This window comes from Thermobia domestica, chromosome 14, assembly GCF_964235325.1.
Source record: "Thermobia domestica chromosome 14, izTheDome1.hap1.1, whole genome shotgun sequence".
Taxonomy (NCBI): domain Eukaryota; kingdom Metazoa; phylum Arthropoda; class Insecta; order Zygentoma; family Lepismatidae; genus Thermobia; species Thermobia domestica.
In genome coordinates, this window is record NC_137467.1 from 146,090,627 (window position 1) to 146,162,715 (window position 72,089).

A 72,089-nucleotide genomic window follows, 5' to 3' on the forward strand; every position below is an offset into this window, starting at 1 on the left:
TCCGCGATCTTTTGACGTCCGTATACCGGACGTCAAATTGTAAGCCATTGGAAATCGAGTTTGTGTTTTTATTTTTCTATGTTCGATGCATGAGTCTGATAGATTCATTCATATATAGGATAATTGGAGCTAAAGATTTATTATTAGTATTAATTTAAAGCTTTTAGAACGAAGTGAAGAAATGGAAGAGGACGTTAAAATGATAGAAAGTTGTAAAATAATATACTTTTGGTAGTTCCAACTTTTCCCGCTAGGCGTACCATAGTCGGTTTTGTATATACATTTAGGAGTATATTCTATACATCTTGCCGATCATTTGACGTCCCCAAGCTGGCAACGTCGCAGTTGATCTTAGATGAGTATATTCAAAGTTCTTCCGTACATACTGACAATTTGGCGTCCTTAAATTGGAAGCGCGGAAATTTCTGCTGTTATTACTGTATGTAAAATTCATTTTCTGTCCATTGATTTCTTTTTGAAGAAATATTTCTCTGAAACGATAGAAGTGGGAAACATAAATCTCTGTAGCCAAATACCCTTTAACTCAGAAGACAACGTGAGTGCTTATTGTTTTAAGCAACTAAACGCAACGCAGCTACCCTCGAAAGGGAAATAATTTGCAGCAGAATTTTTCAGACAGATACTCTTTAGTTCTAACAATACATTTGCATTATGGTTTCGTAATCAGCAGTTCCCAACAGAAATCCCCTCACCAATCTTACCGATGGGGAATGAAATTGGGGTAATCTTAAAGAGATTATCACTATGCATCTCAGACGATCATTAATCTATTGATGAAAAGCTAATATCGGTCGCTTTATAATATTACATGACACATGTATAGAATAATGTTAGTTATGACTAAATTCCGAAAAATTCTTAAGTGATTCAAGAAAGTAACTACCTAACTAAAATTAGCAACGTTGATTTATGAATAATCATTTAAAATTTCTAAATAAGCAGAAAACTCATATGTAGACCACTGTTTATTATTATTATTATTATTATTATTATTATTATTATTATTATTATTATTATTATTATTATTATTATTAGGTGCTATCATGTGTATCACTGCCAAAAACATAGCATCCCTTAAGTCCTCTACCAACAGTGACACAATCTAGGCTGCTTTTGCTTTCTGTTGTTTTCCTTCACTTTCTTTTTCTAACTTCGAGGACCAAATATTTCCTAAAAAGATATTCCTCTCTTAGATTTCTATTCACATCGAAACAATGTATGTGGTCTTTTACTAGAATGAGACTAGGAATTACATTTCTGAATCCAAGATGACTCCGAGTCCAAGACGACCCCTATTCTTTAACAAAGGTTTACAAGAAATGAATTACGTCATTTTAAGTTTTGCCAGGTAGAGCAAGATTGTAAAATGACATGAGTCTCACATGCTTCATTAGGATATTACTATACATGGTATACAATGTATACTAATGCATGTGTTATTTAAATTCAATGGGACGTAATTGTCCCATACCCTCTCCAAATGACATCTTTGCAGAAAAAGATACATTCACAGTATATACTGCTTATGTTTTCTGAACTTTAAAACTATACTAATAATCATATCAGATACAGGCTTCCCTTACTCTTCCTTACTGGAATGGTCCACGCGATATCCTAACTTTCAATGTGGTAGGCGAGGAGGTGGGTAAATTTGTAGGTTAATTGAAGGTTGTGGTCCTGTTGAGAAAAACTTTGTTATGTTTCAACGAAACCAAGACGACCATACATTTCTGAGCACGAAATTTCGGCAAAAAGCTCGTCTTGAATGCACAAGTATACAGTAATTGTCCAAACTATCATTTTTAGTAGTTTCAAAGTTCATGATTCTGATTCAGAATCACATTTTGATAATATCTTGCACATTGTATTAAAACCAAAAGAACACGTTTTATTAAATAGTGGAAAACAGTTGTTAATTATAAATAAAATGAATCTGACGTGTACGTACCGTAAAGTGAAAATTCCAATGTTAGGAAAGATTGATTTAGTATAAGTATTCGTACTTTGCTAGATTTCGGAAAATTTCAGAATATACGATTGATAAGCAGAAAATCACTTGCTTAGTTTACTTATACAGTTGCAGGTTATCACAAGCATACGTCAAGAATTAACAACTTATTTACCGAGATACTTTCAGATGTAATTCCCGCTGATCCAATGGCCAATGCGTTCGCTTTCCTTACACTAGATCTCGAGTCTCATTCCGGGTAAGAAGACATTTGTGCAGTACGGTAGTTTGGTGTCCGCTTTAAACTATAGGTATATATCTCATCTAGACTCGGGTCGCTAAACTGAAACAAATACCTCCATATGAATATACCAGTATATAGCAATATTTTAGAGCATCCAATATTAATCGGTTGATTATAGCCTCTTTGTCAGCAGGAAGGTCTTCACTGAATTGAGTTTCCCTATTTAATAACGTTAAAACTTTTCGGCCATTTTTAAAGTTAGGAATGAACAAACGGTTACAAAAATTCTCATCGAGTTCAGTCCATAACCAAGGTCTGGACACATGGATTTAGAATTTTACAAGCATAAATTAAGTTCTCTATTTGTCCCATTTTCTAATGTGAAGATTACCAATAGCTTCGTTCTCTCTCTCTCTCTTAGTACCAGTGTTGAATTCAGACATTTTTGCCCGGGGGAATGTCAACTCCTCGGGGGGAGAGTTGTTTTTCTGTATTTTTGCAAGAAAGCAACATATTTAACACTTTCATTCACATGCATATCTTACCTAATATTGAGACTAATTGCTGATAAATATTCAATGTGAGATTATAATTTTTAAAGAAAAACAATCATTTAATTTTATCTAAAACATTAAATAAAGACTTGCTAAACTATTTTAGACTGAACTTTAACTGCTATTTACAGTAGCTATTTTTGTTATTATTTCCTATACTCAGTAGTTACTGATTGTTTTTGCAGATATAAAAGATATAAATTAACTCAAATATTTGTTGTCCTAAAACAAACAGGAGAATCTTAACAAAAAGTTATCATTCTTTCTCACACTTCTGATTCTAAATCAAGTATATTAGACTTGGTTTCTGCACTGCAATAGTTTAGTTTACGAAATCTTCAGTAGGATTAGTGCCGTGTCTTGCAAAATCAGCGCTTGGCGCGAGAGTATACGAGGGCACCCCCGTATATATGAGTGAGTTAGACAGACCAGCCGCGAAAGGTGAGAAAATTTTAAAAAGTAAACCCTGCTTTTCCTTGATTTTGACCATTTTTTATTAATTTTTTCCTTTCATTTTATATATGTGCACATGCCCATATGTGCACATATGTTTCACTCCTCTCTTTTTTCTTTCCTTCTTTTCTTTTCTTTGTCCCTCCCGAATTTTGCTCCCGGGGCACCCGGAGCCGTCGCCCCGCTTGCCCCTCCCCAATGGCACGGCACTGAGCAGGATCGTCACCTTCAATAGCAATCTTTCACTTATATACTACTATTATATTGATAAATTCTATATAAATCTCTAACCGAGGAGGGATAACTGTTCCTCCCTGATCCCTCTAAATGACGCCCTCTGAATCTCACCCTTTAACTGACTTATTTTTAATTAAAGAAAGGTGTGTTTACTTTAACAATCGTAAAACACATTCTGTTACTTCCGATGGGAGAAATGGGATTTCAAATAATTCAAGAACTGTACATTTTCAAGAACTGAAGTCTGCTGACATCAGAGATCATATGAAATGATCGAAAGATCTTCCCTATCTTTCCTTTCCTATTTCAATCTGTGCTAGTGCTACCTAATAATATATAATATAGGGCGGGAGTATAGTAGTTACTAAAATACAAACCTTTCTTCTACAGTTAACAATTTCATGTTCTGCCAAACTTGGTCATAGAGTTAAAAATACAAGTTTTATTGACTATTTGATATTCTATCTTAGAAGTTACATGTTTAATATTTATGTAGAATGGGTCTGCGTCATTTATATGCATATTGAGAGATCGGATTTCGTCTGCACGTGCAAGGAAAGAAAAGCAAATAATTGGGTGAAGTAATTTCTACATTTTGTGACTGAAATTTTTTGAGTTTCTCCGGGGGGGAATGAATTTTCTTCGGGGGGGAGGGAATTTCCCCGGGCTACCCCCTGAATTCATCCCTGCTTAGTACGCTGCGCTGAGTAACCTGTGCGAGCTTTGAGCTCCGTCCACAGTTGTGAGATGGTCATTTCCAACAATGCCATATGACATTTTTGTGAAGTGGCTTTCGAACCCAAGGATGCGTTCGTTTCCCTGCTGAAAGCAGCACGAAAGCGAGAACAACTTCAGTTTTCTTTTATATCAGTTTATCCCGTCATGTATATACATTTGTTATAAATTAGATACAAATTGTCTTTTCTTTATAAAGATATTTTTTACTGTAGGTGAAAGCGAAAGCACTTTATTATTCTAACTTCCTTCTTTCCCCAAATATTATTACATACAAATTTCTAATTCCAGAAAACAGTTCCCTCCCTCTTAACTATTATTGGTAAACGTATATATCTTTGGCACGGTAGACACGTGTTCGTTTCCGTTCGGGCCCACTCGTGTGTCGAATCACACGTTAAACAATAAGCCCAAACCTCGAAAGGGTGGGTTTATTGCCTTCTTGGTGAAAGGGATGCAAAGACCTAATCCAACAGCAACAGTAATCCAAAAAATAGCCTGAGAAGACATTATAACTTAGTCATTCTGTATACTATATGATTAATAAACTTCTAAAACAATAAAAGCAATATGATTTCTGTGAATACAACTTATCGATTTGGGAAAGTTATTTATATATTTCTCAATTTAGAACAAACTAGAATTGATTACCCTCTTAGCTGGGTTAAAATAAAAATTCTCCTTATCTCATGTATTTGATACCAGTGAAATATGCTGTTTATGTTTTTAGTGGCATGAATTTAAACAGTACCTAAATTATCACTGTTCATCTGAGCGACCTAGAAAGCTATAGATTCAACATTAATATCGGACATTTTTGATCATTTATATGCATCTCCTCCTCACCAACCCCAATTTTCATGGCTGTTTGGATGTAAACAGGATCGGGAATTTCACTGTTCAACTCAGCGAACCAGCAACTACGGATTTGACACTAATAATGGTCATTTTTATATATCTCCTCCTCCCTTTTCGTTCAGTTACAGGACTGAATTTGGATTATGATGATGATTTTGAGTTTAACGTCCTTTTCCAGCAGCGAGGCTATATGAGATGAGACCTACTGATTAACGGGATATCCGAAACACATGAACTCCCGCCAAGAATCGAACCCGGATCTTCCACGCCAAAGGCGCGCACGCTAACCGCTTAGCCACCGAAGAGCTCAGGGCTTAATTTGGATTGAACAAGGTTTCATTGTTCTTCTCAGCGACCCAGAAAACTATAGATTCGACATTAATATGAATCATCTTCAATCATTTTCAATATCTCACGTTGTCCTCCTCCCCTAAGTTGCACCGTCAAACTGATATGATAAAAGTCATCCGTGGTCCGAACCTCATCTATGTTAAAAACTAGATCCAGATCGTGGTGGTGGTTCAAGATTTATTAAAGCACAAAAACAGTCACTTTCATTTTCACTTTTATTATGTCTCCTCTCTGCCTTCCCTACGATCCACAATCAAAGTGAAATCATGAGAACAATCCCAGGTCTGCTGCTCATCTATACAGAAAGTTTGATAAAAATCGGTAGATCGGTAAGCGTAATTAATGTTTATTTATTTTTATATACCTCCCTCTTTCGTTCCCTTCTCTATTGTAAAAAATGAAATAATAATAAGCTTCCTGGAACCTCATCTATATTGAAAAATTAATTCAAATTGCTTGGATTGTTCGAAAGTTATTAAGTTTTATTTATATCTCCTTCTCCCCTTCCCTAAGTTTTACCGTCAAAGTAAATAAGTAAAAACACTCCCAGGCCAGAATCTAACCTACGTTGAAAATTAGATCGAAATCGGTTGGGTAGTTCAAGATGTTAAGTGTAACAAACATCGTGTCTTTCAATTTCATAATATAGACTAGACTTTGGCTAGATGGGGGCTTCATCCCCAGACCCTTGTATTTGCTGAGCCTACGGCCTTGCATCTTTTATGTATCAGCTTATCCATGAAAAACGAATTTCGTGCATTTGTCCTTAATATTTCCGAAATTTGGCCTGTAGTTGGATTTACCTCAAAACTCCCACGTTTGCCCGACCTATGGCCTATCACTTTTTAAACCCACAATTCTACCGAATTTCAAGTTTCTTTGCCTATTTCAACTACCTAAAAGATAGGATTTTGTATCCCAGAAAAACGTTCTTATAAGTAAGATGGGAATTTCTACATCCACTCTTTAGACCCCTTGGAAACTAAAAATATTCACTTTAGGCAATTTCCCTGTAGGTTAGTCCCGGAAGGCTACAATCATGCCCAATTTCATCATAAAATCCTGGCGGAAGTGCCTCAACATGTTCGGGTGAAATATGTCCCATGCAAACATAACACAGAAACCATTTTTCAGTTTCTCGTAAGACCACTCTAAATTTGGAAAATTTCATATTTGGTGATATAGTTCGGTAACGCTGAAAAAATGTACATACATACTGAATTTGAAGTTTTTATTCCAATTCCAAGTACCTAAGGTAGGAGATTATAGGTCAAAAACATTCCACTTAAATAACATGGAGAATTTCTTCATCCCCCTTTTAGGCCACGTAAGAATGAAAAATATTTACTTTTGGCAATTTTTCTGTAGATTAGTCTCGATAAGCTACAATCATGTCAAATTTAATCATTGTAGCCCTCAGGACGTGCCAATAATTCTGAGGTGTAAAATATGTCCCATATAAATAACATAGGGAAGATTTTTAATTATCCATAAATTCCCATTAAGGTTAGAATTTTTTATTTAGTTATTTTGATAAATAATCCTATAGAAAACAAGCATACCGAATTTCAAGTTTTTATTGCAATTTCAAGTAACTAAAATATGAGATTATAATTCCAAATAAAAAGGCCATTGAAAAAACATGAAGAATTTCTTCCGTTTAGATCCCTAAAAATTAAAAATATAAACTTTTGGCAATTTTCCTGTGGTTTAGTTTCAAAAAGCTACAATCATGTCAAATTTTAACTTTCCACATTAACCGGGAAGTACTCGTTATTTTATATCAGTGAATCAGTTCTAGTTTTACATATTGATTATACGGTTTGTATTATTAATATTTTACCACTTTAGTAACGAATAGTGTTGAAAATAGAACAAAAAACTACCAGTCAAGTTTAGTTCAAGATCAAGGATTTATTTCTATTAGCTGTTTAGGTAAGACTTCTCCTTATACAGTACAAAGTGTAAATTTTCATTTTGCCTTCAACATTAGTCTCGATTCCAACAACTGAGAAAATAGCTACGGTTCCTTCAAACCGAAAGAGACAAGAGGATTTTCAGAACACTGAACCTCTTTATGCCGTGCAACAAATCGCACGTTCCCTTCAGTTCACCACAGTATGGATGTTGTTTCTTTGAATTTCTAAGCTCGCTCTTCACTTACAGGAAAAGATGTAAACAGCAATTGAATTTTCATCATTCTTATATGATGTTAGATGAATTCCTAATATATAGTCGAAATACTTGGTCTTCCATTCAAGAGTGGGGTTACCGTGGCTCAGTGGTAGAGTGCTTACCTCTGGTGCATTGGTTCCTTGGTTCGATCCCTGGCCAAGTGAGTTGGGGTGGACAACATCGTGTCCGTAGGTTTTCTTTGGGTACTCCCGTTTCCTCCAAATTTGTCATTCAACTAATTCTCCCATTCACTTCCCTTAGACTAAAGGGCATAATCGTGGGGCGTGAATAAAGATGGGGTGTGAATGTTTCAGTTCATTTTAATTTTCCATTCAAGAAATCTCGCCAAGTTAGACAACTTCAGAGATACAGGATAGCGAGAGAAGAGTTACAAACTAGTCGGTATTTTAAATATACATATAAAAAACGAAATGATATATTCAGTCTAAAAATTATAAACTATCGGTGGCGGACTCGCAGTGTTAAGGATACGTACGGGACAAAAAGAGTTAGAGGAAATGTCCCGTCTTCATATAAGACAAAAGTTGTTCAGGGTAAATTACGTAATACATATATTTTTTGAAAATTTGCAACATTTTGATCAGGCACGTTACATGAATTTATTTGAGAAGGGTCCAAAGCTTTTGGAGGAATCAAATTCATTATGAGGATTTTTTTTTAAGATTTGTAAACTCACCCGTAAAGAAAACACAATTTGTAGATAAATTAGAATTTTGGAATAATCAGAATATCAGGACTCCATTCACTGCTTACGTCTCAGATTTTGATCACTATTTAGCGTTCCCACAACTTGTTAGGAAAGAACTGACCTACAAACACTATAACGACGACGAATTTGACGAACGAGGCAACATTTTTCTGCCATTTTGGACTAGTCGAATTTGAGATCATCTTTTTCATTCTTTTACTTTATTGTAAAATTTTGTTTCTTGATTACTTTTCTCTTTAGACTATATTTGTACTGTTTTGAATTGGAACTGTTTTTGAATCTTCCTTTACCTACTCATGGAGTCTACTCAGAGTTTCTTTTTAAGATTCGTAAATAGTGGTAAGAGTTCGTTTAACTTTTAGTGTGTTTTAATTTATTTTATTTTATTATGAAATATGCGTGTTTACAGGATTTAGACGTTTGGTCTTTCAATATATAGCACAATGTAACAGAAAATTAGTTTCTGTGGTGTTCGGTTTAACAAAATGCCGTTATACATGTACATTTTTCGTCCGTCCGGGAGATAAAAGTCTCAAGAACGAATTGATCAATCATCACCAAATTTAGTCAAATTTAGAAGGTAAAAGTTCGGAAAGGAGTTCGCTTTTCGAGCCGATAATCAAGTCTGTAGCGGTACAAATTATTCATATCCATTTTTGATTGATCATTATATGGTGAAAAGGGGTAAAAGATAGAGAGAAGCAGTTTCCTGCAATCGATTAAACGTCTCAGAAATTTATACCATGTGTAGTGTAATATCACTATTAAAACTGGAAGTAAAAAAATACTTTCGGTTTAATGTTGGAAAGTTATATAGTGAAAATAGTAACACATACCGGGAAGACGTTTTCTGTAATTGATTAAGCGGTGCAGGTATATATTCCACCTCCGCTGTATTTTCTCTATTAAAGGAAGTTAGAGAAAATTATCCACCTTTAATTTTAACGGTGATTGCTATAGAGTAGAAAACGGTCATAGATAGAGGAAACAAGTTTTCTGTAATCAAATAAGCATTCAAACGTATATTTCACTTCCATTTTTAAGTATCCACAAAAATCAAAACTGGTAGAATCGCACAACGATTGTCGGTTTTAATGTTCATAGAGAAACGTTCTAAGAATAGGTTCTGTCTTCTCTCTGAAACTACTATTGAAACCGTAAGTTGTAAATGTCAACCTCTTTAGGTATAAAGTTAATCGTTATAGAGTTTAAACGGTAACGGATAGAAATAAGTGTTTTTTTTTTTTTTTGCGTTCCAAGAATATATTCTATCTACACTCTACTAAAACTGGAAGTGATACAAATCTACTACCTCTTTCAGTCTCTAATTGGGGAAAATGTTGGTCAGTCCATTCTGTAGTTATTCTCACGCTCCAGTCTCGTCAAGGTTGGTGGTTCTAAGTTTACTTGTCCTGCCGTCCATGAACAACACGTCTGGCCCATTACACTACGGAAAGCATGCACATCTCCTGTCAGAATGTTACGATATTATTCAGTGGTAGCAGATACTTTTTCAAAGTTGCAGCGATGTTCATCTATTTTTCATGATACCCAAACATACCATAACATAAGATTGGCCATACCTTATGAATGCCATGAAGGTATTTTGTGAATGCTATGGTATTCCATATTCTTGCAACTTCAAATGATAACCGTAGGTGTAATCACTTGATACACAGAAACGTAACTCACTTAAGAACATGACATTGGGCCAGTTCCCATCGTCCCAGTTATTGGTTCGGTAGACATTGTGAGAAAAGGACGAACACTATTGGACATCTTTGCAGCTGGATCTGTTACCGGTGTTGTAGCAAGATCATAAGATGATACATGTGTTTTTTCGTAGTACAGCGTGTCCCACTGGCGCATTTTGTGGGCTACCGGTGGTAGCCCTTGAATATTACGAAATAAAGGTATTATAATAAAAAGGAATATATATTGATAATTTTATACTTTAGTATCTTCTTTCAATGATGCAACTTTCTGAGAACTATATGAATTTAAAAACATCCGGTAGTTTCTTTACACGGAGTGTGTTTCGCTACTTAAATGATCTTCGACTCGGCAACACAGCAGAAACCTACCTTTTCTTTCAGCAATAATCGTGTAGTTATCAGCAAATTCTTTGCTCCACCTCCAACCGCACCTTACGAACGGGCTGCCAGGTAGCACAAGCTGCCTACGGAGAAATCGGTTTCTTGGGCGTGCGTGATAGGTAAAGGGAAGTTATACGAGTAACAACAACGCATTTTGGGAACTTCAGTCGCTTGGAATTGTCTCGGACATCGTCAATTTCATTCCATAGCGGTTTGCGTCAATGCAAAACAAATTTTGTTTTACAGTATTTTGCGATAGTGGGCATACCTGTTATAATTACCTTTGCTTATTTGCGCTACGTTGAGAGGCTTTTACAAACTGAGGCTCCTTCTTCGTTGGCTAATCAGCTATTTCAGCGTTCTTTTGCAAACTTTCATTTACTCTAATGAGTAGAGTTACCACTTATCCAAAGCAAAATATACGGGCATTTCACGCAGCACATGAAGCTAGAAATGTACGATCCTTTTTCCGTAATAATTAGTAAAAAAAGAAGTCTTTCTAATAAGCAAATCGTATTTATCTACTAGATAACATATAAGTATGCTCTAAGGCTTACTGTTGTTTTCAAGACTGTATAATAACGTGAAAATATTATTATTATTATTAATAATAATAATAATAAGAAGAAGAAGAAGAAGTATTATTAATGTACAGGTGTTACAAAGTAGTGGTAGCCCAAGCCATCAAACCGATAGACGCCGACTTGGTGTTTATGGACGACAATCACAGAGCTGCCCAAATTGGAAACATCCCAAAATGTGGGACAACCTACTAAATAGACTGGTCACCATATTACCTAACCTGAAATACATTGAGAATGTTCGGGATGCTCTTGGAATTGCATAGCGGAATTCTTCATCTTTGACACTTGAGGACCTGAAAACTACCTTCAGCGGAGAATGGAACAACTTACTCCTGAAATTTACGAACTCTATAGTGGATATCATAGCAACTATATGGAGCATCCCTTACTGCTCTGCTCAGAACCAGTCAGTATTAATGACAACTAACATTTCATGTTATTAGTCCATTTTAAAAGGTTATGTCTATCCACAATGACGAATTCTTACCATATTTGATCGATCAATAAGACTAACATAATATCGGCACTGATATTTAGGCCACTTACTGTACTCTGACTGTGCTATGAAAATGGTTAAAAATGAATTTGATGCCCAAAAATTACCAAACAGTGTGTATCCCTACTCATACTTTGAAAAACAGTAATAATAATAAGGAAGTTACATTTGTATGTATCTTTTTAGTAAAAGTATAAGTGCATATGTCCTTTTGTGTAGAACAATGCATGATATTACAGTTCAATTTCTCCTAGATATTGGGCGATCTGTGGTCAGCACTTCAGCTCCCCTTACCAGTTCCCAATTGTCTCACAATGCTTGATCAATACCGAAAAATCTAGCACAGGAAATAGAATCCGACAGTAGGTACAGCCAATAGCAACACATTTGTGCAACAAGAAGAGGTTATTTTAAATTTTCCATATATATAAAGAATACTTTTTAACACAATTAAATATTGCCAAAGTGAAAATTGGATTCTATTATTAGAATATAATATCTGCACTGGTATACTGGGAAGTTAAACATTATTTAAACTGGTCAGCACTTTCTTTTGAATGACCAACATGGCATCGGTAGTGGCGTTTAAACAAAATCGTAAAGGAAATAAGATAAACCTTTAAAGAAATCAAGCATTTTGGGATGGGAACGAGCGAGTTTTCTCTGAAACTCGACTTGACTCGAAAGAGACATCTTTGAGCTCGACTCGAGAACTCGACTCGAAACTCGACTCGAATTTATGTCCAGTTTCGAGTCGAGCCAGAACGAGCCAAATCGAGCTGAATCCTGTTTGTAGTTTTAAGTACTCTCTTGAAGCATCCTACATAGACAATATAATTACCAATGATACTACTACCACTACTACAACTACAACTTATTATTATTATTATTATTATTATTATTATTATTATTATTATTATTATTATTATTACAACACGGTGTTTAACCATGAAAAATAGGCGGTTTGTATCTGAATACTAAAAATTAGTTGACTGCCGACCTCGGTTATGGAAAAGTCTAAATCTTCAAGAGTCAAGGACATCGTTCACGAGGTTCTGGTTTTGAGTTTCGGAGGAGGAAGTATTTGGGCTCAAGTCAAAAATTGTTAAAAGTTATAGAGAGCTGTCCAAACATGTTCAAAACTGCTCGGCCCGGGTTTATGGTTCTCAACGGCTCGGCACTCAGCTCATTCACTATCGATCGGAACCGAAAACTGAGACGTAGCCGAGTCGGCTTGAGCCAATTGCTCACTCGAGCCGGTTAGAGCCAGCGACTCAGTTGAGCAGAGTCGAACCGAGCCGATGGACTCGTTTAAACGAAGCTGGCTCGAGCCGATGGCTCATCTGAGTCGAGTTGGTGGCTCATCCCAACTGAGCCAGCTAGAGCCGGTGGCTCATTTGAACCGAGTCGATGGCCCGTCTCAAGCGTGTCGGCTTAAGCATCGCCTCAATTGAGGCGAGCCGATGGCTTATCTCAACCGAGCCGGATGACATCACTACCCGGATGAGCTTTTGCTTGGGTTCAAAACTTCTATCGTACAAGTCTAAGCCTTGATGGTCAGAAAAACAGTATATACTTATATTGGTGCTCACGACATTTGAGGCTGTCTTGTTACAAAAATATATTGTCCCGTTATTGAAACGAGACGAGACGCGAATAGTGTCCCTGTCGTGAGCAACCCTAGAAATATTCCACATTACTGCTTACATTTCTCATTGCTTTCGCTTTCGAGTCTAATCAGGCCATGATTTCAAAACGAGTTAAAACAAGCTGAACGAGCAAGCCATTTATCAAACTCGACTCCACTCGAAACTCGACCTCGGAAGCAGTAACTCGGCTCGGAACTTGACTCGATAAAATTACCTTTGACTCGACTGTAAACTTAGGTCGAGTTTTAGCTCGTCTCGTACCCATCCCAGCAAGCATTACTAGCGAAGGAGAGCTGATGTGGTGACCACGGGCGGCGGTAGTTTTGTCACCGAAAAGTTCGTCACCGGAAAGTTCGTCACTGGTAATTTTGTCACCAAAATATTACCATATAGGTAATTTCGTCACCGAAAATTTAGCCACGATAATATCATCACCCGTGTCATTTAGAACATAATACAATTTCAATGAATGAATCGAAAAAGTTTTTGAAATTGCTTTCTTTAATCTTCAACTGAAGCAAATCTAAATATAATAATAATAATAATAATAATAATAATAATAATAATAATAATAATAATAATAATAATAATAATAATTTAATTATTATTATCATTAAATAAAGAGTTACATATTTTAGATATCGTATTTGAGATAAGAGATAAAAGTTTCCAGTAATTCTATCACAGAAATATTATCAACTCGTGTACAGCATTGCTTTTTTTTCACCTGACTCACTCAACGTGGAGAAAGGTTCAAGAGCTTGGATTCACAGAACGGTGCAAGAGCAATGACTATTATGGGAGAAAATGAACGGATTGGCATTTCTTCCCGCAACAGATGTGCATCAGGAATACAAGAGGCTTCGGAGGAAGAGCTGGAACTTCTGGACTATTTTGTTCGTACTTAATTCAACAAGTTGAAGAAACGGTTTCAACTGAGATACATCAAGATGCTGTGGGTCAACCACCAAAAAAGAAGCTAAAAGAGTGTTTCAGATTTTGCAGAAACGGATCCAGTCTTTGTGCATAACGTATAACACTAGAACTAAATGTTTGAAAAAAATTGCTTGTTGTTTCCTATCATGTTATGAATAGTAGAAAATCAACCTGTAAAACACTTATTGCATTATGACAAGTTATATTTTTTTTTCTATTTTCTGTTCTGAAATTTTGAAAACTTAATATTTGTAAATAGTGATAAATAAATCCATTAGCTACACATTTTGCCTGTCTTTTAACATTTTCTGAAGCTGACATTATGTTCTTTTATTATTGTTTGTTCTTGCGTCAAGTATCCGAAACTTCGATTTTCAAGAGTCGAACACCAACTGAATTGTTTTCCAAGTTTGATTAAGATAAGATTAGCTGTTTTGGTCGTTTACTTTGTCTCTACTTAGTTCGACAAAGGTGAAAAAATGACCATGACAAATATTCCTACATTCTAATACCTTGGTGACAAAATTACAGGTGACGAAATTACTATGTCAAAATTTCCGGTGACGAAATAACCTACATGCTAATATTTTGGTGGAAAATTCCGGTGGCGAAATTTCCGATGACGAAATTACCTAAGTTCGGTGACCACGTACTTCCCCTATACGAATGTCAAAGCATAATGATAGGGCTTGGCCTTATTTACTCCTGTGCCACAGATTTCACATTATTATTATTATTATTATTATTATTATTATTATTATTATTATTATTATTATTTCACACAGGAAATTTATATGTTACGAGTGCTTTATCTGTTACGTGTCACTCAGACATTCAATATGTACAAAAAGGAATAAATAATTGTATAACCCATCACCAAATAAGACAATGAAGTAAATGAGATGCAAAGGGCCCTTTCTAGGTTTGAAACCGAGCATAAATATTGTTTCCAAGGTGGTAGTGAGTTAGGTGGGAACTGAATAAATACACTAAACAGTGAGGTAGCAGCAGAAACAGCATATGCACCAACTTCTTGCCAGTGTCACAATTATCCTTCATTCATTTGTTCTTTTTGAAGAAGACGAGAACAATGTCTATTGTACAGCTGTGATGTAGACAGGGCTTAAAACCTGTTTTAAGTGACTCACACCAATTCCTCGCACACCGCTAAAAAGGATATAAATAGAGACTGCGGTGTTGCAAATCCTCACGTAAAAAAAAAGGAGGAAATTTGACAACTAAAATGAAGGATGAAAAATTTTGTGAAGATCTGTTCATTACTTAAGTGAAAAACAGTTGAAAAGAATTCCAATGTTATTAGATAGGGAAAACCCGACTCAGAGTAGCAGGAGTTATGCAGGAGCAGGAGGAGCAGGACAACTGCGTTAAAGTATAATCTGATCTCCCTCTGGGGCTTGAATCTTGAACCTTGTATATCAAAGGAATACGTGCTAGTCATTATATAAGAGAGTACTACTTCACTATTTATTTTGCACCACCATATAATATAATATTTATAAAATACTAGTAGTAGCTCAGTCTTCAAGGAAGTCAACCAAAAACAAAAGTGGTCAATGTGTCAAGGCAATGTGGCAAGGACAAGAGACATTTCTTGAAGTTATGAGCCAACAAATAAAGACATCTGTGAATTAAACTTCTTCCAAATTCACAATGGTGGAGATATCACGTTAAATCTATATCTGAATTTATATTTTAAATCTATATCTAAAAAGAACACCGCGGAACCTATTCTTAGAACGCTGAATGGATTGCAAATAAAAAAAAATCTCAAAATTTATTACCATGGACGGACAGACTTCGTGGATTGTATGTACTGTATTGGTTGGTTTTGTCGGGAATTTTCCATTTTCTTCCACTTTACTCATTCTATTATTTTATTCGTTACCATAATCTTTTCCTTTAACCTCGGTGTATGATCGTGGCAAATTAAACTAAAAGAAACATTTTCATTTTATCGAAATAGTCAAATTGTGACGGAGGCGTAGGCAGATGTAGACTGATTTCTTTTTTAAAATAGGATACAGGCTCCCAGGTGAAGTAGTTTCATATATATTTCTTGCGGGGGACGGATTTTAAATTTGGAGTTTGCGTCCAAGCACTTGGGCAAATGGTACTGCTGAAGTAGAATAAAGCGTATAGCATATATGAGTTATTGTGCGTGTTTTCCTTTTTCAGTTAAAAATAAATAACTCATTTCTCGCTCTATCTGAAAGCACTAAGCTTAGTATCAAAACCAAGGTTATATTTAAGCAAGCACTGGACTTGCTTGAGTGAGGCACCTCCTTACAGATTTCGCATGAAAGCAGCGAAGTTAAATCACGTGAACATGGTTTATGAATATTTTCTCTTTCTACTGTAGATTTCACGACCGATTCCTTTATTTCGTGACTTGTACCATCCCGGCATTTGCCTGATGTGAATTAGGAAAAATCTGAAAAAGCTTTTACGCTTTCGGTACTAAATATGTCCATCGGAAATCGAATCTTATGCCAAAGCGAGAGCGTTAGCGACTACGCTACGTGGGACCATTTTCTTGATGAAGTGACTAGTTTTCTTTCTTCTATCTAATTTAAATACCAAACAAAATGGGTAGTTCTGTGCTAAACCAGACGTAATTCATTCTTCTTCGTCTTTTTTTAACAAAATTGATCGTTGAATTTCTCTTTAACTGAGGAGAGTAAAGTCAATCCTCTTTTTCCTTACTTTGGGAATGTTAACCACAATCAATGAGAACTACTGCGAATCTGAAAGGAAATGTGACATTAACGTCAAAGCCAAAAGGATTTACCAAGTTTAATGAAAATCTGACTGTTTTAAGGAATGATAGAAGCCTATTTGAATTTTTTAACGAAATACATTCACTTCCTCTCTCGTAACTGATTTCAACCCTGAAGAATAGGACCAAGCCTTAAGTTAAAAAAAAAAACGCTATATTCTACAAAATCAAAAAAAACTTTTAGGAAATCTATATTTTTTCTAAAAAAAAAGAAAAAAGAAATTATTAGAATTTTCTGAATATGGAAATATAATTTCAGTTTTCACGTGATATAATGTATATTATATTTGGTTCACGTTTTCCAATTCTCCCCTCTACTTGTGTTTCTATTTAGTTAAGAACGATGGGCAAATTTGTTCCACCCACAAGCTGATTTTACCGTATTTAAAAGAAAGTACGTTTAATTATAATCTTCCTAATATTATCAGGCTTTTACAAATTATACTCTATGCTTTCTACTGCACTTCCTAATGGAACGTATTACTCAGGACTGAGGTTAGTCTACAGTAAGGAAATGAATTTATCTATTGGTATGGATTGAACTCGCTCAAGAGTAACATAGTTTATCTCAGCATGAAAAAAAAAAGTTACAGGATAAATTAAAATATGTAGGCTTTCCCGGCTTTTATGCATTATGGTGTGCATTTCGCTCCTTATCTGTTTCGCTGAATAACTTTAGCTATGAAACCATGGCATGTGAATGCAATCGGTTATGTTTGGCCAAATAGGAATACCTGTTTGGTTTAATCTATGCCACCGAAAGCTAGTCAAGAGTGGATTTATATTCAGAAAAAATATTTTTCCCATTAAGTCTCCATTGTATGATAGATTACTTGTGAGATGTTACCAATTTTCAAGAGATGCACTGTTTATTGCAATCAAGCAAAGCACTCCAATCAGACATTAATATGGGATGTGTTTTTCTTTTCCAAAGTATTTTTAAATTAAACATTCTGCCTCTTGATTGATTGTCAGCTCTTATTATTAAACTTAAGCATATCATTAAATTTCAACATTTTTAAAAATGTTCTTTACTTCCTCATTCTTAAAAGAGTTTCTCTAATAAAAAGCGTACATTTGATAAACATACTAAGCTGAGGTATGAAAGTGAACCTTAACATTACTAATTTACGTCACATTGTTTAATTATGAATATGGCTGAATTACACAGGATTAATTAAATACAGGATTTATCAATAAATCTAGGTAATAGGTTTCATGTATAACCCTTTTTATACTTACATTAAAATTTCAAATTTAAGAACTGATCGAAATAAGAGGCCGGCTGTGTATATTGTTCGTCAGAGAGTTTCCTCAATGAGTTTCAGAAGTAATACTAATATTATAATTAATGCTAAGAGTCCTGTAATCTAAAATCGGGTACCCGAATAGAGCAGTGAGAATCGGGTACCTGGATCCAAAACTGAGGATTGAGTGCCTGCTCCAGAGCTAAGAATCGGGTATCCGAAACAGAGGAGTGAATATCGCGTAAGGTGTCCGTAGTCCAAAGAAGAATTAGCCATTTGAAAATGCACCTGTTTAGCTGACAGAGTTTTACTTTCACTAAAATTGGCATTGCGGTGACCCCGCGTAGCGTAGTTGCTAACGCTCTCACCTTCGTTGTGAGCGGTCTCGGATTCGATTCCCAGTGGGGGCACTAGATCGAAAAATTGTTAAAAAGCTTTTTCAGACCAGCCATCCTGAATGAGGTGTTCCTGTGTTTTCTTTATTCATACCAGGCAAATGCCAGGTAATACCTAACATATAAATCCCAGGCCGCTTCCTTCTTTCCTGAATCCTTTCTTCCTCCTCTTTCCCCGGATAGTGTGCTCGCCGAGGAAGGTCATCCCTCAAACGTGACGGGCTAACATGGCCAGAGATTCCGTAAGCCCAGAAATGTAAATCCTAAATTGACAGTTCAAAGTAAAGGATACAGAGTGAAATCCTATTCAGAACAATATTGAGAACTAATCGTACGTATTGATCGCGATTTTTGGTACCATTGCTATTGAAGGGGAGTTCTCTCTACCATAATTCGTATGAAAAAAGTGATAAGTAATAAGGCCGCTTATGACATTCATATTTCATCACTTTTGTCCCAGAAACTGGCATCCAGCTTTCGTTTCCTTCTACTGTCATCTTTCTTCTTTGTACTGAGCCAAGTTGTTCTCCACCCACAGGAGCCCCAACTCATGTATTTCTACCTCAATGCTTAAATGCTATCGAAAAAAAAAAAAAAAAGTGTACGTCTTCGGAGAAACAATTCTTAACGCAGCACGCAGAAGATTAGTGTTGAATTGAGACCTTCTTGTAAAGGTGCGTCAAGAAAATTTAAGGGTTTCGGCGTTAACAAAGTTCACTCTTACAAAAATTATGATGATCAAAATTGTCATTTTTCCAGAAAGGAAAAATCACACGAAGTCAACAAGAGTATCAAATTTATTAAAAGAGCATGAAAGAAATCACTTATTCGTTATTAAATCGTTTTTACATGAACAACCAACAAATGCTTAATTTAGACAACTTTCACTGTTAGAATTGTGTATGTTGCACTTTCAGTTTTGGCTTTAGAATTGCGTTTGCTAATCACTTTTACGTAAATTAAAAATATATATATTATGTAAAAATTTATCTGGCCAAGAAACAAAGAACCTACGGCAATAAGACGACATAGGCTACCCTCGCTCCACCCAAATAAAAACCGTTCTTAGCGGGCGTAGCCCTTCGAGGTTGAAGTTCAACTGAAGTAGGGATGTAAGCAGGGGGTGGGTGATGAGGGTCCGGGCTCCCCGAACTTCCGACTTTTCTGCAAATTTAGTCTACTTTTAAGGACAATTTTATAAATTTTAATATAATTCATCCTGATACTGAATTTGGACTCCCCAAATGCAATGGACCCGTCCAGAAATAAATGTCTGCGTACTTCAGGTACTTAAAAACTATCGAATTAATGGGCATTTATTTTTGGACAAAGTAACATCTCTTTTCTTCAGTTGGTAAATTACAACATTCAATATTTGTTAATGTCCGTTTTGGTGCCATATAACTTCCCGATATGTACTTTTTTCTATGGGTAAAGCAGTTTCAGAATGAAGACAACCTACATAAGAAAGTTTATGATGGTTCATTTGTGGAGAACGATATTTTTCATCTACAACCTAAAACATTTGAATATACTTCAACGTCTTTAGCAGTATCTACTTTTATCACTACACTTCAAAGATATTATTTGTAAGTTTAGAGGTCGTGAAGAAATCTAAGATTATTTTACTCCCTCTTGAAAGTGTTTGAATTCAAGACTGTAGCAGATAAGAGTATGAAGCCAGAATTACAAATATCGGAAATTATTGCAATCGTAAGATGAAAGAGAGACGGGTAGCGTATGGTTGAAAATTTAGATGTGATTCTCAGTTTAAACAGAAAATTAGAATATATGTTCAACTTCAACCCTTTAGTCAGGTATTTCTCTGTAGTCTATACTGTCTTTGTTGTTGTTAAGTACAGCTCTGATGTTAATTATAAATTTACCATATGAAATGCAAAACCTAAAAATCAGACTTTCTTTTTTTTAAATTTTGCTATTTGGCTGCACTACATTCCTGTGCATAGAGTGCTTCTTCGTGGCTAAGCGGTTAGCATACGCACCTTTGATGTAGGAGGCCCGGGTTCGATTCCCTGCGAGAGCTCATGTGGTTCGGATTCTACGTTAATCAGTAGCTTCCGTCTCATACAGCCTAGCTGTTAAAAAAGACGTTAAACTCAAAATCAACTCATTCCTATGCATAGAATGGGACTTCCTATAATCATATTATTATTTGTGGGTTGGGGTATTACCAAATACAGTATACATTTCAAATGTTAGATGATGTATTATTATTATTATTATTATTATTATTATTATTATTATTATTATTATTATTATTATTATTATTATTATTATTGGTTTTGGTAACCATCAGCACTATTGAAAACTGTAGTGAAATTAACTTCATATAACATGTTACTGGTTTCAGCATGATACATAGACAAAGTAAGCAGTTATATACAGGGTGACTGCAAAACAAACAGGAAAACTTCGAGAGGTGATTCAACTTACAAAAATAAGATTTAAACATTCTTCAACATTTTCTCCTCTCAGGTTTGATTTTCAAAGAATAGATCTTTGAAAAACTTTCCACGAGGTTTTTAACAAACTGTACCTTTGAAACCAGAAGAGATACAAGCACATGTAAACACAATATTGAAGACTCAATGGCTTAGAAAATAACAGCAATACTAGAAATCATTCAACTTGAATCAGTGGTAGAACGCTCACCTCTGACGTATGAGGTCCGTGGTTCGATTCCAGCTCCCAATGAGGGACTTTGTCATGAACAACCATCATAAACATGTTTTTTCAGAGTTTACCGTTTCCATTCACTTCCATCTTTCCATCATTATCATCCATCTCCTTTATCCTTCGTGAGTTCCCTAAATGTTATGTGGATAGCGTACGTACCTTTCGAGCGGGATATCTGTGTTAAATTCCCGCCGAGAGTTCACATGGCCTAGATCCTACGTTAAGCTGTAGGTCCACATTTCAGATAGCCTAGTTGTTGAAAGCAGTGGCGGATCCAGTGGGGGCGATCGGGGCAATTGCCCCCCCCCCCCCAGAAGAGGAAACTTTTTTTATTTTATATACATAAATAAAGTCGGTCCAGAAGTCGGTCCTGGATCCGCCCCTGGCTGAAAGGGACGACAAACTCAACAGAATCAATCAAAATCTTAGCCCTCATGCATAATCAGTTCTGTTGACCACTTCTGACACTATAGGCAATAATTACAATACTGACTTACTATGACTTCGACATTTCCTTGGTTTTCTCACTAGGTAGTCTAGGTAGCAAGGGCGCCGATTTCTCTGTAAATTTGGGGGGGAGGCATTCATATGCAGACGGCATATATATGAGGAAGACAAATTGCATTCAAATTATGCCAAATATTAAATATTCACAAACAGAATGAAAGGGCCCATATGAGCTTTGGGGGGGAGGGCGCTGTTCCCCTCCCCAAGAATCGGCGCCCTCGCTAGGTAGATTTTTTCTTTATCATCATTTTCGACAGTAAGAATAACTTGCGGCTGAGCTAATATTGCTAATACAATGCTAGAAGATGCTTCCTTTGTAATTTCAGTCGATTTAATGTTCGTTTTACAATAAAAATATACAGCAAATTTGCCAGTCGTATCTTATCTAAAGTGCTTGAAAATTACACTTTTCTTCATAGTAAAATACAACCGCAGTGTTCACTCTTGAACAGTGACGACGCTAAAGAAGAAAAAGGGGTCGAGCGGCATCAGTGGTTTCGTTCGCCCCCGACTGCTCCCCCCACGTATTATAATGTACTGTAGATCAAGTAATATAAAACTAATATCTTCGGCACACACACACACACACACACACACACACACACACACACACACACACACACACACACACACACACACACACACACACACACACACACACACAAAAGGTGCTTCCTCTAAATGTCTACTCCTCCGCTCTCCCAAGAAATTAAAGCTGGGGTCATTGTTGCTCACCAACGGTAACAAACGATTTATGAAGATGTTTATTTGTACTACATTAATTAGGTTTACATATAGTTTGTACAGTGGGTCCACCGTTTTTTTTTTTTTTTTCTCAAGTTACTGTCAACAGAGTCCAATGAATTTCACTGTTCGCTATGATCTTTGTTAGCTAAAAGCCGACGTCAAATCAAGCATTTATTTTTGCAACAAATCGGAACAATAAGGAAATTTTTGAAGGCAGATGTTTTTCCTGCCCTTCCAATTCTTTTGTGGAAATACTCCGCTTTCTACCTAGGTAGACCCCCAACAGCGAACGCAAGGCAAGTGACCTTGTCAATATCCAAACTGTGTATTTGTTTTCTTTCTCTCTCTCTCGTTCATGTCAAACAACTTCACATTGCCACGTTTTCTTATAGGATTACAAATTAGTTACCTATTTATCAGCAGCACATATTAATTTGTGATGCATTAAAAATATTATGTAAAAGAGTGTAGAATATGAATCTATCTATCAATCTGACTCTGTTTCGCCACGCATACACACACACACACACACACACACACACACACACACACACAAAGAAAAAGAAAATAAAATAAAAAGAAAAAATGTAAATCAACCTACTGAAGAGAAAAGTATCTGATAGTCAACTAAAAGTAATTTTGAATCCTCTTAGTACCAACATTCATTGTAAAATGTAAGACTTCTATTGAATTTCATTACTATGAATACTTGATATAGGCTACCTATGTAGTTTGTGGCTGGATCTGAAAAATGAATGCTCGAATCCAAAACCTAGAATCGGATATTCGGTTCCAGAACCTAGAATCGGATATTCGGTTCCAGAACCTAGAATCGAGAACACTGTTCTAACACTTAGGATCGCGTATCAAGTTCCAGAACCGTAAATCGGGTACCCGGATCTGGAACAGGCCCGTAGCCAGCCCAAAAAGGTAGGTGGGCGGTAGAAGTTAGGGGAGCCAGACGCAACGATATTATAGTTCATTTGCAAACCTAGTGTGAAAATTTTAAGGGAACCAGTAAAAATTTTGGGGGGCCCGGTCCCCTAGACACCCGTGAATACGAGCATATCTGAAATCGAGAATCGGGTACCCGGTTCCAGAACCGAGAATCGGATACACAGATTTGGAACCAAGAATAAAGTACCCGATTACAATACCGAAAATCGGGTACCCAAATATCGAGTACCCTGATCCATTATTACCCGCGATGCGAATATATCAGGAACCGGTTCTTTATACCCACATTGTATATTAATCTTGTATGTGTTCTCAACTACAAGTTTTGTATGGAGAGGAACATTATTTTACTTGGAAGACTTGTCGATATAAGACCTAATAAAATTTGTATTTACATAGCAAGAAATGAGTTCCATTTCACACTGTGAAACTACGGTAGACTTCCAAAATGTATGAATAAAAGGATAAGGGAAAATGGAACCTATTCTTGGGACGCTGTATCGACTAAAAAAAAAAAAAAAAAAAAAAAAAAATCCTTCCCGATAGAATTGAAGCAGGAACTGGAAGTAAATTTGAACCACTTTCGGTTGCAGTAGTGTTGTGAATAATAACGATACGTTATCTTGAGACACTGAATCGTTCGGAAAAAAATTCTATCTGTTACCGTTTTCGTTCTATTGTGATAAACGCTGAAACTGGAAATTACTAATTAGAATCACTTTCGGTTTGAATAGAGAGTTTACGGAGGAAATGGCACCTACCTTTGCGATGCTGAATTGATTGTAAAATATCGCATCTCGATAGCTCTTACCATTTTTGCTCTGACACCTGTAGATAGACGGACGGACAAAGCCGTTCTATAACTTCCGACACATATGCATAACATAGTTTGGAAGTCGAATAGTAACCGGTTCATGCTTCTGCTACAAATAGCATGCTGTTAAAAATATTTACTAGTGTGCTAGTGTGCTCAAATTTCGTTAAACAAAACTAATAAAGTGTACAATCTTATTGCAAATTCATATAAATCTCTTATTTTGATGAAGAAGCGCTTAAGAACATCAATAAGATTTCAATAACACACTTGAAAATTTACTTTGAAAATTAAACTGACAGTTTCAAGTACTTTCAGGTTCGAATAGTATACATTAAAATTTTATATAATACAGTGGCGTATTTAGGGGGGTGGCTTCCGGGCTTAAGCCCCCCCCTCCGAAATCTTTCTTAGTATAGTAAAGTAAATTAAATACCTTGCAGAATTTTCACATTTCCAGGCAAAGCCCCCCCGAAAGTTAGCAAAGCCCCTCCCGAAACAAAATCGTAAATACGTCACTGATATAATATAATCAAATTATTCACGGGTAACCTGTATCTCCACTGAAAGTTTCGGTCAAAATTAGAAATGTAGTTTACTAAACATTTTATTTCTTAGAATAAATGAAATGAACCCAAATTTATTTTATAAACCTATGTATTCACTGCAATCGTATCGACTTTTGAAAATAGGTCGTGTGGCTAACTAGTAGAGCGTTCACCTCTAGTGATTGAGGTCTGGTTTGATCCCAGTCCGCTAACTGAATTTTGTGGTGGACAAACACCGATTGCCAGGGTTGTTCGCTGTTCCTTACCTCATTCAACCGTTATCATCTACCTCATCATCATCGTCTCACTCAAGATCGGAGCAAAATCACGGGACATTGGAGTAAAAAAAAAAAACTTATTTTATTTTATTTTCTAATTTTGTTTTTCATCAGAGTGATGATAGAATACTTTACGCAGTAAGCAAAGGATTTACCCGTTTTATTTTATAATACTGTATAAAGCTTGCTAAGCACCCCATTTGCGTCTAATAAAAATAAAAGACATAGCAAAATCTGAACAGTGGTAAATTGCTAGTATTTACATGAAGTGCTTTTGCTAACTGAGTATATTTTCTTTCTTTTGTTCTTATTATTATTTTTAAGTTTGCTCCATGTTGAAACAGAAAAATTCGTTACCTTAATATAAGCAAGAACAAGGAAACAATGATGACTTAACGCCAATGCTAGAACTTAGAAATCTAGGCCGCAAAAGATTAAATGGAAGCGAGTAAATCAGCGCCTAAAAGTCTTGAAGGATAGGCTCCTTAATGATCATCTTGATTTGAACCGTTATACTGATACTTTCAGCATGAATTATTCCTAGAAGCGACAGTCCTATTGGCAATAGGAACTGTTATCTATCCTATGAGCGCCCGATTCATTTACATTGAGATAATAGATGATGATATCATTCCTTCTCCTAAAATATGTTGGCCTCTGGCGTTATTAGCGTCCGAACACCCTTGTTATGAAAAATGTAAGTGCCAGTAATACTATTCGTCATATATGTTTTCCATCTACTGTGAGTGCAAATAAAAATTATCTTAATTTTGAGTTAGATTTGACATAAAACATAAAATAACGAGTCAACAGGAATATTTTAATGAAAGTGTATTCCTATGTAATTAATTATTGAAAATCCAACTGTTATATCCCCTTTCTTCAAAAGCTCTGCTTTCTGTACTTAATTTAATTACTCACTAAGCAAAGCAATATATTTTATTTTTGAAACCTTAAACGCGTAACAGTTTTGCCAATTATCTACTTTTTTTTAGACTTCCTAAGACTCTATGAATAAAATGAGAAAAACATTTTAATATTAAAAAGGATTCCTTACATCTAATTGGACATTCCCAACCAATCCCACCAATTACAATGCAATGCACTCTACACAACCCAAAAGCTAAACTCTTTAAATTACCTTCCCCCTGTTATAAGCTACCGAAACATAATAATTCGTCTTCTCCCTTTGTTGTGACTTATACGTAAAAGCTTGTCGCATAGCAATCTGATATAATCCCTTGTATCTAGATGAACTCTTAAATTCTGCGAGAGATTTGTAGCTTGAGTAATAATTTCTTCAGATTTATCCATGTAGTGTATACTCTTTTACCCAATACGAGGAAAGAAACTTACAGCAAATTGTTTGAGCATCTGGGTAATTCTCTAACTTTATGGAAACCGAAATCCGTGATAATAGATTTCGAAGCAGGAGCTGTTTCAAGCTTGAGGACAGTATTTCCTGCAGTGGATGTCAATAGTTGCAATTATCATTTTAGTCAATGCATTTGGGGGAAAGTGCAGGATATCGGTTTGGTAAGGGAGTACAAGAAGAACGCAGAAGTAAGACTTCATATAAGAATGTGTGCTGCTTTGGCATATTTATCACCTAACAATTGCTCTGAAGAATGAAACTCAGCCAAACAATCTTTTGTATAACAGCAAGGTTCTGAATTTGGAGGGAAAAAGAAGGAAAATGATATGTAATGTTAAACCACAGGATATCTTCCACCTTGATGAACACGAGAGTATACTTAATGTGAAGAAATGTTTGTGATCACTTGCATATGTGCAAAAGCTCCAGTAATATTTTGTCCTTGTATATGTGAAAATTTTGACAGAACTGTCAGTATATGTTAAAGAGTGTAACTGGAAAAACTGTATTCTATAACTTTGACAAAGACCGCTTACCGTAGGTTTCGAAGCGTGATAAGGAGCGTAGTTGACTGTACCTTCTGTATAGTGTACAGTATGTGCAAGATACAATTTCAGAAAAAAACTGCATACCATAAGTTGATAATTTTGACAAGGAAAGATATGTGTATGTAGAAGTGATGAAATGAAATGAAATCTTTAAGTTTTACGTTCCACGGTCATGCCGGCTAGGCTAAAGGAGACGGTGATGATGAGAAATGAATGAAATGGTGAAATGAAGAAAGCGGGAGGAAACGGGAGAAGCCCGAGGAAACCCACCCACACGGTGTTTATCCACAACTTGGCCGGAGCAGGGTTTGAAGCCGGGACTAATGTACCAGACGTGAACGCTCTACCACTGATGTAGAAGTGATTTTGACAGAAGATTGTTTTGTATAAGTTCTTAAGTATGATAAAGGCAGTTAGTTGCTCATGTGTGTGTATATTAGAGATTATTTATTCTGAAATCCTACTTTCCGCAACTTTTAAATACGCCGACGCTATGACCAATACGTTGTCAGTCTCAAGCATGGATAAAGTATGAAGGGTAGTTAAGGAAAAATATACATTATATTATTTAATAGTTTATTATTACTACTTGCATGCAATGCTTATTAACAGGCGCTTTATACTTATGAATGTAAGGGTAAGGTTACATCTGAAATTTATAATTAAGCAAGAATATTAGGAAAAATTTACGATCCTTGTAATTGTAAAACAACTAGAAGAAATTAGATCTCTAGGAACGTAAATTTTTCATAGTGCATTTTGTTAGGTTCTAAATCACACTAGCGTGACACAAGTTAAAAAAGACGGGGCCTTATCTTCTAACATTATCTTAGCATGAACGAATAGATGACTCATAGGCGAGTTAAAAGATCGAATCGGCCACTCATAGGCCAGTTAACAGTTCCTATCTCACATAAGACTGTCGCAAGTAGGATGACACCTTCAGCATATAGTTAGAGGATTGGTTAATGTAAACGTTGACCATTTTACCATTCTCAACTTAGTTTGCATATGCATTTTTTTTAATGTTCAATTTTATTTGTTAAAATCAGTTTTATAGATAAATGCGTATAATATCCTCATAGTTATAGAAGTTGTTTCTAAAGGTTTGAAGCACGATCTTTTAACCACTGTAATAGAAAAGGCTCCTTTTCGCAAGCTGCATATAATAATCTTAAGTTTGATTAAACTGCTAATTGAAGAATCACATTACTTATTTATAATGTACTCATAGTTGTAGATTGTCTTTCTGAGGTTCACGTAAGATAGTCTTTTGATTACCGCAGAAAAAGCTTTCTTTCTGGAAGCCACACTTAGTGATTTGCCTGGCGTGACTGTTTGTTTACTGGCATCACGCTTTTCAAATGATTTGGTGTGTAAATACGAGACGTTCCTATTTTGAGAATTGGAATTGAACAAAGTGGTGTAAGCGATTATCCACAATATCGTATATGAGAACGGAGTTCAAATCCCATGACCGGGAGTCCTGACACACTATTCTGCGCAGTCGGTAGCTTACCTCGACATCCCATTCAATGATCAGCATAGCGTTTCATGAAAATTGGCTCCTTAGTGGCCAATTTGCCTCTACATTTTATGTTAATCTTTTGCTCATTGTATACGTTTGAAATATCGTAAACAGCTATTTTACTTTTTTCATTTTATTATGTATACATGCAGTATTTTATGTCTTGAATTCAATTTGCTTGCTGAAGTAAGTGCTCACATTTGTGGATTTTTTTTTAAATTTACATAAACGGCCTTTTGACTACCTTAACAAATAAGGTTCTATTTTTTTTCTTTTTTATCCAACACTATGTAATCCGTTGCATTTTGCATAGGCTTTGAGGATTATTACCGTAATCACAAGGGGTGGTATACAATGTAATACAGAGAGAATTCGTTAATGAAGGGTTAGTCACAGACTAGTTAGTGAAATACTAGCTTTTTACTAAGGAAAATGTACTTTTTGGTATTCAGAGTCTACTTTGAATAGAACTAAAAAGTTGATTTGGGTATGATTAACTAATATAATCCCAATGCATCGGGTGAGAAAAATAAATGTGGCAACTACGGAATGTTGATGTGCGCATGCGTAGTCTGTAAAAATGAAAATACATGAAATCCGAATCCGAAATGTTGTGTCGCACAAGCTAAACCGTGGCTAAAATGGTATCCTCTTCTCTAGATTAATTAGTCACATGTGATTAATTTCGTTAACTACTACGTCCTAATCAGAGACTCTGAATACACTTTTGATAACCATTCGTTAGTCAAACTACTAGTAAGGGTTAATTAGGTGTCAAAACGACTCTGGATAAGGCCCCAGGAGTCTACTTCACGTTTATTAGCTTAGTCTGCATATATGAACATTTTTCTATGTATTCAGTTTGACTATAGTTATTAAATTAAGTTACTATTAGTGATGAACGTATATAATAAGTCACCTGACGTGACTGTTTCTGATTGTCTAAAGACCGATTTCCACACAATTATGTATTATTTTTAGATTATTTAGTCAATCAAATAGAAGTTGGAGTTTCATTCAACAATATTATATAGAATGTGGGGGCCGCGGTGGCTCAGTGATAGAGCGTTTAGTTCTAGTGCATGGGGTCTTGGGTTCAAACCATGCTCACGCCAAGTGAACTTTGTGGTGGACAAACACCGTGTGCGTGGGTTTCCTCGGGGTTCTCCCGTTTCTTCCCACTTTCTTCATTCCACTATTTCATTCATTATTCATTATCACGGTCTCCTTTAGCCTAGCCGGCATAACCATGGGATTCAAAATTCAAAAAATTTCATTTCATTTCATTTTTATATAGGATGTGGACTTGCAGCTTGACGTAGGATCTGAACTAAATAAGATTTCACCACAAATCTAACCAGATTTCCGTTGTCAAAGACGCCTACACTAAACATATAACAACGAGAAAGTCGATGGAATTGACAAAAAAAAAAAAAAAAAAAAAAAAAAAGATTGATTTGAGAAGTTTTCTTGAAGATTAAAATGAAATGAAATCTTTGAGTTTTACGTCCCACGATTATGCCGGTTAGGCTAAAGGAGACGGTGATTATGAGAAATGAATGAAATGAAGAAAGTGGGAGGAAACGGGAGAACCCCGAGAAAACACACGCACACGGTGTTTGTCGACCACAAAGTTCACTTGGCGGGAGCAGGGTTTGAACCCGGGACCCCATGCACCAGAGGTGAACGCTCTACCACTGAGCCACCGCGGCCCCACATTCTTGAAGATTAATCATATGTAGTGTGGTAGAGTGGACTATTCGAAACCTTGAACGCTCGAAACCCATGGCGGGTGGTGTTGTCCACAAGACGAAGTTTCGGGATGTTTATTCTTGGTATAGTGTCGTGAAAGTGCTGTTTCGTCACTAAAATTCCGTCTCGTCTCATCTTGTCTCGTCTCGTAAGCAATACTTGTAACCGCCAATCATAAGAATTTTTCACCACATAATGCCTTTACCTTATTAAGGCAATACCGGAAGTATGTCAAAAAATAAGGTTATTATGGCTTCCTCTTCATCTCTGGCCGTTTTTAATAGAAAACATTAATTACTCTAATTAGTTGTCGATGAAAATTTTTCAAGGCTAAGACGCTGAAAACAGGAACTTCAATAAAATATTTCGCTCTCATCTATAGTGGTACCATACTAATTTTATTATTATTATTTATTGAGGTTTTTTCTTTATTCTAGGTAAGTGCAAAACTAAATCCAAATTCCTTGTATTGATAATGGAAAAGGCAGCTACATGTCCCCTACTTAAGATTTCAATACATCTTCCCTTATTTATCGTCTCTAAAGAAACGTTATTCTTTATTGTGAAACTTTGGTCGTCAACCTCAGAGACGTAAGAATATTAACAACTTTAGTTAATTTCAGAGAAAAAAATAATTGACCTACTTTCTCTCCATAACCTTAGAAAACAAGGAAAGGAAGTTGTTTCTTGCTAGAAATGGTGATTACTCGTTTCACTTCCAAGTTAGCAGATAAGACATAGGTCAAATTTTATTCCATTAGAGCAGGGGTTCTTAACCTATGGTAAGCGTACCACTGGTGGTACGCGAGTCGATGTTGAGGGTACGTACGACATATAGTAGTATTGAGTAATGATGTGCTTTGGTGGTACGTCGATGGAAAAGGTTGAGAAGCACTGCGTTAGAAGATTTAGCAACAAGCTTTATGATTTGAAGAGCCTACGGCTTAAAAGAAGCAGAAACAAAAGACCACCTCTATTTCCTATTCAGTACTATGTCTTTGTTATCTTTCATTCGATATAAATATGGTAAATGTGTAATGGACACCATTAAATCGACAGATATAAGATAAATATTTTACTAAATAGTACTATGGTACTTTTTTCAAACATGATACTAGATAAAAAATACTCCATACACTATTCCATAAATTGAAATTTTACTTATGATTAGTATGGTGAACAAGGGCGTCCCTAGAGATCCTTTGTAGCTATATGGTTAGCTTACGCATCATTGTTACTATTACTAATCTAACCAAACTATGATTATTACATATTACAGTATGGCAATATTTTTAAGCAAAATCGTATGTGAACAGATCATTTCATATTTTTTGATCAGATTACCATTAGGCATACAGGAACAATTAATTCGGAAACGATAACTGATACGTATATGGCATATATGTAAAAAAAAAAAAAAAAGTTTACGTTAAGAAGACGTTCTTAGAAACTGCTCTAATCAAAGATAAAAGATTTTAAGTACTGCAGGATATTTTTTTTTTTTTTTAAATACTACACACAATGACTTATTAGCAATGTGTGATTACCAAGTTTCGAAAAAAGTTGTAAATAGAAATGTACGAAGATTAAGAAGAGTGCCAAACCTGGTTCTGTATTAGATATCACAAACTTTTAAGGAAAAGCAATTTAGACACTTGGACTTGTTTTGTAAATTGTATGTTTCTAATGGGATGTATTGTTCTGTGAACACAATATCCTTATGTTCTTTTAAATTTCGATTAATTTCAAACTTTTATTGGGTTTTTGGAACTGCCAGCCAATTTAAACATTTCAATGACAATATCCCATTCTATGCAATGAGTGTTCCTCTTATCTCAAAATTAAGAAGAGAGGGAGAAGATATGCTACGAAGCACCTTAGGCTAAGAAAGGAGATTTCTTCTGTAAGACAATGGTGAACAGTATCGCAAATTGTGTTAAGCTAAGAATCACTTCTTGCTAGGAACCAAGTATCACATACTATGACTTACAAAGAACATCATTAACAAGACAACCGACTAAGCAAGTGTTTAGTGTATGTCCCTCAGTTGTTTGACATCGTGTTTTATTTATATTGAACATATGTTTTCCTCAAAATATATAATAATACAGTAGTAGCAAGCTCATCTGAAATCTTAATCTGAAGTCTGTTTCAAACTTCTGTCATACCATCTTAATCTTTGTCCATCTCTATTTGCTAAGAACGTTCGTATCATCAACCAAATATATTTTCTATTAATTTTCAGTTCTCGAAAGTTCAGTTTTCGAAATTAGAACGATATTAGAACAAAACTGCCGTTATTGTAACTATATACAGAGATGACCATCAAACATGCCAGCAGAATATTTTCCAGGGAATTGTGAAAAACCTATGGTGAATGGATAGGCCAAACGCACGACAAAAAATCACTATTTACTACAATTTTAGGTTTGAAAATATGGAACAGCCTATAAAGATTATCCCATTTTAGATTTCCATGTGGGACATTGTTCTCTCTGCGGCAGGTCGTGGCATGCTAAGGTTAATTCTATATCAAGCTAAAATTCAGATAGCTTGTTACCACTACCAAGTTAATACTTAAAATATCAGCCTGAAATCAACCTTGACATATGAACTTTTAAATCAAACTAATACCAAGTTGAAAATAGCATTGTTGTATCAAGCGAGTGTAGTCAAGCATAAAATAATACTAAGTTAGCAAGATATATAAAAAAATAAGGTTGACATTTCAGGCAACTTAAAATCAAACATATTCAGACATAAACAAGTATACTATTTGTGATATATTGAATAATTGTTTAATCAATACACGTTAAACGTTTTGTCATTAAGGTCGTTTCTATCGTTTTCGATCATAATCATTTCTGCGTAAAATATAACATTATTAAATTCGGCGCAAAGTAATACTAAAACTATTTATCGTATTCAGTGCAAAATTTCTCCAGACGATAGACTCAATACTGCACGTTCATTTTTTTTTTTTTTAAAGTTTTAAACTAGTGTTCATAGTACATAGTATTACTTTAGATAAAGAAATATGACCTCGCTGAAGATAATATACGCAGTATTTGGTGAATGAATGACGTGTCCTTTCTTGAACGCGGGGGGTGCAACAGGTACAAAGTCTTAACTGATCCTCATAGAGTATTTGTGGAAGAAATCAAAAGCGGAGCAACAACCATGCCTCCTACATCCGCTGCATCGAGCAGGCGGTGGCAAGAACACAGAATGCATATTTTCGAAATGACAATAGCTTAGTTCCCAGCCGTGAGAAGACCGCGAGGCAAGGTTTCGAAGAGAAAATATTGGGGAAGACAAGACTAATTGCTATCAGAAAAAACAAGAAGGGTCATTTTTCAATCATTTTTGAAACTCTTTTACGGTAACGTAATTAAACGTTTGTTAAACTGTGGTTTGCAGATCTCAAATAGTTCTCGAGGTCCGCTTAGTTGAATATTAGCACCAAAAAAGTAAGAGAAAATAAAATGCAAATCAGTTGTGTATCACCGTAATTGGGGATCTCAAACAGGTATAGATCTATCTATATATATAAAAGAGAACGTACAAATCCTTTGTCCGCTCATCACGCTAATACGGCTGAACCAATTTCTTTTATTTTTGGGGGGTTATTAGGATTTGGACCCTAGATGGTTTTTATCATATCACTTTAATTTTCAATTACCAGTGTCTTGAGATAATTGACCATTCAGGTGTCCATTACGTACAAATCCTTTGTTAGTTCATCATAGGTATAAAAATAAACGTATTTATATGCAACCCGCATGACCGTGTCACTCGGCGGGTTAACATAAATGACAGGCGTTATAATGGTTTTTATCATATCACTTGAAAGCGAAAAAGTAAAAATTATCTAAGTAACAAAGTTTATTGCGTTCCGGGGTGACCGCAGCGAAGCGGGGTGAACGCTGCTAGTCTATATATATAAAAGAGAACGTACAAATCCTTTGTCCGCTCATCACGCTAATACGGCTGAACCAATTTCTTTTATTTTTGGGGGGTTATTAGGATTTGGACCCTAGATGGTTTTTATCATATCACTTTAATTTTCAATTACCAGTGTCTTGAGATAATTGACCATTCAGGTGTCCATTACGTACAAATCCTTTGTTAGTTCATCATAGGTATAAAAATAAACGTATTTATATGCAACCCGCATGACCGTGTCACTCGGCGGGTTAACATAAATGACAGGCGTTATAATGGTTTTTATCATATCACTTGAAAGCGAAAAAGTAAAAATTATCTAAGTAACAAAGTTTATTGCGTTCGGGGGTGACCGCAGCGAAGCGGGGCGGGTTAACATAAATGACAGGCGATATAATGTTAACATTTACTGCAATCTTCTATGGTTTTTATCATATCACTTGAAAGCGAAAAAGTAAAAATTATCTAAGTAACAAAGTTTATTGCGTTCCGGGGTGACCGCAGCGAAGCGGGGTGAACGCTGCTAGTTATACATTAAACTAATAATAACGGACGCCAAAAGGGAATGAATACTTGTCCATAAATAGGAGGTATTCGTTAAAGGGAGGTTACAGAAATTTAAATTACAGCTCGTGCGGAAATTTGTAAAAAATGAAATAAAATCTTTAGTTTTACGTCCTACGTTTATACCGGTTAGGCTAAAGGAGACGGTGATGATGAAAAATGAATGAAATGGTGGAATGAAGAAAGCGGAAGAAACGGGAGAACCCCGAGAAAACCCACGAGCACGGTGTTTGTCCACCACAAAGTTCACACGGCACGAGCTGTGATCGAACCCGGGACCCCAAGCACCGGAGGTGAACGCTCTACCACTGAGCCACCGCGCCCCCGTGCAGAAATTTTATAGTATATAGTAAATGCATTGTTGTAAATACAAGCTAATATGAAATGCTGTAATCTATAAAGAAACAAAAGTACCACCTTAATTTATTAGGTTTACTGAAATAAATGCAGTTAGTGCGTTTCAAACATCAGTGTAATAAGATAAACACCGATGGGATATCAAAAGTCTTTATTGAAATGCAACATTATAGTGGGGTGCGCTATGTCTGAAATTGCACATCCGTGTGCATTTCTTGTTAAAATTGAACTAACACTTGATTTTTGTTTCTTAGGTGATGCTTTAGAATTCTGATACGTTTGCCACTTTTTTTGTTCATCCAAATCCAATATGGCGGCTATCAAAGGTGGGCACCTTCGCGAATGCACAGCGCTGTCATTAAAAGCATATATCTCCCAAACTAATTGACTAATCTTCATGCAACAAACACCAAACGACGTAGAAAATAATAAATTTTTAAAACTTGACAATAATTATTACTTATCAATGCAAATAATAACGTGAGAAATAATTTTATTTCAAATTTTAAACATTTTATGATGTGTTTTCTTTATATTGTTTTAAATATCAAGTAAGGAACTATATTAAGCAATTTGAAGCTATGCTGCGCTACATTCGGGCCACAAGGGAGGCCAACTGGTCCCTTCATCATTCTGCTCAAGAAAACTTTTTTTGTTGTTGTTGAAAATGATCAACTAAGCTACGCCAGAATGACCACTCTGTATTGTGCAGAAAAGCAAGCCTGAAGTACTATTTGAAAACTTAAAAGAAAGAAACTTTTGCTTCAGCAAATTCAGTCATCCTTTTACATCGATTGGCTCAGATCACGGGACAGAACATCAGATTCGATCACTGAAAGTAATAGGAGGCATCACTGGATTGACACAAAATGAGTCAGCTCTAGATCGCTATCTTTGGTCGGCACCCGTTGTAACTCAAGTCCTCCAAGAATTTGAAATGTTATATGGATCAAAGGAACACGTGCAGTCGCATAACCATCATCTTCTCGTTTGAACTTCAAAAACTCGAATGCTGCAAAATGCACACGAGCTAAGAACGACTTTAATTCACTATGGTAATCCTTTTGCTGAAACAGGAGAGCTTCTAAACATCACAACCAAAGCAGTTGTTCCCGAGAAAATAAAAACAGATATTCTTCTCTGTGATGACAAGGGACAGAACAAGCAGACCAGTTCGTGAAATCTCGACTTCACGGTTCCGCGCAGACAGTATTTGATAAAATGAGGAAGCTTAATTTGGGGTCCTTCAAACATCTGGCGAAGAAGCTAACACAAACTGTAACCGGTAAAATCATCAAATTGAAGGAACAGAGAAATTTGTTACCGCGTTTTGTAATCATCTGTCGTACACGCAATGACATTAAAAAAAAAAGTGATTGGAGAGTTTGAGCTATCTACAATCCCTCAAGCTCTCTTTGCTGCAGATGGTTCGCTTCTAGTGGGCACAGTTAAAGCCACTATTATTCGCACTTTTGAAGGAATGCTGCATTCACGCAACAGTACCGAGCCAGAAATTGATGAAAACTCGAGCAGGAGTGTTCAAAGTATAAACATCATGATAATTGATGGATAGGGATGCGCACGAGACAAGATTTGTGGCTTTCTCGTCTCGAAAATGTGCTGTAAAAGTGATGTCTCGACTCGAAAAATGTATATTTTTCTATTGGAAGAGCAGTGTCTCGACTCGAATTTTGTCAGGAAAATCCTGTCTCGGCTCGAATTTTGTCAGGAAAATCCTGTCTCGACTCGTCTCGTGCGCATCCCTATTGATGGAATGTCAGTTGTACAAAGCATGAAGAAGACCCCGACGATGAAAACCTGCGGTGATCTTGCAACGAAATTTGTGAAAAGAAAATAGAGTGGTTCTCACGATCATCAGACGAAATTCGCATTATATTCGATAAGTGCATAGAAAATTCCTTGAAAGATAAAATGCGAGCTAAGCGAAGTGGAGGTACATCACTCGAGTTCCGCGTGGATGCTTCAACACACATCAGTAATGTATCTATGAGCTATTTTCTTCCACATTCCTGCACAAAACGACATTTAACAGCATTCTTAGTGAAAGAGACCATCGATTACTTCCGAAACATGTCTTCACAGAAGCAGGTCACCATAGTGTGGGTGGATTGCGCAGAAGCAGCATCAGGCTGGAAGACGAGCTGAAAAATCATAGTCATGAAGAAGCGGATACACTCATTATTCTTTATTCAATCCATGCTCGAAGAAAATACCCTGACGCTCACTTGACAATATATTCACCAGATACAGACGTAGCACTGCTTCTGTTACATTACTTTGAAGACATTGTCCCGCAAGTCAACTTTGTCGGTGATCTCCAGGGAAGACGCGTAATTGACTTGTGGGATCTCTATTCAGCTCTCGGAACTGATTTGTGTAGAGGACTATTAAGCATCCATGCATTCACTGGCACAGGTGTTGCTGGAAAAATTGCTTTAAAAAAAAAAAACAGCATTTAAAATCTATCAAAACAGCGGCAAAAAGTATTAGAGTACTTTGTCTCTTTAAGACAGACTGTGGACCTACCAACAGAGGAAACATGCAGTAATTTAGAGCGATTTGTTTGTGGTATGTACTCAACAGGCACTGACTCTAGTAGCGACCTCTCATAGCTACGATGGCAACTCTTCTCACTCAAAAGTACCGAAGGGTAACGACTTCCATCAACATGCGCAAGTTTAAAATTTCACATCTGGAGAGCCCATTACGTGTGCCTTGTGTGGAGAAACGGTCACCTTTCCCATCCCGAAGTTCCAACCCCCAACAAATTATGGATGAACAGAAGAACAACATCGTTTCCAGCCTATTCTGTGTTTGCAGCCACCTGCACCGGACGCAATTTTGTTGAATGTTCACTATGTCTGTAATTCTGTAATACTGGATGCAATGCGTGTCGTTGCAAAAAATGCTAATTACCTTGCACGGAATTTTGTTAGTGTGGAGATAAGTGTAAAAATTCAGCAGATCATATGTTAGACTATGAAGAAAAAAATAATTATGAAGGATAATCAGTGTAACTATGAAACAGTTTCACACTGTTTGAAATGAAAAAAAAAAAATCCAGAGAGTCTTTGATAAACACTACGGTCACAAACATTCGTTACTCTACATTTAAGTCTCCACATTAATGTATTTTGCGTTTTAACATATTTTTTATAATTAGACAGCGTTGTGAATCAAGTAAATGGGCGGTATTTTTATAAATAAACATATTGATGCATACACCAACAGAGAGATATCCTACTTGCGTAAACTTTTTTTTTCTCTTTGGAAACAATTAATGGTGCTTATTCCTGATGATGCATGTTACCATATTGCGCATAACGCCTGCTGTATAACGCTGTGCAAAATACTTTCTATTTCAGCGTTATCTTAGCAAAATATAATTATAATATACAATTTAATTATTTAATTATAATATAGAATTTAATTTATAATATTAAAATTTCCCACTGTTTATGAAATTTGAGCAGAAAACTGTTCTATATTTAGGACTGGGTTTAGGGATGCGCGCGAGACAAGTCGAGACAGGATTTTCCTGACAAGAGAAATATACAATTTTCGAGTCGAGACATTACTTTTATAGCACATTTTCGAGACGAGACAGCCACAAATCTTGTCTCGTGCACATCCCTAACTGGGTTCATCCAGTTAGGCAGAGAGTACAAAGTGGATGATTAATTAGATTGTATTAATTATTTTAGCATGTTGATGTGAAGTTCTTTTTTTTTACATTCTATTATAAACATTCTTAATTTGCTGTAATTATAATAAAAATAAATTTGCTGTTAGTAAACATACAACAGACTAACACCAAATTGGGGGGAAAGGGGGAAAGCAGTTTATTTTGGGTGTTAAGCCATCTTGTGGCTCACGTGATATAACCTGTGTTTTTAACCTTACCTACTCGTATAAAGACTTACGTCTCAAAAAAGTAGCATATTTGAAATATACTGCTACTACTACTACTACTACTACTACTACTACTATTACTATACTACTACTAATAATAATAATATGTACGCAAATATTTCTGCAATATGTATGTATCTATCTGTTATTAATGTTTTCAAAATCTTGAAAGAAACTTTTGGTTTCTTTTTTGTTTGTGAAAAGCCTGCATCCCGCAAGACATTCATGTCCCCTTGAATAACTTGCTGGATACATCTCTAAATGACTATATTAGTATTGTGTTGTATATCACGTTTGTAGTCTAGCGTTATTTGTTGATTTTTTTTTTCGTTTATACATATCGATGTAGTAATTATACTGAATAAAATCCTTTCAATTTTAAATTTACTGCGCTTCAAATGTATACATCGCTTTCCTACATAGACCCTATAATGTGTATTTAATGTTTATCTCAGTTTCATTGCATAATGTTCAGTTCAATCTGGCAATTTTATAAAAGTCGGATCTCACCTTGGTAATCACGACGTTGTATAAGGACGCAAAACTCAGAAACTAAAAAAAAAAAAAAAAAAGAAAAGAAAAGAAAAGAAAAGAAAGAAAAAAGAAAGAAAGAAAAGAAAAAAGAACGAATCTCATGCATTGCTTCTAAACTATTTCAATGGTTCGTACCTCAATACACCTTCCCCAACTACGGTTGGGACGTAATTAAAATGTATTGTTCTTGAATTAATTTTAATTCTTTTAAACATATTTTTAAGTTTCTCATTCATTTCAATTAAGTTGCTTTTCAAAGGTCCCCTATAATTTCAATAACGTACTATGGACTACGTTATAACTTAAGAACCCATTAAATTCTGTGGGCACCCGTGCTACAAACTACAGACGTAAATATTCGATAAAGCATTTCATTAGTAAGTAGTAACCACAATACTGTTACGAACGCAGTTAATTTCAACGATAACAGCCTTATTAGTAATACTAAAACTATTATTATTAATAATAACTAGCATGCCAGTTATTTGCTACAGAAAGATTTGAATACAATAAATATATGTGTAAAAATAATGTACTTCAGTACAATGAAAACTAAATTTATGACATTTATAACTAAAACACGATATTATGTTAGTAAATACGAGGTCAATGGTGTGGAAATACAAAAAAAAAAAAAAAAAGAAAAAGAAAAAGAAAGAAAAAAGAAAAGAAAAAGAAAAAGAAAAATTGAAGGATCTGGGATTCACATTTGACAGGCAGTTGAAATTTTGACACCATATAAATGCTATCATACATAAAGCAGGAAAGGACAATAGGCTTTATCTTTTTTCTATTTTTTTCAGAACGATATAATGTGTACTTCTGCAAATTACTTGTAAGACCTAACCTAGAATTTGGTTCTGTAATATGGAATTGTATATCTAAAACTTTGACTAATAGATTGACAGCATTCTTGGCATGGACGCGATGGTAACGCCACAATAGATTTTTAGGTCTAGTGTCGTTTAGATCTTGTGCCACCAAATGATTTTTAGGTCTTATGCCGCCAAATGATTTTTAGATCTACTGCCGTTTAGATCTTGTGCCGCAAAATTAGTTTTAGGTCTTCTGCCGCGTCCCCAGTATTCTCCCTATCATGGTATCTACTTTTAGAAATATTTATAATTTATCAATTGTGAACACCTTCTTCGCCCTCCCTCGGTATATGTAAAGATATTCTGCTACAACGTATGAACTTCAATACTTGATGCTAGTGTCACAAGAGGTTTACAGGATTACTGCACTCAGGGCTTGTAAATGCAGGATTATTGACAGTGAATACATTTTAGGACCTCTGCATTTTGATTGTTTTTAGGACCTCTGAATTTTAATACTTGTGCTGTGAGGCTCAATACAGTTTTGATCTTGTGCATTTTATAACTTTCGACATGACCCCCATAAATATTCACTTCCATATGTTCACCTCTGAACTACATCGAAGTGCTTCTTATTAGAGACTTCATTATATCTACCTATCAGATCACTTCAATGAAACTAAATTGATTTTAAAATTACATGGTCACAATATGTCAAATAAAATAATTAAGTACCAATGATACAAATACCTTTCTGTCCGGGAGAACCTGGGTTCGATTTCCGTTGAGAGTTTATGTAGATCTTACTCCACGTTAAGTTGTGTGTCCACGTCTCATATAGCCTCGGTGCTGAAAGGAATGCTAAATTCCAATTCAACCAATCCAAGATGATTATTTGGTGTAGAAAATTCCTCAAGCCTAAAATAAATTCGGTAGTTGATAAATCTCTAGAGTCTGGTCTCATATATAGATAACCCATAAGTATATGTTTTTTTAAAATGAGTTTGCTCCTCACTTTGGAGTCCGATAATGCACCATTATTACTCCCACTTTTTTTCCTTTTCTTTTCTTTTCTTTTCTTTTTTTCTTTTTTTTTTTTTTTTTTACATATTTTCTTTTCGATTGAATCATACAGTTCGAACGACTTGAATAAAACAAATACACGAACTACAAAACACAGACACGGAACTTCTGAATATCGTCAGCCACCATCTGCTTCAAACTATACATATGGCTGTCTTCTCAGAGAAAATGCTTATATTGTATAGGAAAAGATATTTACAAATGAAAAACAGGTTTTGGTGTTACCAGCGGTCAAACAGACGGCACGTTCTTATTGTCATTGTTTTCAAGATAATGCGAAGCACTATCAGGAGGTCTTGCAGGTGGGGAAAGAAACCAAGAAATCTGCCTGTCTTGTTCGAGAAGGAACATCAATCATTCTGTTGGCAAATAGGGCTAAGTTTAAAACAGCTATCAAACAGGAGGAAAATAATTTTTAACTATTATGCTCTAATATTACCTTACTGAGAAAAAGGAAAAGTAAATAAAATATTTAATAAACACCTGGATGAATTTCGAAATGTAAAAAAAAAATAAATAAATAAATAAATAAATAAATAAATAATTTCCGTAATACTTTCGAAAGACATTTGCCATGCTATTATATATGGAAGTTCTATCGTATTCTAGGTGCTGGACAAAGTCTGAATAAACCTTCATCAGACCAAAGTAATAATTTGAATCAGTGTAATAGTTTCAGCAGTTATCTCTGTTTTTGTTAGACATTTTCAGTTTTCTCGGAATTTAATTTACATTTTAATAAACGTCTTTATTTTAGACGATGACGGAACACAATTCTTTTTTATTTTTACTTTAATCTATTTAGGCTAACATTGATCTCAGGGATGGTGAAGGTGGTGATTAGTGCCTTATTCTAAGGAAACATCCCAGCATTCCGCTGGTAGAACTGCGGTAAACATGAAAACCTGAGTCAAAATGATATGATTGAGATTTGAACTACGACCAACCTCCTGAATATAAACTAACGTTTTATCATCTGAAGACAAAAATAGAGAAGCAGATCACAGGGTTAGAAACAGGCTACTCAATAATAGTAGAAGTTTATATCTGGCATTCGAGCGTTCAACTCAATGGTTTCGTGGTAGGTGCTCAGGTAGGCTTGGAACGGTGTCTTCCAACTTTGCCTAGTTCTCATTTTACCTAACACTTTATCAGATGTCGATCACAGAAAAAGTACCATCCACCATTTTAGGTAAAATGCCAATTCCCATTACGCCTAACGATCTTACCAGAAGGGAAATATCCCCCATATAGAAGATCCGGCAGTGTTTCCATACTTATATAAATAAGTGATATAAACTTATATATAACCCTAACAGCACAAGATGTGCTAGGTGCCCCAGCTACTTTTAGGTGCCCCAGCTACTTTTTTAGGTACCCGACACTTGGTACATATTGTATTGATGTGCTAAGTATATACTTCAGCTACCTAAAGTTTTAGGTGCTTGTTACACCTAATTTGATATTTGCGACTATGTACCACAAATGTAGCATTTATATACCTGGCTCAGTTTCGCACTCTGATAGTCATTTGTTTTTATGTCGTCACTTGGGACACATATTTTTCAAGTTCGGGGTACTTCCTTTAGGTGCATACTTTTCAGATACTTATGGCACATAATTGATATCTGAAGCGACGCACGAATGACAGTCAGCTGTTTGCATTTGCTGATGCGCAGTAACACGCCAGGGTTTCTCGAGCTTTCTGCTCCGATTTCTCTCCTAGTACACAATCGCTTAGAAAAAAGAAGCAACAAATGCATCTAATTTGGGAGATGAATTTAGAAGAAAGAAATGACATAACTGATTAATAAAAATTAAGATGAATCTTTTATACATATGTGAACAATTAATTATTTACGTAGTTAGGGATAAAGAATTGTATTTTTTAAATGCCAACTGTCGCCGATCATTTGAAAGTGAATATGGAAGAACCATGAAATAAAGTAAAAACACGTGCGTCATTTTGTTACAAAATTACATGGCGAGCAGATTTTATTTGATTATAACGGTTATCGTCGAATATACAGGGTTACAAGAGCACTCTGATTAGCCAAATTAAAGAAAGAAAAAAAAAAAAACAAGAATTTATCCCTCTACAAGCGATATTTTCCTCATCGGCTCCCTGGCCAAGTCGGAAGAGTACATGCCCAGTAATCAAAGGGTCGGTGGTTCGCGTACAACCCCGCCTACTTTTTTCTTTTTACTTGTTTTAGGTGTTGTTTATGACTCACCTTAATGTAAACAAATTATGCAGAAAGACGATTTAACATATTTTGGAGGAGTTATTTTCGCTTACGGTATGGGGAAAAACATACGTAGAACATACTAGGTAACCTCCCCAGGTACATGTCAGGCATGTGCCTAGGGGTGGACATAGACTGTGAGTATCACTTGCCACCCATGTGATTTCTCTCTCATAGGTACATAAGACACATAGTGGGCACATTTCCATGTACCTGAGGGAACATGATAGGCATACGCCTGCTATGTAATTGTGTTGTTAGGGAAAAACCCCTTTTGACAAAAGCAGTGATTATCTATTTCATATGTACACATCTATTTCATACAAAAAATAACTTACATCAAATAAATTACTACAATCACTAGAAGTAATTACTATGGAATTACTAGGACAACTTGTTGGCTACGCTTTTTTTGTTTTGGCTTATATATTTTAACTGTATTACGACATAGTGGTACAATTTATAATGAAATAATTATACTAAATAAGTTGAATATCCTTTGAATTTTATATTTTTATAGCGTCGTCTTTTATCAGCGATTTTATCTTCGATTTTGTTTTCTTTGCAGCGTTACAGAACTTCACTCACATCTACACATGTTAATAGTTTGTGTAATTAATTGAACAAGCATATTAAATGCTAAAATGAGTACTTTAAGGATAAACATCCACGGCCTTCTTGTGATATGTAGGCTTTTTGCCATATATTTTATATTCTAAACCCACTTTGTTATCTGTTTGGATTGCAGCCAATGAACAAACACTGAAATCAACACCAGTTAACAAAGAATGAAAAAGAACTAAATAAAAGAATAACAGCGCCGTAACTTAGATTTTTTTCTGGGGGGGGGGCAAGCATTATTTGGGCCAACTTGAAAAAGTTGGTTTTCTAATTCTTGGGCACCCTCTTTCCATCTTTCTTTTACTATTTATGGGCCCCCGGAGCCTGTGGGGCCATTAGTTACACCTCTACTCCCGTTCCATATATTACAAATTAATTAAGGGAACAATATTGACAAATCTCAAAGCCATAGGAATAAATATTATTTCTAAGACCCCTAATACTATGCATTTTTTACTGAAATAAACCCAAGACTCATTTTTGTTTTATTTACCTTTTGTGCGCTGTTTCGTTTATGTAATGTAGTGAACCTGTTTGATGCTTCATTTATAATTTCATGTTCGTATCGTATATGGAATAAGAAAATTTTGTCTTAAAATACGCCCCTTGAACGGCGGGGAGCTTCCCTGGCGGACAGTTCCCCCTACTCCTCACACGTTACGGCTCTAGAGAATGACTGGAAAAATTTCGCTTTTCTTGCTTCAATGGTTTCGCTAAAATAGTGAAAAAACTTAATTTGGTACGCTACTACAAATGTGAGTAAAATGTACGGTATAAATATTGTATTTTGCTTTTTTACTCTATCACTGTTCACTCATTAAAGCAAGGATGTACTGTATATTGTTGAGTAAAATTTGTTTTTTTTTCCTTTTTGTCACTTTTTCTCATCTTTTAACATGTACCTGCAACTGTTGGCACTGCCGACAATTGTGAAATCTCTTGTTGCAGTTAGCGTTAAATTTGCAAGTCGTTTCTTCCATAGCTAGTCTTGAAGTGAAAAAAAAAGAAAGAAGATAGAAAAGGAAAATGTCCAATGTTGAACCCGAAAAATATGTTACAGAAAAAAAATACAGTTTTTCTTATCAAATACCAAGGTTACAACAAATATCTTATTTCCTACACTCTTCGTCTCCACCTTGGAAAGCAGTTTTACAGCTTTTCAGAATACGTTAAAATTGGCACCAACTCTACAATTTAAAATGTTGCTTATGAAATACCTAGGTTACAATTAATATCTCAAGTTTTCCTTTGTGTCGGTGCATTCTCCTGCATTCCTATACCATCTTCTCCAGTCATTAAACATAAGGCAAGAGCAGATTTTTTTTTTTTAATTTGGAAATAACAAGAAATCTCTACACGTACTCTCATGCATGGTGTTTAGATAAACCTTGTGTAAAATTTCGTTGTTCTATGTTCAATGGTTTCGTTAAAATGGTGAAAAAACATAATTTGGGCATAACCGCGACCAGAAATCTGAACAAAACGTACAAGTATTGTAATTTGCTTTCTTAGTCTATCGTTGTTCACTCATTGAAATAAGAATATATATTGTTAAGTAAACCTTGTATTGTTTTCCTGTTACCACTTTAACTCATCTAACTTGTGTATGTCAGCAACTTTGGACACTGACGACAATTAAGAAGTCTCCTGGTATAGTCTGAGCTAAATTTTGCAGCCGTTCCTTCAATAGTTTTGGAGTGGAAAAAGAAAGAGAAAAATGAGCAATGATGTCTCAAAATGCAAGATAAGTTAAAATTGGCGTCAACTGGAAAAAATACAGTTATTCTTATCAAATACAATAGCTATGTTACAAATAATATCTCACGTTTTTCATTGTGTTAATGCACTCTCCCATATTCCCATTCCACCAATTCCATATCCTTGTACTTAACACAATGCAGCAGTGCTCGCATCTAATACAAAGGGTCTCAGAATCAATCACCTCTAATATTTCCGTACGTTGGGAATCGTGGGGTGCTGCAAAAAGGAAAGTGGGAAAGGTTGAATGACAGGATCAATGGGTTGAAAGACAAAATACGAAACGAGGAAATTTCTCTATTTTCTTATATAGACGTTATAGGAATTAGATTTCTGGGCTATCGGCATCTAAGGCCATTTAGCCCGTCACGTGTATGAGGGATGACGTCCCTCGACGAGCATACTATCCGATGAAAGCGAAGAAAGGAATGAGGAAGGAAGGAAGCGGAATGGGATCATTATGGTTGGTACCATCCCGGCATTTGCCTGGTGTGAATGAGGGAAACCCAGAAAAAACTCAGTTAGGATTGCTGGCCTGAAAAAGTTGTTTTTACGCTTTTTCGATGGAGTGTCCCTACTGGGAATCGAACCCTTCACCGCTCGCATCAAAGACGACAGCGTTAGCGACTACGCCATGCAGGGCCACTTATATAGATGTTATATCCTATTATGTGTATATGTGTGATTCAGAAGTGTTCACCGCGTAGAAGTGAATGTAATATATCGTAAATTTGTGATTTTATGTTTTTGACAAAGGCTAACTACTGTTATGTCTGCTGTTATATGACTGTGTGTGTGTATTTACACCATATAGTTACAATATTGTATATTTGAAGTATCTCTTGTTGTAGTTATTTGAAATGAGTATTCTTTTTGTAGCAAACTTAATTTTTAATGTGGCTAGTAATTTGATTGATGTAGTCTAATTTATTTTTTTGTATATTTGAAATATTTTAGAATATAGTTATTTGAAATATATGTGGTATTTTTATGTAAGTTTCCGTCACTCATTTATGTATGAATATGGAAACACTGCCAGATCTTCTATATACGGAGTGTTTCCTTCTTGTGATCATCGTTAGGCGTAATAGAATTAGGTCAAATGGGATTGTTATTTCACCTAAAATCGCGGTTGTGTTTTTTCTGTGATTGACAGCTGATAAAGTGTTAGGCAAAATGTAAATTAGGGCAAATGACGAGTAAATCGCTTGGAACATCATGTTGGATTCTTGCTCAATGTTAACTACATCATTTCTTTCTTTCGATATCCTTTTAGGACTTCTACCAGTACATTGATGTTCAATTTCCTAAGAAACGAAAATAAATTAGTACTCAAAATTGGGAACAATATTGACTGAACGTTGTTTCTCAAAAGTAAGGGGAATTGAATTTAGTAAAGGGAAGTTGAGAAAAAGAGTACTCTTGGTATACATAGAAATGCTAATTACAATTTTGAGAAATGTAATTTCATTCATACTCGCGGAGTACTCTTGCCCACTTCACATTTATTTCATTTCTCTCTCTCTCTCTCTCTCTCTCTCTATCTCTCTGCCTTTTTATTTTTAGAAAACGTTGGTTTTAAATATTTGAGAAAAAAATATATTCTGAGAAAGTAATCTTTTACTTTCTCATAATAAAATATTTTCTTACAATAATAATAATAATAATAATAATAATAATAATAATAATAATAATAATAATAATAATAATAATAATAATAATAATAATAATGTACATCTTGAAATTTTAGTGCAGAATTTGGGATGATGATAAGTTTGCGTCTATAAAATATTTTTTCACAATACAACTCTCCTTTAGAAAGAAACGAAAGAAAGAAATTAGGAGCTTGTAATTTGTGTGATTTTATAGGTTACTACATTTATTATCCCTGATTTAAAGAGAAGCTTCTGTCCAAAATGTACTATATCAAACTTGGGATTTTCTTCACGAAACAGAAAAAACTAATATGATCATTAAATTTTGCCGTAGAATAGTGATTCAATTTCATTTAGCTAAAGTATTTTATAATTGATTTTACTGATACATAATTCGGTGCATACATGTACTTAGTAATTTTTAATAAAATATTTTAAATTTTAGAAATTATGGATATAGTACCTTTTGGGTTTATATGTGGATATAGTATGTTTTGGCACTAAGTAGAATTGATATAGTATGTTTTGGTAGTAAATAGAATGAATATAGTGTCTTGAAACTAAAATTATAGAAGAGGGCAATGCAAGATTATATTTTTTAAAATACTTTCTTACTAAATAGTACACTGAACTGTGACATTAATTTTTATTACACGAGATAAATGCATACAAGTTCACAATCTATTTGTGTCGTTTCCATGAATGTTCTGGTGGTGTTTCAGCACAATAGTCCCACTCGTCTTGATCACTATATTCTTCTTCTTCACTCGATAACCCTAGTAGCAAAGATAACTTGCAAACCGCTTGCTGTAAGCTTGAATTGCAAGTCGGTCAAGCTTCCATCCAGCTTGATTGGAAAACGTGCAAGCATACCGCAAACTGGATTCCAGTAGTGAAGTTACATGGGGGCAACCTTGCATTCAATGTTCCATTTAAGCTTGACGCAAGCATTTTACAAGTCAAGTCAATAGCTAATGAACGGACAGAGATGCTGTAACTCTGTGCGAAGGGTCTAAAGCATCGCTTGCAAGTACAACAGAAGGCAGATTGTATGAAAGCATGCATTTCAAGTGCAACTGTAAAAACCCAGAAGCCATGCACGCGCCAACTGGCCGAGAACTTTCTTGCTACAAGGGAACATTATGATATTTATTAAACTAGCTTCAAACAACAAACATATTACAGAAACAACTCGAAAAGTGTAATGTTTGACTTAAACTAACGTGCAAAACTAGTTAAAAGCGAGCACTGCTAGCAATAGGAGTGACATCAACCATAAATACTAACAATAATGTTTACTGCGTGTTGCAAGGACGTTACTAAATCAACATTGTCAAATGAAAGCATGAATCCTTTCAGTACAATTTACAAATGAAATACTGTCACATTTCCTACTCAGAATACTTAAAAGGGAGCCTAAAAGAACTGTTTGGCTGTTTTAGTTGGATATAATACATTTTGAGATGAAAAGGAAGACATAGGTATTAAGACAATACAGGATACAGTACATTATGGAATGAAGAAAGGATATAGTATGTTTTGAAAAATGCAATTGCTGGATATAGTACATATTGGAACAAATGTGTTTCTAAAGTTCGTTTTTAACATGGTTTCAGAGCGTTCTGATACAAATTATCATCATATTTATGCAGAAGTACCGCTAATCTTTCTGTTCCCAATAAAATTTCAAATTCTGAAAAAAAATGGATATAGTATCTTTTGGAAATAAGCTTCTTTTTTATTGCAAAATAAAATCAACGTAATGCCTCTTTTCATAAATATACTTAAATTGTATAAACAAGTAGGCCTACATTCATAAAAGTGTGTAATTTAATATTAACAGAATAACTAAAACTCAAATAGACCGTCAATCGCCTGATACTCAGGAGGTTCTGGGGTCGATTCGTGCGGCCAAACATCCTGACTGGGGAGTCGGAGAATATCATTAATATCTACGCCCTGGCTACCACATTTATTATCCCGACCTAATTCGTAGACAACTTGAGATCTAAAATAAATCAAAGAAGAAAAGAAAAAGAAAAGAAAAAGAAAAGAAAAAAACTAAAATGGATGCATCCTCAGAAATCACCGACAAAATTTTCCATACTGTTTTCCATATGTTCGATTGTTCACTGGAACGTTTGTATGGTTCTTTCAATTAGGGCAAAACCTATTTACCCTAATCCTTTTCCCCCTTTCTTTAAACTTATGCTGTAGAATGAGAAATTCTAAATATTGAAAATAGTAGGCGCCAATCAGGTTGCTTTCAGTCTGAGGTAAAAATAAGCCCAACCCTATTCCCTTCTGTGTACAGACCTGCTTCTTAAACAAAATAGTTTAAAATTGGTATTCTCAACCCATTCAAGATTGAAATACCACCCACAAGTAATACCAAGTACGCTAGCACAATGAAATTGAACAACATTAATTAATAAAGACATATACTTTCTAAATATAAGATTAATCAGATTTTTATTTTGAATGTTACTTTGAATTTCAGTGATTCTATACAGATGAAAGGCGCTTGTATCTACGCTCAAATAGCCCTCGTGATCGTGCTTTGTTCTTAAAGTGTTTCGCAGCTGAAAATGCTTATTAGGATAGTTTACGCCGAATATAGACCCTAGCCTATGTGATTTAAAAGGAACACTTCACAGTACAGTATTTGGAAACCTTTTGTGCTTTCTGCTGCCCCAAATACTTTGTACTAGCAGAATACCCGTTCTTTGCACGGGTGTCCCAAATACTTTGTACTAGCAGAATACCCGTTCTTTGCACGGGAAGTATAGTTTCATTTTGGACATAAAGGAGATCGTAACTGTCACCAATCAACTTAAGCGCCCCAAAACTATGAATTCGACATTAATATTGGCCATTTCAATTTTTTTTCCATGTCGCCATCCTCCCCTTAGGGATATTAATGGAGGTTGAATTTGGGTTTAAACAGTATCAGAAGTGTCACTGTTCATCTCTGGAACCTCATAAACTACGAATTTGATATTAATATCGGTCATTTTATGTCTTCCCCTCCCCAAAGTTTCACCGTCAGGTTGAAATGATAACCAGGCCCGAACCTAATCCTCAATAAAAAATTTATGTTGATCGCTCGGGTGCTTCAACAGGTATTAGTTCACATAGTCACTTTCATTTTTATATACTTAGTAATTCGTATTTTCCAACAATTGTTTCAGCGTGAACGAGGACTAAATGTTTATCTTTTCCCGTTCCATACCAGCAGCCAGTTTAATATAATCTTCAATTAACTTGATTTTTATTTAAGTTCAGATTGGATATAAAAGGATGTTAAGTAACTTCATTTTCTTTCAAAACAGGGAAACGTCCTTCAAATTCGAAGATTTTGAATTTCCAACTAAGTACTTTTAAGACAATCACACTTGACTCAGCTAAGACTCCTGAAGTGTGTGCAATGTGTGGGAAATGCTGCAGTAAATTTTTACTTGCTGTTGAAAGAAATCTTTCTAACTGTAACCGAAATGAAAATTTAATTTGTTTCTTGTCACAAGTTGTGTTTTATTCTGTCTGGAGTTGTTTGTTAAGTTCTTTTAGATACTGAAAGAGGACTACTGTGGAAACAATATTAATCTTGGGATCGTCATAAAATAATTCATAGAAGCTTTCTGAAGATATATGTGCCTTGATTGCTTCGAACACTTTTCAGACCGTTGTAAAAGCCAAGACTTAACCAACGAATATCCACAAAACGATGAGTTCTGAATATGATGCTGATAAATCATGCAAGAGAACTTTTAGCAATCGTTCGTTAAGAGGTCTTACAATAAGAAAGGTTTTTAATTTAGCAATGACATTAAAATGTTCTGAAATTCCATGAACATATTTTATTTGACTGGCTAGGTTTTCAATATGAATTAAGCAATGACAGTGAATAAAAGGAGAAAAGCGTTTATCATGTTTCAAAGGATTGACAAATCCTCTGTATTTACTCACCATATGTACCAATACGCACAAGCGTCGATATATTAATGTCGCTTTTTAATAAACAAATTGGTAATTCCTCTTTATATTCTTTCACCAGAAACTGGATCTGAGTCCATTAACACTGTTAGATGTAAATTATCCATTGTTTCTTGGTCATTGACAGATTGCAGAAGTCCCTCTATTCGATCACCAATACCAACTATATTGATTTATGTTTCCTTATTTATATTCACTTTCATCAGACTAATGCCAGAATAGTAACAACACTACAGTTGCAGGTTACTACATCCCGAGGATGCTCCTGTTTCCTCCCATATTTTCATTTCACCAATTCTTAAACTACCATGAACTTACCTTAGTTAGCCGTCTCCCTTAGCCTAAAAGACATAATTATGGGACGTTAAACAAATATTTCATTTTAAATGTTCATTTTTTACTATTCTGAATCTATAAATAAAACATATAATTATAGACATAGAATTCATTTCAATTAAAGTCAAACTAACATCTATAGTGCATGCTGTGAAGAAGAAATGGTAAAAGCTAGCGCCCATGGCCATTTTAGTACTGTATATGAATTATCCTGTCATTCTCCTGGCGGTACTGAAGATAACCGAAGTCGAAATGAAAGGATCAGGATTTCAAAATGGACCTTCAGATCGGGAAGTAACGCTCTACCAATTCAGTTACGTCCGCTTGGTTGAAGCCTAAAATGTTTTAATAAGTCCTGAAGGATAAATGCTGAAATATAGTAGATATATTTCACAAGTATTATTTCACCTCCTACGAAGGAAACCGAGCGGTCGTTGCTCAGTTGGTAGATTCCTGGTTTCACACTTGGGAGCACCTGGTTCGTATCTGGTCCGGACATTACGAATGGGGTATTCCAGAGTTTTCCTTAGTCCCTCCAGTTGAATACCGGTACCTGCAGTAAAATGGCACTGTCTTACCTCCCTCAACCCTTTTCCACGGCATAAACTAGAGATGACAGTGTTTAAAATAAAGAATAAATTCAATTCGTACAAATGAGCTTTGATTTTTTTAAAATATAATCTCTGGAGCGCTCGTTAGCACTTTATAGTACATACAAAGGCCAAAGGGTTGTGAAATATATGGGTTAGAATAATGAATTGCAGTGTTGTGCCAAAACATGTTATCTTGCCTCTCTCCACCAAGATTTTTTAATGATACCACTATTCACCAGAGCTTGAGGAATCACTTCCTCCATCGAAGGAGTCTACAGGAAAAGCGAGCTTGCAGACAGCCAAAGCCACTTCCAAATCTTAGCCGTGATCCGGGCAACAGAGGGACGGCGGTCATACAGTATCAATTTCGTCTTGAGACCTCATAAGAATTAATAATATGACTTACCAGTTCCACGCTCTGTACAATTTCTTTGGTAATTAATTTCGTCCCTTGATAATTGATAATTGCAGTGCCATCAATGTGAAGGTCATTTTGAATGTAGCAATTTGAGCATAGTATGCAATGAAATACAGATGGACACAATTAGTCTCTCTAAGCTCTGTTTTCCTCCAAATTAAAATAACCTAATGCTTACGTACAAAGACTGATTGCATATATGTTATGAGAACGTGCTGCCAGGGCATACAATTTAGAAAGAAATAGTTTACACAAGTTGAAGCCTACTTCCTCTGACGACAGAAGATGAAAATGATTTGCAGAAATTATAATGAATGTTGTGTAAATGTGAATAATTATAATTCAATAGCATTTACTGACTTGAGTATTTGGTCTACCTCTAATTTTAATACCTAGGTATATAAGCGTTCTAATGAAAAGAAAAATGCACAAACCATTCCTTTTTTGAAATTGAATTGATTTTATACATTTTGTTCCCTGTAAACTTTAATTCTGTATTTGTATATGTTAAGGACCTAGTCAATACTTTAAATCAAGCTGTTTCTTTATAAAGCGACAGAGTATATAGAAACAAATCATTGATAAAATAGACCTATAATAGTACTAGCTGAAATTAACGTTCTCCTCATGGGAAGAAAAAGTTTATGGGAAACGTCTTAATTACTTCCCCCTTAGAATACCGTATCTATTTAAATGAAAGTGTAATCATAAATATAAAAATTATTTGTTTGGCATACATTATGAAACACCCTACTCTACAGATTATACCTTTAGTATAATTTAAATAATTAAAAATCCGCTTTGAAGTTGGTACTAACTTCAAAATACTTCTAAAATACTTTAAACAGGTCAACATTTATCCGACACCGAAAACTATAATTTGACAAAAATCTGTTATTTTTTTCATTTTACTATTCGCCTCTTCTACCACCTTGTGCCAATGAAGATAATATTAGAGTAAAATAGCATTGTGAGCGCCACTGTTCATTTCAACGTCCCCGAAAACTATCGATTTCACTTTAATATAAGTCAGTTTGCATTAATTTTACATGTCAATCCTTCGAACTTCCACCCCTTGAGTGTCCTATGCAACATTATTTTGTCTATTGTTATTGAAAGTCATTTGTCTACCAATTTTGGTTAAAATTGCTCCAGAAGTTTCACAGTCATGCTAGAATATACATTTATACTGTACATACACCATTTCCGACCATACATAGATGCGAGCAACGCTTTTGGCGCTTCCCTTGTAAATTCCCAATGCAGTTGAAATGCTCATTCATGCCTAAACTTGGGATTAAATGCAACCTAATACCTTGATGAACCCAACCTATAGAATCGACTCAAATCTGTCATTTGAGACATTTTATGTAACACCCATTTTCAATTTGAACTTAAACGCTTCCAGGTAATTATCAATTTAAGCAACTTCGAGAATAATGGATTCGACACTAAGGTAGACCGTTTTCAATTATGTTCACATATCAACCTCTTCCTACCATCCCAGGCGTACTAACGGGAGTTAAACATATATATAAATGGTATAGGGATTGTCGACAACCTTTTTAGGAGCTTCAGAAACTATGAATTTGATACATATAGGAGTTGTTTATTGTTATTTCTCCCCATATGCATCTGAGGAGCAGTAATCTATTTGAACTTAGACTTAAACGGCATCGAAAGTGTTGTTATTCATCTCTATTACATTCCCGAAGCTTGGACTGTAAAATAATATTCGTCTTTATCGACCATTATGTGTTACTCTCTTCGATTCTCCTTAGGTGGGACAGGTGTCTTACCCTTACTGGTGGCTGAACTCAAAGGTCACCAGAATTGCTACCTATCAATTTCGAAAGCTATGTAATAGATATTAACATCAGTCAGTTTCGATTATTTTTCCATTCACAATTTCACCCCTCCTCCAAGGTGCTAATAATGGCTAAAGTGAACTTAAATAGCCTCTGGAGCGTCACTCTTTATCTAAGTGATCCGAGAAACTATAGATTCCACATTAATATCAGTAGTTTCTTATCACTTTCATATCCTTTCGACTCCCCGTAGAAGGACAAAGTTGGTTATGCTATCTCTATGGTGGACGTAAACAGCATTGCAAATGCAACAAATCGAAACTAATGATTAGCAACAATGCAGCTAATGATTCGACACTAATATCAGTGAATTTCGATCATTTTTATGTCTCTCCTAGGAGTGATAGAGTATGTCCTCTTCTGACATCAGAACGTTCACTTAGAGAGCACCAAAACTGTTACCATCCAACTTATGGATGCAGAAAACAATGGATTCGACACCAATATATTTTATTTTCAATTATGTTTATCTGTCACAGCCCTCCACTAAGGAATACTAATGAATTTGGATTTGGACGCCATCGTAAGTGTTCATCTCAAGGACTCCGAAAAGTATGGATTCGACACCAATATCGACAGTTTTCATTTGTTTATACGGCACTCATGCTACTGAAATTGGACTTCCATTTAAATAGGACGCACAATTGGAAAACGACCATTAGGAAGACCTAGGCGCAGATGGGAGGAGAATATTAAAACGATCTCCCAGAAATAGAAATACAAAGTAGAAACTGAAACCAGTTCTCTTGGGATAGAAGTCAATGAAAGCTTTTGTGAACTCGGTATTGAATCTTCGAACTCCATAGAGTACATAGTTAGTTAGGTTATTCCTGCTACTCCCCTATGTGGGCTAGGGGGTATTGCTTTCACTGGAAGATGTACTTGGACATTAGGTTCATGAGAACTGTTACCAATGGACTCCAAAAACTATGCATTCACCACTAATATCATTCGTTTCCGATCATTTATATTTATCTCCCTTCCCACTCCCCCAAGGTGTGTAGGGGGTCTAACCGCGGGAGTACTTTCCTCCGTACTGTAAGTACTATATGCATCAAGCTTGGTTGAAACTGCTCTAGAGTTTCCAAAATTATGCTGGAATTACACATACACACACAAACATCACCACACACATACGTACATTCATACATAAATTTATATATATACATATATAACGATAAATCATGAAAACGCAAGGAAAAGTGTCTTTTTCTGTGCAGCAGGACTGCCATCAATGTGACTGTGTACTAGCACACATTGAAATCGACATCCTTTTCTAGAAAACTGAGTGCCAAATTTGGCAACGTTGCAGGACGTCGAAATGGTGGTTTTCGTATCAAGTATATTATCACTGGACGCCGAATGACGGTGTATATGCACCGGAAGCCAAATTGTTGAAGTTTTAAAAGGAAGTCAAAATGATAGAATTCTGTATTGAAAATTTTTTTACTTTGTTTTGGAGTATACTTATGAGTTTCGTGATGTACATAGTTGATTAGCTGTATATACTCCAAACGGTATAGAGCTAAACATGATATAGCAAGTACAGTACTGCATTAAAAAGGGACGTCAAATGACGTTGTTTTGAAAGGACGTCAAAAGTATAGAATTCTGTATATATATATATATATATATATATATATATATATATATATATATATATATATATATATATATATATATATATATATAACAAAGAAACAATACAATATGGAACACCAAAATATAAACTAGGTGAACTTCATTTTAAAAACAAAACTTAGGAAAAAGTTAACAAAAATATCGGTGTTGTCAACTTACAAATTATTTCTATATAAGAAATAACATCTTTTTCGTGCAAATCTATTCATCAGTTACTGGTATTCGTGGTAATAGTGATATTTAGCATCTCCTCTCCAGTGACGGTATGTTTTAATCATTGAAAACCCACAGTTTACCTTCATCACTGAAAAATCAGAGGTGGTATGGCATACCACAGCATACCGTCTCACTTTAACTGCTGAGCGTAGATTTCCTACGCTAAAAGCTCTTGCACAAACCGTGTAGCCACATAGAGGCACCATATGTCTTTGTTTGCGATCGCTGCTTTTACAGGCCATCATCACTACTTCAATACAGTAGTGATATTCATTAATCGTAGTTTTATAATGATCTGTCCAATAACCAGTTAAAAGATTTGATTTAAAAACCTTTTGGTTGAGAAACCGTTGAAACGTACTTTCTACAGATAAGGAAACAAGACGAAACGATAACATTAACAGAGACTAATTTGTCGCAACCCATTGCAATTTACATATGTTTACTTTAAGTCTACAGAACTGTATCCGTCTTCCGTCTTAGATCTGTTCCTTTATGAATCTTTCATTGTCGTTCTTGGTGCGGTATAAAGAGCCTCGGCTCTTTCACAAACAAGTTAAGACAAATATACAAGAACATGTCAAGACGAGAAGAAAGGCACCAGCGTTGTCCTAAAGAACGCTGTTGGTTATTCATTTGTTGAAGAGGAAGAAGTTAGCGTAACAAATGACGGAAAAAGAAAACTATCCGGATTTCCTTTTGTTGTTTGTACTCTTCCCTCATACTCCCCAGATCTCAAACCTAAGTTCTTTTACCATTGTAATCTCTTTCAAATGAAGAGGGGGGTCTCTTTTGCGTTTTTCTTCTTTCCTTTCTTTCAAAGGACGAAGCAAAGAAGGCGCGTGACGTCACGCGGTTGTACTCGAAAAACTAAAACGCGACGCACCAGTGTTACCATATCTAAAACAATCTAAGTAAATCCACAAATGTAAAATACACTGTGATAGAGAATTACAGGTTGAAGGACAATTAACAGATTCATTCAGAATGCTGACTCTTGTTTCTACTACCAGTGGCGCATTTAGGATTTTCTGTCGGGGGTTATGCACAACACTTGGATAAGCACTTAGGCCTATATTTTTCCTTTTCACCCTTTAAAACCCAAACACACAAGTGCGTCATTGGGGAAGCAAGGGGTAATTGCCCTCCTGAGTTTGAGAATTAAATATATTTTAATAGAATGTCTACTAATATACTAGGAAGAAAAGTGAAACTCGTATATCGGTGAAGGTTGTTGTCTCCCCCCCAGACAAATCTGAATGACGCCCCTGCAGACACACGTTGACTATTTGTAATCTTATTTTAAATTAACTGGTTTCATTTTAGAAAAAATGGAAATTTCAATTTTATCTGTGTACGCTTTTACCTGAAAAAAAAATGTTGAGACAAATTGAAGCTGAAGTGGGGTCGCGATGGCTGAGTTAAAGCCCTCCCCCATTGGTCTATTGGCTAGAACGTCCGTCTTTGGTGTAAGGGGTCCCAGGTTCGATTCCCGGTTGGAGAGCCGTTGGAATTTTAACAGTCCTGGATACGTTTGTGTTCGTGTAACTGTCGAATTCGGTAAAGATCAAAGAGGTCTTGTATACGAGGAAACTCGGGTTGCTCAGGAAACTGAGGTATGATCAGTTGTTCTTTTTCTTGAAAAAAAAAAAAGTTGTAGTGCGGTCAGTTCTGGTGCGTGCGGTCGCGGGTTCGATCCCAGCTCCCGCCAAGTAAACTTTGTGGTGAACAAAAACCGTGTGCATGGGTTATCTCGAGGTTCTCTCGTTTCCTCCACCATTTCATTCATTTCTTATGATCACCGTCTCCTTTAGCCTAGCCGGCATAATTGTGGGACGTAAAATTTAAAATATTTCATTTCATTTCATTTTGGAAGCTGAAATATACTAATTGCAGTTTTAAAGACAAGAATTGCAGACTGGTGAATCTTATGTGATATGATACACACAAAAATTTAGCAGTGAGTCTAACCGTTCATTCTATTCATAGAAGAAAATGGAAGCATTCCCTTGGCTTACCTAATTTCCCTTGGTACTTATTCCCCCCTCTTAATTCTAATATTTATCTTTATAACTAAACGTTGTAAATATTCCTTTGCTATGATAACTAAAGTCCCTTTTTTCCGTGCAAGTTGGTGTGGAACACCAGTTTCGCTTATCAGCTCCTCTTAGTTTTGGTGTTACTGACGACGGCCGACTTGAATCACAACTAACAACAGTCGAGAGTATGATAGGGGAAACGAAAGAAAGTAACAACTAAGAAAAAGAAACAGAAGAGTAGAATGGACGAAAGAAAGAAAGAAAAAGAACGCAGTTCTTACATGGAATGTAATTTAACAAATACAGTATTATTTCCGAACAAAGAATATACAGTATCTTGGGTAAAGATGCCCCACTGAGTGAAGACGCCCCTGTTCGAATTGCTCAAGGCCTGTGACTTGTGGTCACAGTACTTGCCATGCACGTGAAAGGGTACACTGTCTTGAGTAAATATATGTGGAAGTTGCATCGGAGAAAGAAGCTGCGTTTGTTCAGACCCGTTCACAAAGTTAAGTTACTCTTATTTTAGTGTCTATAATTTTAGAGAGTGTGACGTAGTTTTGCTCTTGAAGGCAGTTAAATAGAAGTACATGAAGAAAACATAATTACTTAAGAACTTCAGGCATTTTACAAATACTAATGTGCTTTGTTGCGTTTCTGCGTCTGAGTATGTTACGTGGTCGACTAGGGCGTCTTTGCTTCAAAATTGGGAAAGTTGTCCCAGTGAAATCGAAGCAAAGATGCCCCACTTTATAACACTACAGGTTTAAGATTTCTGTTCGGGACAACCGTGTTGGAAGGATTTGTACTTTCGTTGTTTTAAACAATGATTGTTTTGAATATGAAACACTAATTGTTCTGTAATAACATGTAATTAATTGTTCACTCAGAAGCAAACGAGAAATTCCCGTTTGGAGCAAGGGCTTGGTCTCCTGGCTGGGTTGCTGCTTTCAATTATGTAATATTCTATTTATAAACTTTTTTTCTTTTCGCTCCTTACGTGATCAATAATGGACTGAATGAACTTCACATAATGCATATGACATTAGTTGACTAGCAAGCTGAATCAAAAGAATGTGTTTGAACTGAGTTTTAAACCATTTGTGCAAGCTGAATATGTATGAGGGTCTTCAAAATTTAAAAAAAAAAAAGTTCTTGGGGGAGGGGTTCTGTGACACACTTGATTTTTCACAACTTCCTTTATCTGGTTGAATCATTTTGAACAGGTAAATCTCTGGGTGAATCAATTATCCCCTTCATTGCGAAATAAAGAGCATTTCCATTAATCCATTAGATATCATAATAGGTGTACCAGTGTTTTAGCTATCAAGTTATTATAAGAGGATGCATTACTTTTTCAGGGAGCAGGTTTTTACAGATTAAAAGAAAGCCGTCCTCTCCTCTGTGGTTAGTACGTGTCCCTTTGGTGCACGATGTTCCGGGTTTGATTCCCGGGGTGAACGCCTTGGAAAATTTGAAAGATTATAGTGGTTGGATTTAAACTGTAGATTCACTGCATGTCACTGCATTAATTGTGATCGCACGAATCCAAGTTTGAAAAAAAATGAACAAATAATAATATGTAAGGTCCACAATTCTTTTTTCTCTTTTATTTTTATCCATCGTTTACAAACGGATTTAGAAAACATACATAGAAAATATTTGTCATTTTGTTGAAAATTTTATTTGTAATTAGATAGATAGTCAGTAGAAAATAAGGTTGGTAGTATTAGTGGTACAAAAGTATAATTGCCTGTTTCTATGATGTTTCTGAGCACATTTTGAAAAATTGTGAAACTGGGGCGTCTTTCCTCAACATGCATGCCAAAGATGCCTCACTTGAAGGTTTTTGTAAATGGTGTATTTTAAGTTCTTAAATTTACTGAAATAAAATTTCCTTTAGAGATATTACAAACAAGACATCAATCTTCTAATTGATCATAAAATCAACCACCTCATCTCAATTGCAGGAGTGGAAAATCAGTAATAATGAAAAAGTGGAGCATCTTTATCCAAGTTACTTTTCTATAAGAAAATGAAAAGTCAAAGAAATTCTTAGAAATGGTAAGAAAGATTATTGTTGTACATGGAATGCTAGAAACTAAGAAATTTAGTTCGGGGGACTTAAGCCCGACAGAGAAAATACGCCACTGACTACTAAGTTACATAATTTGATGGGTTTGACATACAGAGATAGACCTATACTCGGAACAAAATAAGAAACTAATTTACATTTAGAAGAAGACGTGTTACCTTGTTGCCAGATCATTAGCATTCCGTTCCTTTTGTGCGCAAGACCTGGGGTTCGATCCCTAGTGGAAGCTCATATGGTTCGAATTCCACATTAAGCTGCAGGCTCACGTCTCATAGGTCTCGATGCTGAACAGGACGCTATACGCTAATGCAACCACCCAATAGTTTCTTGGTTTACTTTGAATATAAGTGTCTTGTATTCATATAATAGAAGATTTCCGATTAATTAGTCATTTAAATGCTTATATTAAGTTTCATTTAAACCATTCGCTGAGCAACACAATACGTTTACTGTAAAAAATATTAACATATAACAGTTTCGCCAACTATTCATTTTGGCTTCAACAGACACTATAAATACATAGGGAGTGACAGAATTGTTATAAAAGAGACAGCTAAAAAAAATCCACAAATCCTGATTGGTTGCTCAAATCTACAGCAGCCAATCCCCTTACACCACCACCATAAAAATATAAACAAAAGTCATTTTCCTTTCCCTCGTCTCTGTTGACAACCATATACAATCATTTCTAAAACTACAGCTCCTTGGTGACTAAGCGGGTAGCGTACGCGCCTTGGGCGTGGAAGACCCGGCTTCGATTTCCGGTGAGAGCTCACGTGGTTCAGATTCCACGTTAATCAGTAGGTCCCGTCTGATATAACTTCGTTGCTGACAGAGACGTTAAACTCAAAATCAACTCATTTCTACAAACTAGGTCTAATATAATTAACGGAATAAGCTTTACCTTCCTAAATATGAATACTAATAATATAATATATTATAAATTATAAATAAATAAAAATATATAAATAAATTATACTAAATTTATAAAAATAATAAACGTGCACAAGTAACTTAATTAACCTTCAAGACTCCTTAATAACTTAATCCATTTTTCATTAATTTTAAGTCCAAAGTTTCACTTCATAACTCTATCGCCTTCTATTTCGATAAGCCTAGCTTCTTTTTATTATAGTTTTACACGATAATATTTTTTTACAATAAACGTAATGTTTTGCTCAGTGGGTGCTTTAAATCAAATTTAAGTACACATGTGGGGTTTCATAGACCCCACATACGTTATTCAATTTTGCTAACACTTAAAATGGACTAAAACTTATTTATACGATATGAAAGGCAAAGATAAATAATTAAACGTTTGTAGTTTAATGAATTGACTTAACGTTTAATATTGAGTTGAATAATGCTTTGTAGAAGAAATATTATCACTGAAGTTCTTAGAGTTTAGGCATTTTTGGCAAAATCACAGCACAGCTTGCACATGTATATCCAGTACTGTTTGATAAATCATGGCACAAAAAATTTCATAAAGTAGTATACTGTATTTTCATTTCATCTATTTCTTGTACGTTAGCAATCTAATAATTAAGGACTGGATTTTTAAGTGATGTACTTACAGAAAAATCGTGTGGCAAACTTCCATTTTCTGTTCAAATTATTTTATGCATTTGTCAAGCACTTAATTTGCATCTAATCTACCCTACTGTACCTAAATTAACCCTCTGCCCCAATTTACCCCTTTTTTCAATTTTCGCACTAAGAACATTTATTCTTAACATGCACGTTATATTAACATATAAACTTGAAGTTCAAATCAGGTGATTTAAGCACTACATACATTTGCTTTTTTAAACATTGTTACATTGTGTTTCAAAGTAGCCCTTTTGTGTAATGTATCACAAGAACAATGAAGCACTACGGAGACTCATTGTAGTTCTTTACCAGTTATCCAATCAAAGCTTGCTTTCACACTTGACGGTACCAATATGTTTCGACACGAATAGTGTAGTTGACCGTGTATATTGTTGTTGTTCAGGTAACAAAATACTTGTCTCGGAAAACGTCTATCCGAATTGTGTAGGGTTTCTGGCCCTGGTGTCGGTGAACGTAGGAAGATCTTTTTCTGCTTATAAACCTTTCTGACTGATTAGGGTTTAAATTTTGAATTGCTAAACACTGAGATGTGCAATGTAATTCAGTTTATTGCTTTCAATATTACGGCAGAAAGTACAATGATGAGTCATTGATCATGCGTGAAAGCTTTAAAAATTACAGTTTGCATGTAAAAGATCCTAGATTTTCTGTTTTCCCTCCAACATTTAATGTGGACTTGTTTGTTATGTAAAATAATGTAATGTATTTGCACCTAATATCCTCCCATTTGTGACTATTCTTTCACCTATATTTGCACTTAAATGACAATTTTTTGTACCTAAAAATCCGGTCTCTACTAATAATATTTAAATTTGCTTGTTTGATGTATCAAAAATACGTTAAATATCATTGTTATTTTTTTAAATGAACGTAATAGTTGTTTAACGTTCGATTCCCGGCGGGAGCTCATGTGGTTCGGATTCCGCGTTAGTCAGTAGGTCCACGTCACATATAGCCTCGCTGCTGAAAGGGACGCTAAACTAAAATCAATTCAACTCAACGTTCCAGAAACAATTTTCTAATTAAATAGCTGGAATATAACAACACCGATTAAAAGAGTAATTTATCTAACTTTTAAGCACACTCAGTTCCACTTCTTTGAATAACACTTCGAGTTTCATCTCTCCCTTTATTTTCTTTACCTCTTCTCTCTATCTCTTACTCTCAGAACATTCTATTAAAAGTGAATGGTGTAACACTAATCCTTAACGTTAGCAAACACTTTTAGACTTCCAAATTATGCTAGGTACTGTAAAGGTAACCTATGCTATATCGATCATTTGAGGCGCCTAGTATCAAAAACCGCTTAATCCATTTTTCATCGAAATTGAGTTATATATTCCTTGTTATATGTTTGATCTAAAGCAATTCCATGGAAACAGAATTTTGTTTAAAAGCTTAATATTTCATACTAAAAAAATTAGTTCAAATATGGGATTTTGTACGCGTGTATATGGAGCTTCATTGCACCTTTTGCGAGATTACTCGAAACTAAGTGAAATTAGTGTGGCGGAGTTTGATACTAGACGCCTCATTTCAGATTAAACAGTATATAAAATTTTTAAAAATCCCCACAAAACTATTGTAAAAACATTATTTTGGTTATAAAAGTGTACAATTGAAAATTATATTTTTGATAGTTGTAGAAATGAAGAAAGAAAACACTATACATATGTAGACTTTTCAGAAACTATGAGATTATTCTGATTACTTGCAAAGTTACATATTTAGACATGTTCACAAATGAATTGTTTCTTATGAAAAGCCCAAACACATATTATACAAAGCCAAGTTTTGCATCGTTGACATCGTATCCGCTCATCTTCAACAGTACTTTCTTTGGAGTAGCACAAGTGACCATAAAGACCTCAAGGTATATTTGTCTTCATCATTACCAACAATGTTACTTTTTGTCGTCTGTTCAGTTTCGTCTCTATAAGTTTATGATCGTTAGAGGTTAAATTACATACTACCAGATTTCTTGTACATCATTTTCTCTTTTCTGGCTGTATGGTGGGAGGTGGAATTATTTGAGAGAATGATGAAGTGGAAAGGGATGTGCTTGGTAAATTAGTATAGGTACTGAAAGGGGAATATAGTGCAGTAGAAGGCACAAACGTAGGACTAGGCCCATCAATGTCCTGGAGGTACATTAGAATTTTCATTAAACATTGCCGACGGCAAAAACGTCCTGGGGGATGGCGTTTGGATTATAAGGAAGTATTCCTGTGGATTGGAATATTTTGGTAGCATAAGCTGGTGTTGCAGTCCCGTTCCAACCTGCAGTAATTTCTTTTTTTCAAGCACAAATTTGTTTATTGTAGCATCACCTTGGTTGTAACCTGTTGGTGCGTCATCTTAAAATGTTTACGTTGATTTTAAAGTTGTTCTGCATAATAATTACAAGAGAGATGTGATGTGCGGTAGAAGATAGAGCAATTCTATGTCGTATTCCACACAAAACGCCATGTCTTGCAGAATAGTATGAGGTATGCCTGTCTAAAATCAGGAGACATCATCCTTGCACGCGGTTTCCTTGGAAATGCTGAAACCATAGTAAAAAGACATCTTCATTGATGTAGCTGGAATCTGTCATTTCCATCATGGAACCTGGAGAAAGGTTTACTTTGAAAACGTCATTGTGTCGTTTACCACTGACAGTGATAAATAGTGGAATGAAACTACCAAAAGCACTACAATACACTATTGCCATTACATTCTAACTTCCTTCTATTTTTGTAATCTTAATTATACCATGTTCTTCCTTTTCTAATGAATTTTTGATGGTTTGTTGTTTAATAGAAAATCTCTCTCATCTACTGTATATATTTTTTTCTGGTATAAGAAGCATTCATTCGCGTAGAATCTGTGTTCATTGCAATTCTACGATATAAGTAAACAACAACAACAACAAAAAAAATATATCATGTACATCCCTACTATTCATTCCCTCATCCCTATCCTTAGAAAACCCTCTAGTTTCCTCATCGAAATTTTAGAATGACGCTTCATAACTCCAGAAAACTAATACTCTTCAGCTGCCTTCTTCATGCCCCAAAGATAACAGATCTGATGTTTCCCTGTATGTGTAAACACAACTTGTTTAATTAACTACAGCAAGTTCGATTCCAAAGTTTTCTCTGCGTCAACCCTTTCTTTTCATCTTTCGAGGGGATGGTCCAATTTTTTTCGAATGTTTTTTTCTCTTCTTGAAGGGCCTGACTTTCTGTAGCACTCGAAATCTTATTTTGTAATGTCACATTTGGCGCGCTGATGAAGCACGTAGCATTCACGCAAACTTTCCGACCATTTCATTAGAATTCCTTTCGATTGTAAATGCGCACCATCTACAATGATAAAAAAAATTATCTGTTTTTTTTTTTTTTTTTTGAGTCTAACTGCACAAAAATCTCCTGATCGATATAGTCCCGGAAATGACAATATTTCTTTCATCAGTTGGCTACACTACGCCATACAAATTTAACGCCAAGAGCATATATGACTCAGAAATCTCATCCTATCCTCTTGTTGCATTACGTAGGTACTTACTTACTCATAATAATGTGGCTGTTCCAGCTTATACTTTCTTAAACTTATTTGTTTAAATATGCACACATACACATGCAGAGTGCGTATCTTGTTTCCAAAATGATTTTTTTTTACAGGGAGATCAATTTCCAATCAGCAGTAATAATGTGAGCGTCTGAACTGTGTAGAGTTCTCCTTCTCCACTGATGTCACACACAGTTAGCCAACTCTATCATTAGTAAGGCGCTAGGCTTGAATATCCTTTCGTCGAATGATATAGCCCCAGGCTGCCCTAAGTGTGGGAAGTCTTATGAAATGACTACATCGGTTTATCTGTTGACAGATATCAGAGCAGAAACAAGAAAAGATAGACACAAACTGTACTTTTTTCTTAATATGGTTCCAGTATCCTTGAAGAGATTCCATCTTTTCTAATAATTCTGTGTTTAACGTTGATCGTCATAGAATAAAACCAGCAATAAATAGCGAGAAACGGTTTTTAGAATCGACTCAGAGTCTCAATAATAGATTCCATCTCCTCCCTTTGCCCTTTATTCGAATCGAAAGTGGTAAAACAGAAAAGCTATTACAACTTTTGATTTCAATACTGACCTGTAGATATTGAAACCCGTAACAGATAGGAACCAGTGGTTATATACACTGAATGCTCATTCAATTGCGACCATCTCTCCACATAAGATAGTGTGGCTACCAATTGAGTTTATTACCTGACCAGGCCAAGTGGCAGTATTGCAGAGAAAGAACACGTTTGAAACTACATGTTGGCAGACAGCACACTGTTATAATGGGAGGTGGGCAGAATTTATCCGCATTCCAATAGGCACAATTATGGATACCGAGCAATAGGTGCCTCAATAACCCAGACAGCAACACTTGTCGGATGCACCCATTCCTATGTAGTGGAGGTGTACAAGAAGTGGGAAGAAAATGGTGTAACGGTCTGCAAGAGACGGAACTGCAGGAGCGAACTTCGCGATAAACAGCTCGTGGCAACCAAACGAGCCGTCGGTATCCGGGACTTACGTGAGCAATATAATGGTGGATGCACAACATCCATATCCCACGCAGCTATACAGCATACGCAAGATGTTTCACAGCAGGTGATCCACTCGTCACCCACTGCTTGCGACTCATCACTACCGACTTCTTCACATTTGGGCACAGGAAGACGCAAATTGGACCGTGGATGATTGGAAAAGAGTGTATTGGGGTCCGATAAATCATGGTTTCTGCTGTTCTTCTTGGACGGGATGCGCATGTGTGGCGCCAATAGCACGAATCTATGGATCCTTCGTGCACAGTGGGTACTGTGCAGGCAGCTGAAGCTGGCTGTGTGGTAAAGGGATGCTTCTGTTGGTATGAACTGGGACCGTTGGTGTGCATGGACCACAGCAAGACACTGTGTGTAGACTTTAGAGGATCACTTAAACTCTACAATGCAATACTTCTATCCGCACAAAGACAGCATTTTCCAGATCGACCTTGCACGGTGCACTAAGTCAGTACTGCACGTGCTTGGCTTAAGGAATATTCTACGAAGCTGCATCATATGAATTGGCCCCCTAACTCACCAGATTTTAATATTAAGAGCATTTATAAGATGTTGTGGAACGAGCTCTTCGCACCATCACTCCTGCACCGACATCTGGGGGCTCTTGTAGGATGCCATCAGGAACATATGGACTGGTGTCAGATTCCCTTGGAAACATATCAGCAACTACCAGACTCCATGTCACGCCGCGTCCATCACTCCTCTGAGCAAAAGGTAGACTGACAAAGTATTAGGTAGGTGGTCGCAATTCAGTGAACATTCACCATATAGTCAGTGTATATGGATTCAGTATAGCAAGCGTTCCATTTTCTACTTATCTTCCTATTATAATCAGACGTAATCACTTCTTATTTCAATATTAATCTCCATAAATCAATATTGGTAGAGAATAGACAGAAATGACTCTTTTATATGTATTCAGCATCTCAAGAATAAGTTTCATTTCGATCTTTATCCTTCTTTTCCAATCGGAACTGCTGGAAATCTAAAGTTTATAGTTTGAACATTGATTATCATAATGATCAAATGGTATTAGAGCCGCGAAGCATTTTTTACATATATATGTATATAGAGTTAACCTAAATGATTTATCAGGTTTCAATCAAGGGACCTCCAGGTCGAGACATATTACGCCATGTAATTTCTTCCTGTAGGGTTACGTTAAGAACAAGGTTTATATATCCCAATGCCGGTGGCGTATTTAGAGAGGACTCCCCGGTTTAATCCCCCCGAAATGTTATTTACTACATTAAAGTAAATGAAATATTTTGCAGATTTTTTACATTTCCAGGACTAAAGTTGGCAAAGCCGCCCCGAAATAAAATAATAAATACGCCACTGCCCAGTGCCAACAGAAACTGCAAGATTACCGTTTGGATGTGTGCCGGATAAACTAATGGAGCACACATTGAACATTTGCAGAATGTACCTGAAACTTAGTGAGTGTATGTATCTTTTTATGCATAACCCGTCTTTGTCGTACCCCTGTAAATAAACAATACTTTGAAACCCGATAAATTATTTAGTCTAACCAGGGGGTAAAATTTTGGGGGAACGTGGAGGACATCGTTCCCCCACTTCCAAAAAATATCTATGACGTCCCTTCACTTATTAAAAATTACAATGGACAAAGATAGCCACGGGGGATGGCGTGACGTCATCCGTCCCACTACCTTTTCAGATCCACACTTCCCTCTGATGGGTTAACCCTTTATTTAGCTTCAGTACCGCAGAGATAGATTCCATCTCTGACTATTCCACTTTTGCAGCCTGAAATTGTAGAAATCTACTTACTTTTTCAGATCTGAATTTTGATCTTCGTAAATCAAAAAAAAGTATGATACAGCGAAAAAAAATGCTTTTTCATATGAATTCAACAGGCATCATGCTAATAGGTGTCACAATGTGCACTGTCTATTGCCTGCTTGACGCTAATAGATAACAGTAGCTGTTCTATCGGTTTCCTCCTTGACACTAATACATGTCGGTAGCTGCGCTGCCGCTTGCCTGCCTGACCCTAATATATGTTAATAGGTGCGCTGTCGCTTGTCTGCCTGACCCTAGTAGATGTTGGTAGCTGAGCTACCGCTTGCCTGTCTGACCCTAATATATGTTAATAGCTGCGCTGTCGCTTGTCTGCCTGACCCTAGTAGATGTTGATAGCTGAGCTATCGCTTGCCTGTCTGACCCTAATATATGTTAATAGGTGCGCTGTCGCTTGTCTGCCTGACCCTAGTAGATGTTGGTAGCTGAGCTACCGCTTGCCTGTCTGACCCTAATATATGTTAATAGGTGCGCTGTCGCTTGTCTGCCTGACCTTAGTAGATGTTGGTAGCTGAGCTACCGCTTGCCTGTCTGACCCTAATATATGTTAATAGCTGCGCTGTCGCTTGTCTGCCTGACCCTAGTAGATGTTGATAGCTGAGCTATCGCTTGCCTGTCTGACCCTAATATATGTTAATAGGTGCGCTGTCGCTTGTCTGCCTGACCCTAGTAGATGTTGGTAGCTGAGCTACCGCTTGCCTGTCTGACCCTAATATATGTTAATAGGTGCGCTGTCGCTTGTCTGCCTGACCCTAGTAGATGTTGATAGCTGAGCTATCGCTTGCCTGTCTGACCCTAATATATGTTAATAGGTGCGCTGTCGCTTGTCTGCCTGACCCTAGTAGATGTTGGTAGCTGAGCTACCGCTTGCCTGTCTGACCCTAATATATGTTAATAGCTGCGCTGTCGCTTGTCTGCCTGACCCTAGTAGATGTTGATAGCTGAGCTATCGCTTGCCTGCCTAACCGTAATAGACATCAGTAGCTGCGCTGTCGCTTGCTACTCAATGATTTAAATCAATGCAATGTCCTTGAATAATTGCTTAAATGTGATATGGAGTTCGAGGTGATTAGTCGGCAAACTAAAATAAATAGATAAACTTGTTAAATGTAAGCAAGGATTGGGGGAAACTTAGTTTGGTGAAACACGTTTATATACCATTTCTTTTTAAATTCAGTAGTATATAAAGATTTTCTTCTTTTCTTTAACGATTCATTACAATAAAAGTGCACTTGTGATTTTGGCATGTGGCAACACTGAGGACAGTCGTTCTCTCACTACTTTTTTTTTCTGCCTGGTCTTCCCCCTTCGTTCGTGGCTTTTGCCGGAAGTGGATATCGTAGTTGAGGGAAGGGCAAAAGCCTTAAGAGTTTAACCAGTGAAGGCTTCCTTTGTCGTCCCAAGGAAGGGGATCATTACTTGAGAACTCTGGGAATATTTTTCTGGACAGAAGAACATTATTGGATTTTGATGTCAATCCCCCTTACACCCCGGACCAAGTACCACTTCTGCTGCAGTTTGAAAATTCAAGTTGGGATGATTCCTTCCTTCCAGCGAGTTCTCTCACCATCCCTCCCTCCGTCTCTCTCTTTCTCTCTCTCTCTCTCTCTCTCTCTCTCTCTCTCTCTCTCCGGAAGAATTACAGAACCCGATTAGACTTGGTAATTATTGGAGGACAACAGTCTTATTTCTTCAATTAGAAGAAACATTTCCTTACAAATGACCCAAAAAAAAAAAGGAAAAAAGAGTCTTCCTGTTATTTGGTGATTCAATGACACTCAATCCCAGGGTCGAACATCTTTGAAGAAGAAAATTACAAGGCGATGAAATATGATTATCATTCTGTATCTTCTTATGAAGAATATCAACATTTATTCTAATCTTTCGTTTTTTTCTTCGGTTTCCATTGTCTAATACTCACAAATACAAAACAAAGTTACACATTTTTTTCTGGTTCGTGTAAATCTCCAAGTGACGCAAAATGAAAGTTGACCTCTTAATCTCACTTAAGTTCAATCTCGTATAGTTGATCTTAAAAGCATCGCGGCTCAATAATAGAGTGCTCATCGATAGTGCAAAGAATCCTGGTTTGATCCTAAGAAGTGTTAAGTTCAACCTCGTATAGTTAATCTTAAAAGCACTGTGGCTCAAGGATAGAGTGCTTGGCGATAGTGCAAAGGATCCTGATTTTAGCCTGAGACGTGTTGAGTTCAACTTCGCATAGTTCATATTAAAAGCACTGTGGCTCAATGGTAGATCCCTCGCCAATAGTGCAAAAGATCCCGTTTTTGATCCTAAGAAGTGTTGAGTTCAACTCCGTATAGTTTATCTTAAAAGCACTGTAGCTCAGTGATAGAGTGCTCACTGATAGTGCAAAAAATCCTGGTTTGATCCTAAGAAGTGTTGAGTTCAGCTTCGTTTTGTGCTATATACTCCCGTTTTGTGCTATATGTTCGTCTCATACAAGTGCTGTTTATGTATGTGCTTGTTTCGTTTAATTCAACTTTTCTAGTACGTGGACATTACGACGTTACTATTTTTCTACAATGATTTTATTTTATAACAATCTTGATTAACGCGTTCGACTGCGGATTTCGTATCCGCGCCATTTTGGTCATGATGTGTCCAAATAGCTGTAATTTTACTTCAGTCCAAACCATCCACGTTTAATGCAATTTTACACATCTTCTAACAATTTTTCAGTGTAATAGAGGACATGGCAACTAAGGCTGCCTCGTACTTTATCTAAACCCTATACGGGTTCCAATGTGAATAAACTTAGCGGCAATCTCACAATATTGTGCCCTGGGGAGATGTTCTCCGTAGAACGCAACAAGGACGATACTGGGAAAAAAAAAACACCCTTGCGTTCTATTGGACGGTGACATTGGTACAGTAAGGGACACTTCTGGATGGTACAGTTTTGCTGTAAATTTCCATATGGGTGTACCATACAGAAGTGTCCCTTACTGTACATCTAGGTCAAGCTTCACGATTCCTTGTCTCACGACATTTTCTTCTTCTTCCCTCATAATATTTTCATAGGTTCTTTTCCCTAGTTTTTCCAATTTAATGTTTTATTTA